Source organism: Schistocerca americana, chromosome 4, assembly GCF_021461395.2.
Source record: "Schistocerca americana isolate TAMUIC-IGC-003095 chromosome 4, iqSchAmer2.1, whole genome shotgun sequence".
Taxonomy (NCBI): domain Eukaryota; kingdom Metazoa; phylum Arthropoda; class Insecta; order Orthoptera; family Acrididae; genus Schistocerca; species Schistocerca americana.
The window spans coordinates 610,102,854-610,172,552 of record NC_060122.1 but is presented as its reverse complement, the minus strand read 5'-3'; the positions used below and the strand labels follow the sequence as shown (position 1 = coordinate 610,172,552).

Sequence of the window (69,699 nt, the reverse complement as noted above, 5' to 3'; positions counted from 1 at the left end):
TTGACATTACCCTGTGGACCATTAAGCTGTTTTGACACAACTTGGGGGAAATTGAAACTAAACACAACAGAAAATATTTTCTTAGTAAAAATAATTTTAATATATTTCTAAAACAATAAACGAAATAATTACATTTCTTGTGACCCACCTGTGATGTCATCTAACAGTAAGTTAATGTTTGATCGATTCCATTTTATGACAATGTTTGAAGTTATTCAGCATGTAGTGTAAACATCTTTCACATTACAGTAGTTCACTTGGCATTATCAGTGCATTGCATTTACATTATTATCTTGTAACATCAAAATATGTATATTTTTTTCCTTTCTTCATCACCAATGGAATTAGGTTTTGAGACCTCAGGGGGTGTCTTCAACTTCTAAGTGTCTAGTATTCTTCACAATTTTAAAATATCACCCTTCATAACTTCAAAGTGACACGACAGACAGCTGACAATGGAAGATGTTTTGAAGAATTGGTCTCACTGCAGTCTTAAATCGCAGATAATCGAGAAATGAGAAACAGCATCAGGACCCTATGGAATCTCAAGGATATAAACTTTATAACAGAATTCCAGAAAAATAAGTAATTAAAACCTGCTCACAATTTGTAAATGGATTCCTAAGAAACCTCATCCTAGACATTAAATCTCAGTCACTAAGATTTGTAACCCTAATTACACCTCTAGAAAAAAATTCTATTACTCTCAGCCATTTTAAAATGACGAGATAAAAGGTACAGAGGTGTCTTTGGGAAATCGCCAATGTATAAGAGGACTAATAAAAATGAATCAAAGACTTAAATTTAGAGAAAACATAAATTTCTCTTTTCAGAAAGAATGAATGGCGGTTGGACCACATCTTTACGGATAAATTTTACCACTAGAAATCCACAAAGTCGAATTACTGAGGAGGGCAGACTCAAGATAAGGCCATTACATTACAAAGGCAAAAATGAAATTAACAAGGATGATAAAACACTTTCCAAACAAAAATACGAGAAAATGTGCTTCAACCATTTCGATAAACAATTGGAAGTACTCTAGAAAATAGGAGAAGGATCTGTCAACACTAAAACAGTAAAGAAACTGACTACTGAATGAAAACTGCCACCAGAAGAGTTTGTGCATATGAATCCCTGAAAGATACAAGAATAGTGCAATGTAGAACATAGCCCACTGACAGAGATAAAAAACACCACACTTGGGTAAAAAATAAATTCCTACATTAGAAGAACGAAATAAAAAAAAAGAAACTTGTCCCATAATATCATAAGATAAAGTATAACCTTGTCCAGAAAACCCAATAAAAGATAGACATGAAATTTAGACCAAACCATCTGAGATTATGACATTATTTCAGAACTTTTCTCAGATATACTAAAAATGTGAACCCCTACCCTCCCTACTAGCAAAAAAATATGCTGACGGATAAATGAGAAAATAAACCTACTGCAAGAAAGAAATTGCACAAAACCTGCTATACTCATTCAGCCAACTAGTAAATTCTAAAAACTCACTGAAAAATGTTTACTGTAAATTTTAACACATTCGCTGTAACCACCCATGATCAAATAAATACTCCAACCACATGCAAGCAAAAATCGCAATTACAGAATTAAAGAATTAAAAGGTAGATATTGAAGGCATAGTCTGTGTGTAAATCTACGAAACTACAGAAATATCTATGATTATAAAACTCCACCATCATCTAATTCAAATTTTATTCACAGAGAATATTGGAGTTCAACAATAATCCATTCAACATTGAAAAAAGGATATAAGGCCAACCCATTTAATTGTATAGGAATAATCAATCTGGAATGCACATTGTAAATTTTATCCCAGATAAAAGTCAGCAACTGCAACTCTGAGAATACAAGAAGGATTTAGCAATAGAGACGCTGTTCAGAACACAACACATATGATTGTGATGTAAACAGAGTTTGACATTTTCTCTCCTTTTCTTCAACAGTTGTGGAAACGGCCTTACCGCAGTGGATACACCGGTTCCTGTGAGTACACCGAAGTAAAGCGCTGTCGGGCGTGGTCTGCACTTGGGTGGGTGACCATCCAGGCCGCCATGCGCTGTTGTCATTTTTCGAGGTGCACTCAGCCTCGTGATGCCAATTGAGGAGCTACTCGACCGAATAGTAGCGGCTTCGGTCAAGAATACCACCATAACGACCGGGAGAGCGGTGTACTGACCCCACGCCCCTCCTATCCGTATCCTCCACTGAGGATGACACGGCGGTCGGATGGCCCCGGTAGGCCACTTGTGGCCTGAAGACGGAAAGCTTTTTTTTTCTTCAACAGTTACTTTGTTGGAAATGTTGTTTAGTACTAACTGAATTGCATTGAGGGACCGGGGGGGGGGGGGGGGGGCAATAAAGTGATAATCTTTCATTTCTGATTTACATGTCTTACCCATTAACACGTACTGGTTTGCGTCACTAACATGCGTTTGTTTTGTTCTCATGTCTGTCTCCGAATATTATAGTTTTCCAGATTTTTTTGTCAGAATGATATTGGTAACAACATTATATGTATTAAAAAGTTACAGAAACATTGTAGATGCAGATTCCCTCGGCGTATAATGCAAGGCTTATGGTTCAAATGGCTCTGAGCACTATGCGACTTAACTTCTGAGGTCATCAGTCGCCTAGAACTTAGAACTAATTAAACCTAACTAACCTAAGGACATCACACACATCCATGCCCGAGGCAGGATTCGAACCTGCGACCGTAGCGGTCGCTCGGTTCCAGACTATAGCACCTAGAACCGCACGGCCATGCAAGGCTTAATTTCGGACGCAACGCGCCGGAATGGCGTACTGACACCCCAGATCCCGTAAGAAACAGATTGCCCAATCGCTTGGTCTAGCAGGCAACCCTTGTCAGGGAACGGCCACCAGGCGGCAGCAGCGTCACACCCTTACTTGTGGAATCAACCACTAGATGGCACTCCGTTCTGTGAAATATGTGGCAACATCGGCCGAACGCGTGCAGCTTTCCATTATTTGGCGTCTCTGAAGTACAGCTGTTTCTGACATACCGGTGGTAGTGGATCGAGTCGTCATGCTGAGGGCCTGCGAGTATATCAACTGTGGAAGGAGTAGACGAACAAATCCTGAACTGAAAATGTTCAGATTCCCGTCCAAAATAAAGAAAGATTACGTGAGTGGATTTTAAATTCAGGTAAATCTATAAATTAGTTACGAGTAAGAATAAATAAAGATCCCTAAGCATTCGATCCTATCTAAATTTTGTCGATCTTATATTCTGATATAACGTGGCAGCCCTTCCTGTACAAGAATCATATCATATAATTTTTAAATGAAATCTTTGCTGCGATATGGACTTTTTTTAAACTGTTTATTCACTTCGCTATCGTAATTGTGGCTGTAGAGGCATTTTTGTGTGCAATGTGAAAACTGAAACCAATATAAGATATGGATAACAAAACGCAAAGCATAATGTGGTAGCATTTGGTAAACAATTTAAGAAGCATTACCTTGCAAGACCTTTCCCTTGGTACTTGAAAATGGCTCTAGAACTGAGATCGCAACAGTGAAATAAATGAATAATAGACGTCATTTAACTGCTAGGTCATCGGTCCCTCTATATCCTGGTATATGCTAGAGCGAAGGAAGTGAACGAGTGTAAAACCTCGTTTACACTGCTGCAAATGAGTATTCATAGATAATTCGCCAATGTTCAGTGCCATTCGTTTATACATGTGAACAAACGTTTATACTGGAATGAAGGGAGGAGGATAGAAGAGAACGAGCATAGCATGCAAACTATAGACGCTGCCTATTTTAATTTTTTTTTATCTGTGCGCTAATAATCCTCACACAGCTTTCACTCGAAAACAACACTGCTTATAGTAACATGTCTGCGCGAGAGCGGATTGTGTATTACTTTTCATTTCGCATATGATTGTGAGAAGTATCCCTACAGTAGAAATAAACTTGGTTTGTGGAATTACAGGAACTAATCTACATTCTTCGATTGAAAACTCGGGAAAAACCATAGCCGATCATGGTCTACAGTCAGCTGTGTGACGAATGCATTTCGCGCGCAGCGCTCTAGCCGAACACAAATCAGCGTCATTCACGTCACCGAAGATACAGCGTTGCCAATTCCGCGACGTGGACAGGTCAGTTAGCATTGTAGCGTCGCCTGCGACATCTGTTGACCGACGGGAAAACTATTTTTACGGTTGCCTGTTCCGCCGTAAGGACGGTCAATCTGTTTCTTACGTGATCTGGGCTGACACCTCCTAAAGACTTTTCTTTCAACTCTCGAACACGCGGCACCGGATATTTGAAATAGCACACTTATATTCAACGGCAACATAAATATGATTTGTCGCTGTGCCGGCACCAGTGAACGTGACAATGACTGACATATTATAGTGGCGTTCGTGTTCAAATATGTTGCTCATTTGTAGTAATGATTGTGAACTTAGATCAGTTCAATAGTAGTTGAAGGAAAATTACATTTAAAGCATTTACTAAACATCTCACTCCATGTCCCACATAGCATGATGCTTTTCTTTTCATAACTCTTCGGAAAGTCTGGATTGTACGTGTGTACGTGACGCCGAGGCCTAGGAATATCTACACCGTCATGCCCCCTTTCCCCTCCTCCCCCCCCCCCCCCCCTTGAGGACGCCTATCTGCTGGACATAGGTTCACAGCGGAGCTACAACGCAACTCAAGGTCCGTACAAAAATAAGGTTGTTCAGAAAGCGTTCTGTGCTGCTATTAGCTGACGCTGTGACGTCACTACAGAACAGCGTCTGCCTCGGGAACAGCGCTATAACGTGTGCCCCGCGCATTTGTGCGATGTATTTGTGGCACGTTTTAGTTTCTATTATTGATATTCTGATATTGCTAGAATGTTACCTCTACATCAATAACTTAACCAACTTTTAAACAGACACTGCTGATTTCAAAAATAATTCAAGCATCTATCGAATAAAAACATAAAAAAAAGCGCATAGTACAGTCTGTTTTTGAAATTTTCTCTCAAAGTAAATGTTGGAAATGAGCTTTCAATCTTCTAAGTTACTCTAAGAAAAGTTTTAACGTGTAAACAAGACATTTGCAGCGCTCATTTTCCTTTTGTGTTCATCACAAGTTCAAAGGAACTTCAACTAACAGGTACACACTGTTGTTTTCACGGCAGAAATTATACGTGGTCTTATTTGTAGAAGGCTTCTGAATTAGCGAAACTAAACAGAAAATCCTTCAAAATACCTGGTTGCGACTGAAACTGCAGTTTAACCAAGAACGCAGGGTTGACGCTGCAGGGGTAGAGAATATTCGAATTCCTTGCTGATAAAATTGTAACTTTGTTGCGAAACGGTGCGCAAAGAAATCGACTTGCGGAATAATGTCCTCTTTGACCCATAATCTCCATTTTCGCCCCTGTAACAAAGTTCTGATTTGATTGGGTGAAAATATTTTCCCCAGTATTCGACTAATTTCACGAGACACAAATGCATTTTTTATTACTTTCTTCATTGTGATGACGCCGTTTCGTTGATGACAACAGACTTCGAAGATCTTGTAATTTTATGTAGACGCTTCTCATACGAGCATTTCTCCTCTGTAATGCTACTAATTAATTCTGTGTAGTGGCTTTATCTGAATCAGTAGAAATAACTTCATATTCCATCATCTTCATCTTCTCTTCAGATATTAGACAGGAATTGCCTGTTACGGTACCCATCTCTGTCGCTGTCTTCCTCAGTCTCTTCTCCCATGGCACTTATAATTTCTTGCCTTTAAGGGAAGTCTCTCACTCTCCATTCTTTGTAGATGTTCATTCCATTTTCTTCTGTAATCTCGAATTTTATCATTGAGGCTAAAGATTTGCAGTTCTTGTCTAATACGAGGTGCATTCAAGTTCTAAGGCCTCCGATTTTTTTTCTCCGGACTGGAGATAGAAACATGCGCATTGTTTTAAAATGAGGCCGCGTTCATTGTCAATATGTCCCACAGATGGCAGCACCGTACGGCAGATGGAATTTTACCGCCAGCGGCGAGAATGAGAACTGTTTTAAATACTTAAAATGGCGACGTTTTCCTTACTTGAACAGTGTGCAATCATTCGTTTTCTGAATTTGCGTGGTGTGAAACCAATTGAAATTCATCGACAGTTGAAGGAGACATGTGGCGATGGAGTTATGGATGTGTCAAAAGTGCGTTCATGGGTGCGACAGTTTAATGAAGGCAGAACAACCTCGGGCTCGCACAAGCCGGTCTGACGACATGATCGAGAAAGTGGAGAGAATTGTTTTGGGGGATCGCCGAATGACTGTTGAACAGATCGCCTCCAGAGTTGGCATTTCTGTGGGTTCTGTGCACACAATCCTGCATGACGACCCGAAAATGCGAAAAGTGTCATCCAGGTGAGTGCCACGAATGCTGACGGACGACCACATGGCTGCCCGTGTGGCATGTTGCCGAGCAATGTTGACGCGCAATGACAGCATGAATGGGACTTTCTTTTCGTCGGTTGTGACAATGGATGAGACGTGGATGCCATTTTTCAATCCAGAAACAAAGCGCCAGTCAGATCAACAGAAGCACACAGATTCAGCGACACCAAAAAAATTTCGGGTAACCGCCAGTGCTGAAAAAATGATGGTGTCCATGTTCTGTGACAACGAGGGCGTAATCCTTACCCCTTGCGTTCCAAAGGGCACTACGGTAACAGGTGCATCCTACGAAAATGTTTTGAAGAACAAATTCCTTCCTGCACTGCAACAAAAACGCCCGGGAAGGGCTGCGCGTGTGCTGTTTCACCAAGACAACGCATCCGCACATCGAGCTAACGTTACGCAACAGTTTCGTCGTGATAACAACTTTGAAGTGATTCCTCATGCTCCCTACTCACCTGACCTGGCTCCTAGTGACTTTTGGCTTTTTCCAACAATGAAAGACACTCTCCATGGCCGCACATTCACCAGCCGCACTGCTATTGCCTCAGCGATTTTCCAGTGGTCAAAACAGACTCCTAAAGAAGCCTTCGCCACTGCCATGGAATCATGGCGTCAGCGTTGTGAAAAATGTGTACGTCTGCAGGGCGATTACGTCGAGAAGTAACGCCAGTTTCATCGATTTCGGGTGAGTAGCTAATTAGGAAAAAAATCGGAGGCCTTAGAACTTGAATGCACCTCGTATATTGATTTCTTAGTCAGTCTTCTCTTGTGCAACCTTTAACACTTCTAAGGAACTTCATTTCTTGCGCCTGGATCCGGCTTTCTTGCTTCTTGTTAATCACCCATGTCTCACTTCCATAGAGCAGTGTGAGAACTGCAACAGTTTTGTAAAATTTGATTTGTGCGTCTTTCCTGGTTTTGCTTTTTAGGTTCCTGTTGATTGTTTCACATATCCGACTGAATTTACTACACTTAATTTCAATATCTCTGCTGCAGCCATATGTCATTTCACATCCGAGACAACTGAAATGGTTTACTTGCTCAGCCGGTTTGTGTGGCCGAGCGGCTCTAGGCGCTTCAGTCTGGAACCGCACGATCGCTACGGTCGCAGGTTCGAATCCTGGCTCTGGCATGGATGTGTGTGATGTCCTTAGGTTAGTTAGGTTTAACTAGTTCTAAGTTCTAGTGGACTGATGACCTCAGATGTTAAGTCCCCTAGTGCTCAGAGCCATTTTACTTGCTCTAAAATCTTCTGATCTACCACTGTTTTGGTTCTGATTGGTTCTTTCCCCATGAAGGCCATTGTATTGGTTCTTTCCCCATGAAGGTCATTGTCTTAGCTTTTTGTTTTGAAATTTCCATGTTAAATTTTTCTCTTATTTGTTTTAGCAAGTAGATTCCTTTCTGGAGATCATCTTCCTTATCTGTTAGGATCACTGCATCATCAGCATATAGTAAATTATTTAAAAGAATGTTCCTATCTAGGTAGATGCCTTTCTGAAATTCTGATTTCCGTATATGTATTATTTCAGTAATGTAGACGTTGAACAAAGTTGGAGAGATGCAACAGCCTTGTCGTACCCCTTTGTTAGTTGGTACCTCGTTAGTTGTTTTACCATTGAGATCTAGAGTGATATTTGTGTCTTGATATAAAATTTTTATCGCAATCACTGGATGCTTTGGATATCCGCGATTCGTCATTATTTCCAAAAGTTTGCCTATTGAAATTGTCAAAAGCTTTTTTTAAAGTCAATAAAAGCAATGTGTGTTTCTTTATTATACTCTCTCCGTTATTCTATTATTTGTTGTAGAATAAAAACTGCATCTATTGTGAAGCATCCTTTCCTAAAACCCATTTGTTCCTCATGCAGTATTGCTTCTGTTATGTTTTTAAGTCTACTATTTAAGGCCGGCCGAGGTGGCCGAGCGGTTCTAGGCGCTTCAGTCTGGAACCGCCGACCGCTACGGTCGCGGGTTCTAATCCTGCCTCGGGCATGGATGTGTGTGATGTCCTTAGGTTAGTTAGGTTTAAGTAGTTCTATGTTCTAGGGGACTGATGACCTCAGACGTTAAGTCCCATAGTGCTCAGAGCCATTTGAGCCATCTAGTATTTAAAATATTATCATCTACTTTGTATGCTGAGTCCAGTAAACTTATTCCTCTGTAATTACTGCATAGGATTTTATCTCCTTTTTAAAAAATTGATATCACTCTAGCTGTTTTACAGTCTTTGGGAACACTCTTCCTCTTCCACCGTTCATTGAAGAGGTGTAGCAGTCGTTGATGTAGCAACATTCCTCCATATTTTAATAGTTCAGCATGAATGCCGTCTTTCCCTGTTACTTTTCTGTTCTTAAGTGATGTTAGTATAGATGTTAATTCGTCAGACTGTATTTCATCTAATCCTTTCTCGTCTAGTTCTTAACTTCATATTCAAATGTTCACATATCAGCGCTCTTCTTCCGTGGTGGAAACGATTGCAAAGTCACTATGCTTCTTCTACGGATCTCACATTTGTCGAAAGGTTCCTTTCTTTCTCCCGTCCTACGTGTGTGCTAGGATTGGCACTAATAGTAAAAGGCAAATTACACGAGTGAAATGCAACGCTCTTAAGCACTCGTTTCCGCAGACATATTCAGTTTCTCTGAAATGACGAGAACACTTGCAACATTCACAGCGTCTTTTCTACAGCATTTCGACGTCCAAATCCTTTGCAGACTTGCACCGCGTGGGAAAGCATGAAGCACTACTTCTGCACCTTCAGTATTGCGACTGTAAGAATTAGTCAAGAACAGCAAAACCTGATGTTGCCTGTACACACTAACAACACTTACACTTGCAGATAATCCGCTATGCAAAAGCAGCTAAACGAAAACAACAACACTCACGAAATCACACAGCCTCCCCAACATTCAAATATGGGCGCGAAATGTTCCACCCTGACAACATGCGTAAAATGTCAGAAACGCATCTGCTTCCATGCAGCGTTCGCTGCGCCGCTCTGAACACAACCGTTTGAATGTTGCGGTTGGCAGCAGTTGAACAATGACATCGTAGTCACGAAAACCAGAGACTTGTGCCGATATGTATCGAAAGGAACTCCTGTTGTGTATATTAAATCATGTGGTTTTAGTATTTTAATTATAAGAAATTATTTTTCATAAAACTCAATTTCAGAACAGTATTTTGTAAAAAATGATTTCTCATCTAAGTTTTACCCCAAATTTTCATAAATCGAAAGTTGAGATTTTTATGGCTGGAGGTGAAAAGAGTAGGGAAGATTGTGTGCTTGAAATGATGTTTTCCGACACCTAAAAGTCTAGAAATTAAGAGCGGGTATAATGCCTGAAAAATACGTTCTGTCATGCTAGAAATTACTTTCTATGTCGAAATCCTTACGCTTCTGGAGCGAGATGATTGTATTTGCCTGCATAGCAATTACAGTAAGGCGAAAAGTTAATGACGACAAAATCTGTGAAAGTTGAACATATTCCTGTTATTTATTCTAAATGGATTCTCTTGTATGTGCTGTCTACCGTGGCGCCATAAGCTAACGATGCCAGACCGCACTGTAGCCACAGTAACAATGAATTTCAGACAAACTGCATGGCAGAAGCACATAATTTAAGCACTCTGAAATTGAATCAGTAAAATTAATAACGTTGCAACTGAAAATTAAAAGCATGTTAAGAAATAAGAACTTTTCGCAACGTCTGCAAACTGATATTCATTTAATGTCAGTTTTAACAATAGAAATAAGTCAGAAATTATCATACACGTTTTAACTAAACACATAATTATTCGAAGCCAAGAAAAAAGACATGTAAACAAAGCAAATGCAGTACAGGGACCGTGGATACATCACGCTTAGTCCTACTGCAGCTTCACAATTTTTGTGACATGTGGTTGGCACATCTAGCTACACTTTGTAACATCGAACATAAAAATATAGTTTCTCAAACAATGCAGAAATGAGGACAATTTAACGCAGCCATGGAAGTCTCACCACCTGAAAATTCTGTCCGCTATCGAAACTAGGTCAGGCTCTCTGTTGAATCGAGACGAACGTAGTAAACATTGGCCACGAAAGTGCACGCCTGTTAGACGAACTTACGACATCTAGAAGCACTTAGAATAACAAGCATATGTCAACAGTAGGTTTTCCTTAGAGAAATGCGCAGATATGATGCCATCTGCAATAAATGCAATTCTTACTGATTTTTTATTGGCAACACAGATAGTTACCACGAATCCACTTTGGCAAAATATACCGATAGACGCTAAATGAATCACTAAAACAGTTACGTAATCATGGTAATCGGCTGTGGCACGAGCGGAGCTGACAATTCTGTCGTATTGGCCACCGCTTGCCTTGTAACTCAATAACACAGTCTAAGAAGCAGTTTCGTCTTCCTGATTTGTGGATGTAAACTTGATACCAATAATAATGAAGCAACAGAGACTTTGTAGACTCCTGAAATCATTGATAATGGCAGAATGGCCCGATTCTCTCGAGAAGACGAAGATGATAAAATATTACATCACTCACGTAAAAAGTGTCACGGAAATGAGAGAAGAACACGAGTATGATAACCTGGAACCCGAGGAAATGTTTCCTTCGCTTTTGTATGTTTCGCCGGGATCTAGTTGTCGCAGGGCAGGATGAGCGGCGTGAGGTAGGGTGAGTGCTTGATTCCGAAAGAGATGCCGAAGTCGTTGGTTTGGCAGCAGCGTATGGGCGGCGGCAGATACTTGGCCGGACCGGGGGTTTCAGGCCCGCCAGGGGGCGGGTACACCTTGTCCGGCATCGTGTAGGCGGGCGCCTTTGGCCTGATTAGGTTGACTTCGCCCACGGTGTAGTCGGCCGGGCCCGGCCATGGCCGGTAGATCCAGAAGCGTGGGTACCCCGACCTGTAATCACAGGAAAGAAATATACTAATTTACCTTCCACACCTCATGGATGTTGAATAACTCAAAAAACCTTAAACATATTTTCACTTAAGAGGTAATATCAGATTCGTACCCCCCTCCCCCCCCCCCCCCCCCCCACCTCCCGCATGAACAGGCGGAACAGGACCCTGTCGTTGGTGGGAAGGTTTGCGTGCCTCAGTGATACAGTAGCAGTACCGTAGGTGCAACCACAATAGAGGGGTATCTGTTGACAGGCCACACAAACGTCTGGTTCCTGAAGAGGGGCAGCAGCCTTTTCAGTAGTTGCAGGGGCAACTAGACTGATCTGGCCTTGTAACATTAACCAAAACGGCCTTGCTATGCTGGTACTGCGAACTGCTGAAAGCAAGGGAAAACTACAGCCGTAATTTTTCCCGAGGGCATGGAGCGACCGTAGCGGTCGCGCGGTTCCAGACTGAAGCACCCAGAACCGCTCGGCCACACTGGGGGGCTCATTCGGATCTCCGGGCAAGGACTACTCAGGATGACGTCGTCATCAGGAGAAACAAAACTGGAGTTCTACAGGTCAGTTCGTGGAATGTCAGATACCTTAACTGGGCAGGTAGGTTAGGAAATTTAAAATGGATAGGTTAAAAATAGATAGAATTAGTGAAGTTCAGTGACAGGCGGAACAGGACTTCTGGTCAGGTGAATACGGGGTTATAAACACAAAAATCAAATAGCGGTAATGTAGGAATAGGTTTAATATCGAGTAAAAAAATAGGAATGCGGATAAGCTACTATGAACACCATACTGAATGCGTTATTGTAGCCAAGATAGACACGAAGCCCACACCCACCACAGTGGTATACGTTTATATGCCAAGTAGCTCTGCAAATGAGGAGGAGATTGAGATAAATGTATGATGAGATAAAAGAAATTATTCATATAGTTAAGGGAGCCAAAAATTTAATGGTCATGGGGGACTGGAGCTCAATAGTAAGAAAAGGAACAGAAATACAAGAATTAGATGAGCATGAACTGTTGGAAAGGAATAAAAGAGGAAGCCACCTCGTAAAATTTTGCACAGAGCATAATTTAATCATAGCTAACACTTGGTTTAAGAATTATGAGAGAAGGTTGTATATGTGGAGAGACCTGGAGACACCAGAAGGTTTCAGATGGATGATATAACGATTAGACAGAGATTTAGGAACCAGATTTTAAATTGTAAGACATTTCCAAATGCAGATGTGAACTCTGACCACTGCAGATTAAAACTGAAGAAACTGCAAAAAGGCCGCAATTTGAGGAGATGGGACTTGGATAAACTGAAAAAACAAGAGGTTGTAGAGGTTTCAGAGGGAGTATTAGGGAACGATTGCCAGGAAAAGGGGAAAGGAGTACAATAGAAGAAGACTGAGTAGCTTTGAGAGATGAAATAGTGACGGTAGCAGAGGATCAAGTAGGTAAAAAGAAAATGGCTAGTAGAAATCTTTGCGTGACACAAGAAATACTGGTTTTAATCGATGAAAGGAGAAAATATAAAAATGCAATAAATGAAGCTGGCGAAAGTGAATACAAACTTCTTACAAATGAAATTGACAGGAAGTGCGAAATGGCTGAGCAGGAATGGCTAGAGGACAGCTGTAAGGGTGTAGAATCATGTATCACTAGGGGTAAGATAGATATTGCCTACAGGAAAGTGAAAGATACCTTTGGGGAAAAGAGAACCACCTGTATGAATATCAGGAGCTCAGATGGGAAACCAGCCCTAAACAAAGAAGGGGAAGCAGAAAGGTGGTCTATATAAGAGAGATGTACTTGAGGGCAATGTTATGGAAATGGAAGATGTAGAGGAAGATGAAATGGGAGATACGATACTACGTGAAGAGTTTGACAGAGCACTGAAAGACGTAAGTCGAAACAAGGCCCTGGGAGTAGACAACATTCCGTTAGAGCTACTGATAGCCTTGGGAGAGCCACCATGACAATACTCATCAAGATGTATGATACGGGCCAAATACCCCAGACTTCAAGAAGAATATAACAATCCCAATTCCAAACAAAGCAGATACTGACAGGTGTGAAAATTACCGAACTGTAAAGATCAGTTTGGATTCTGGAGAAATGTAGGAATACGTGAGGCAATACTGACACTACGACTTCTCATAGCAACTATTAATCAAACTGCGTGCATATGGAGTGTCGTCTCAGTTGTGTGACTGGATTCGTGGCTTCCTCTCAGAGAGGTCACAGTTCGTAGTGATAGGTGGTAAATCATCGAGTAGAACAGAAGTGATATCTGGCGTTCCGCAAGGTAGTGTCATAGGCCCTCTGCTGTTCCTGATTTACATAAATGATCTAGGTGATAATCTGAGCAGCCCCCTTAGACTGTTTGCAGATTACGCTGTAATTTACCGTCTAGTAAAATCATCAGACGATCAATTCCAATTACAAACTGATCTAGAGAGAATTTCTGTATGATGCGAAAAGTGGCAATTGGCACTAAACAAAGAAAAGTGTGAGGTCATCCATATGGATACTAAAAGAAATACCATAAATTTAGGGTATACGATAAATCGCAAAATCTAAGGGCTGTCAATTCGACTAAATACCTAGGAATTACAATTACGAGCAACTTAAATTGGAAAGACCACATAGATAATATTGTGGGGAAGGCGAAACAAACACTGCACTTCGTTGGTAGAACACTTAGAAGATGCGACAAACCCACTAAAGAGACAGCCAACATTACACTTGTCCGCCCTCTGCTGAATAATGCTGCGTGGTGTGGGATCCTCACCAGGTAGGATTGACGGAGGACACTGAAAGGGTGCAAAGAGGGGCAGCTCATGTCGTGTTATCGCGCAATAGGGGTGGGAGTGTCACTGATATGATACGCGAGTTGAGGTGGCAGTCACTGAAACGAAGGCGGTTTTCTTTGCGGCGAGAACTATTTACGAAATGCGAAAATATTTTGTTGACACCCACCTACGTAGGCAGAAATGATCATCATAATAAAATAAGAGAAATCAGAGCTCGAACGGAAAGATTTAGGTGTTCCTTTTTCCCACGCGCCACTCGAGAGTGGAATGGTAGAGAAGTAGTATGAAAATGGTTCGATGAACACTCTGCCAGGCAGTTCAGTGTGAATTGCAGAGTAACCATGTAGATGTAGATGTAGGTTAAGGAAAGGAAAACCTACATTTATACCATTTGTAGACTTAGAGAAAACTTTTGACAATGTTGACTGGAATACTCTCTTTCAAATTTTGAAGGTGGCAGGGGTAAAATACAGAGAGCGAAAGGCTATTTACAATTTATACGGAAATCAGATGGCAGTTATGAGAGTCGAGGGCCACAAAAGGGAAGCAGTAGTTGAGAAGGTAGTGAGACAGGGTTGTCACCTACCCCCGATGTTATTCAATCTGTATGTTCAGCAGGGAGTAAAGGAAACAAAAGAAAAATTTGGAGTAGGAATTAGAGTCCAGGGAGGAGAAATAAAAACTTTGAGGTTCGCCGATGACATTGAAATTTTGTCAGAGACAGCAAAGGACTTGGAAGAGCAGTTCAACGGAATGGACAGTATCTTCAAAGGAGGATATAAGATGAACATCAACAAACGCAAAACGAGGATGATGAAATGTAGTCGAATTAAATCAGATGATGCTGACGGAATTAGATTAGGAAATGAGGCACTTAAAGTAGTAGATGGCTTTTGCTATTTGGGCAGCAAAATAACTAATGATAGTCGAATTAGAGAGGATATAAAATGTAGACTGGCAATGGAAAGAAAGAAGAGAGATTTGTTAACATCGAGTATAGATTTAAGTGTCAGGAAGTCCTTTCTGAAAGTATTTTTATGGAGTGCAGCCATGTATGGAAGTGAAACATGGACGATAAACAGTTTAAACAAGAAGAGGATAGAAGTTTTTAAATTGTGATGCTACAGAAGAATACTCAAGATTAGATGAGTAGATCACGTAACTAATGAGGCGGTATTGAAGAGAATTGGGGAGAAGACAAATTTGTGATACTACCTGACCAAAAGAAGGGATCGGTTGGTAGCACACATTCTGAGGAATCGAGGGATCTCCGATTTAGTACTGGCGGGAAGCGCTGGGGGAGGGGGAGAGGGGTAAAAATCATAGAGGGAGACGGAGAGATGAATACAGTAAGCAGATTGAGAGGGATTTAGGTTGCAGTAGTTACTCGGAGATGAAGAAGCTTGTACAGAATAGAGCAGCATGGATAGCTGCATCAAACCAGTCTTTGGACTGAAGACCACAACAACAACAACAACAACAACAACATCTGACATATTACAAAACAAGCAACTGTAGAGTACAGTGAAGTACATTGGTAATTCCAATGCTATAGTAATAACGCATCATCAAAGAGAAAAATCAGCTTACAACACTTATACTGACTGCATAACTGCACTGAAGATGTACAGAAGTTTGATCATATGTTATACTCATATTATTCGATAGTATTAACAACATATCCACAGTAGTCGGTCTACTAAGAAATTCATCAGTGGAGTAGAAGTTGGCCGCCAATAAATCCTTGTTGTTGTTGTTGTTGTGGTCTTCAGTCCTGAGACTGGTTTGATGCAGCTCTCCATGCTACTCTATCCTGTGCAAGCTTTTTCATCTCCCAGTACCTACTGCAACCTACATCCTTCTGAATCTGCTTAGTGTAGTCATCTCTTGGTCTCCCCCTACGATTTTTACCCTCCACGCTGCCTCCAATACTAAATTGGTGATCCCTTGATGCCTCAGAACATGTCCTAACAACCGATCCCTTCTTCTGGTCAAGTTGTGCCACAAACTTCTCTTCTCCCCAATCCTATTCAATACTTCCTCATTAGTTATGTGATCTACCCATCTAATCTTCAGCATTCTTCTGTAGCACCACATTTCGAAAGCTTCTATTCTCTTCTTGTCCAAACTATTTATCGTCCATGTTTCACTTCCATACATGGCTACACTCCATACAAATACTTTCAGAAATGACTTCCTGACACTTAAATCAATACTGGATGTTAACAAATTTCTCTTCTTCAGAAACGCTTTCCTTGCCATTGCCAGTCTACATTTTATATCCTCTCTACTTCGACCATCATCAGTTATTTTGCTCCCCAAATAGCAAAACTCCTTTACTACTTTAAGTGCCTCATTTCCTAATCTAATTCCCTCTGCATCACCCGACTTAATTAGACTACATTCCATTATCCTTGTTTTGCTTTTGTTGATGTTCATCTTATATCCTCCTTTCAAGACACTGTCCATTCCATTCAACTGCTCTTCCAAGTCCTTTGCTGTCTCTGACAGAATTACAATGTCATCGGCGAACCTCAAAGTTTTTATTTCTTCTCCATGAATTTTAATACCTACTCCGAATTTTTCTTTTGTTTCCTTTACTGCTTGCTCAATATACAGATTGAACAACATCGGGGACAGGCTACAACCCTGTCTTACTCCCTTCCCAACCACTGCTTCCCTTTCATGTCCCTCGACTCTTATAACTGCCATCTGGTTTCTGTACAAATTGTCAATAGCCTTTCGCTCCCTGTATTTTACCCCTGCCACCTTTAGAATTTGAAAGAGAGTATTCCAGTCAACATTGTCAAAAGCTTTCTCTAAGTCTACAAATGCTAGAAACGTAGGTTTGCCTTTCCTTATCTTTCTTCTAAGATAAGTCGTAAGGTCAGTATTGCCTCACGTGTTCCAGTGTTTCTATGGAATCCAAACTGATCTTCCCCGAGGTCCGCTTCTACTAGTTTTTCCATTCGTCTGTAAAGAATTCGTGTTAGTATTTTGCAGCTGTGACTTATTAAGCTGATAGTTCGGTAATTTTCACATCTGTCAACACCTGCTTTCTTTGGGATTGGAATTATTATATTCTTCTTGAAGTCTGAGGGTATTTCGCCTGTTTCATACATCTTGCTCACCAGATGGTAGAGTTTTGTCAGGACTGGCTCTCCCACGGCCGTCAGTAGTTCCAATGGAATATTGTCTACTCCGGGGGCCTTGTTTCGACTCAGGTCTTTCAGTGCTCTGTCAAACTCTTCACGCAGTATCGTATCTCCCATTTCATCTTCATCTACATCCTCTTCCATTTCCATAATATTGTCCTCAAGTACATCGCCCTTGTATAGACCCTCTATATACTCCTTCCACCTTTCTGCTTTCCCTTCTTTGCTTAGAACTGGGTTTCCATCTGAGCCCTTGATATTCATACAAGTCGTTCTCTTATCTCCAAAGGTCTCTTTAATTTTCCTGTAGGCGGTATCTATCTTACCCCTAGTGAGATAGGCCTCTACATCCCTACATTTCTCCTCTAGCCATCCCTGCTTAGCCATTTTGCACTTCCTGTCGATCTCATTTTTGAGACGTTTGTATTCCTTTTTGCCTGTTTCACTTACTGCATTTTTGTATTTTCTCCTCTCACCAATTAAATTCAATATTTCTTCTGTTACCCAAGGATTTCTACTAGCCCTCGTCTTTTTACCTACTTGATCCTCTGCTGCCTTCACTACTTCATCCCTCAAAGCTACCCATTCTTCTTCTACTGTATTTATTTCCCCCATTCCTGTCAATTGCTCCCTTATGCTCTCCCTGAATCTCTGTACAACCTCTGGTTCTTTTAGTTTATCCAGGTCCCATCTCCTTAAATTCCCACCTTTTTGCAGTTTCTTCAGTTTTAATCTACAGGTCATAACCAATAGATTGTGGTCAGAGTCCACATCTGCCCCTGGAAATGTCTTACAATTTAGAACCTGGTTCCTAAATCTCTGTCTTACCATTATATAATCTATCTGATACCTTTTAGTATCTCCAGGGTTCTTCCATGTATACAACCTTCTTTCATGATTCTTAAACCAAGTGTTAGTTATGATTATGTTGTGCTCTGTGCAAAATTCTACCAAGTGGCTTCCTCTTTCATTTCTGTCCCCCAATCCATATTCACCTACTATGTTTCCTTCTCTCCCTTTTCCTACACTCGAATTGCAGTCACCCATGACTATTAAATTTTCGTCTCCCTTCACAATCTGAATAATTTCTTTTATTTCATCATACATTTCTTCAATTTCTTCGTCATCCGCAGAGCTAGTTGGCATATAAACTTGTACTACTGTAGTAGGTGTGGGCTTCGTATCTATCTTGGCCACAATAATGCGTTCACTATGCTGTTTGTAGTAGCTTACCCGCATTCCTATTTTCCTATTCATTATTAAACCTACACCTGCATTACCCCTATTTGATTTTGTGTTTATAACCCTGTAGTCACCTGACCAGAAGTCTTGTTCCTCCTGCCACCGAACTTCACTAATTCCCACTATATCTAACTTCAACCTATCCATTTCCCTTTTTAAATTTTCTAACCTACCTGCCCGATTAAGGGATCTGACATTCCACGCTCCGATCCGTAGAACGCCAGTTTTCTTTCTCCTGATAACGACATCCTCTTGAGTAGTCCCCGCCCGGAGATCCGAATGGGGGACTATTTTACCTCCGGAATATTTTACCCAAGAGGACGCCATCATCATGTAATCATACAGTAAAGCTGCATGCCCTCGGGAAAAATTATGGCTGTAGTTTCCCCTTGCTTTCAGCCGTTCGCAGTACCAGCACAGCAAGGCCGTTTTGGTTATTGTTACAAGGCCAGATCAGTCAATCATCCAGACTGTTGCCCTTGCAACTACTGAAAAGGCTGCTGCCCCTCTTCAGGAACCACACGTTTGTCTGGCCTCTCAACAGATACCCCTCCGTTGTGGTTGCACCTACGGTACGGCTATCTGTATCGCTGAGGCACGCAAGCCTCCCCACCAACGGCAAGGTCCATGGTTCATGGGGGGGAATAAATCCTTTAGGTTCCTAAAATTAACTTTGTTAGTAGTTTCATAGCTGTCACCAATTTACTGAAAATATGTATTCTTGACTAATGGGACCTTTCTGGACCAAAATAAGTGGCTTTCATGTTTATGTAGGTTATTATTTCTAGTACTGATATTATGAGCTGAGCTATTGATTTGAAAAAGACATATTTATGACAAGTTTCATCACATAATAAATGTGTTGGGAAGCAGTGGTTAGTACCCCAGTTCCTTGAGCAGGCCTCTGCAGGACATTCTTGAGTTAATACATACTACATACCTTTGGATTCAGAAAACGTTAACTTGACTTGATGAGTTACCTATATATAACAACACAGTTGGTTGAAGTTAACCATTGTGTTGGGACAGACTTATCCAAAAACTACAGAATTACTGAAACTGTAGAGTAAAACAAACAATTTTTCCATTACATTAACAATTATGGCCACAATAATGGTAGTTCAAACATATCATATCACTGGCTTGATACGGTTTTGAAAACAAATAACAGACTGGCGCCTTTTTATTGAACTATGGAAAAACATTTGACACTGTATTATGCAGTATCTTAATAAACTGTCACACTATGGAATTATGGGCAATGGAACAGTAGACAAATAATGTTCGGAATTTCAAATAAAAAATCTGATTTTCTTAATATAGAATAAGGGTTTCGACAAGGTTTTTTGTTGGGATTTTTCCTGGTGTGTTTTTGACTTGCCAAACATTTTACCATTTAAAGTTACGATTTTTGTAGATGGCATGACTTTAATCACGTCTCACACAGATTAAGTCATTGTATGGAGAAAGACTTCACCATGGAAGGGGCAGGTCAGCCCTTCAGGGGTAACTCACCAAAGTTAAATGGTACTAAAATTGAAAATATACCCTTTCTCCCCTTCAAGACTCCAGACAGTAATTTATATTCGAATATCCAGATAGAAATGGCCTGTAATAAATTATCAATTTTAGGGTACTTAATGCAAAAACTAGGTAGTTTTATTAGTCAAGAAGTCCTTGCTGCTAATTCTACTTTTTTTCATACACATTTCATTAACGAGCAAACTTTTCTAGTAGTAAGAATTGAGAGGCACCCACTTGCCTTTCTCATACTGTGGCATCAAGCAGTCAGGCCTGCAAGATGAGTGGTTTGCCAAGCGAGTGGAATCTTCCTTTATTTATCGAGCAACATGAATTCTCGTATCTTACTATTTAGTTACAAATTATCCTCCTGTATGAATAATACGCAACGGAAACACGCATCTGACTATCAGTGATTTATAGAACTCTGACTGTACACTACGCACTGGCAATACCACATTTACCTTTTGTCTTTGATTTAACGGCTTTTATATAAATTCGGGACATTACAATAACATACAATTTAATGAAAAAAGGCCACCAATCTCTTTCTTTTCACTATTTGATTTATTCCTAAACACACAAATTCTACAACCTACAACAAAATCACATGAGAAATTCCGCCCAGTGGGCATGGCTTTACGTTAGTGAATCTCTATACTATGGTCTCGTAATCTATTTACCGCAACAGTGCACTCCCTGGATCGGATGGTGGATCTTTTATTATACCTCACACTTCGCCTCTCACAATTATCCTCACGAAACTTTCCTCCAGATCGAGCGATACAGAAGGAACAGGCATACCCACAAATCTTTCGAAACTACCTTGCTACTCCCATGCAAAACACACATACCCAAATTACAAGACATACACAACACAGCAATATGAAATATTACACAAAGAACGGTTACAACTTCATCACTTTCCGCTTTCCCACTTCAATCAATATTTATCCCAGTTTCACACAACACTGCCCCACTTTGTAATTCTACTTTCCTACTGTGAACTCTGGAGATAAACGCACGTCTTCCTGTGCAATGCAAGCCAAGTGGCGTTGCTGGAAAAACGGCCGACTCACCTTGATTCTCTCTCAGAGTTTAAATTCAGCGTCACACGGAATGATATTTCTTAAATACTTCAACTTATGATACACACGCTATTTCTTAAATATTTCAGCTTATTGTACACACGCTATTAATTCTTAAATATTTCAGCTTATTGTACACACGCTATTAATTCTTAAATATTTCAGCTTAAGCTCACGGAAGTATCTCAACTTACAACTACACGTGGGCTCTTTGTGACCGTTGGTTTACTACAATCCCCTTAAAATTACCTGCCTCACTTTGTAATTTTCCCCACAAAAGGTCCTGTGAAAGAGAAAGTATTAATTCTAACTACTCTTAAATATTCCACATCCATACCATGCCTCCACTCTTTCATTATGGAGCACAACAAAAAAAAACAGGTCTTTACAGCAGAAGGTTCAGCGGCAGAGTGCTGAAACATGGCCGTATTCTCGATTCTCTCGCACCTCTCTCGAAGTGGGAGAAGCACCCTGCTACCTTATTGGTCAGCCACATTTCAGACGCTCAAAGCTCTGGTAACTTCCATCTCTTTGGTCTCACCAAAGGTAGCCAAAGGATCGACTCAAAGATGATCATATATTCCGATTCACTATCTGTGGTTAGCAGACGACCATACATTCATTCCTTTCACAGATCTCACCAAACTGGATGTAGGGATTTATTTTGAGGGAGTGCACATGTGATCAATTAAATAAATAAATTGTCATTCTTTCCCACACTGGTATCCGGCTTCGCTGTATTAATTGAAATTGAGTTACTTTTACACAAAAAATGTGTTGTTCTGACAAGAATTTCGTACCTATTTTCAATGTTGGGCGGTACTGTACCCTTTCAGAATGTTTTCCTCTTGCACAAATAATTTGTAGCATACATTTCTGGTTTAAGAAGGACAAGATCTAGCAAAAAATTCTTCGTTTAAGATAAAATATTTACTGTTCAATTTTGTACACAACACAGTTAATCCTCTACGGCATATGGCAAAGAAAAAGCTCATATGTGTGAAATCAGTGCAAGTGTCAAAAATTACAAAACCAGTAATAGAAACACTATAATTGCTCCCTGGAAAAACTTCCCAAAACCAAAAACAATCCTGACGTGTTAGAGCAAATTTTTTGCTAAGAAAGTACCACAAAGCGTTAAGGGGATGATAAGAACAAATTTAAATTGTTAACAGAACTTGTGTAATAAGAAAGGCCTTCCATAATACCAAAAATTCGTATTAAATTGTCTAAATGATGTAATTATTCAAGTCTAGTATGAGTCAAATCTTATACAGCCTAATTAATCAGTGCAATATTTAAGTGTAAACTGTTATATGTAAGTCAAGTGAGTTACATTATTGTAAAAGGGCAACCAGTCACCAAACTGATTAAAAGTTTTAATGATTTCATTAGTTACAGCCATTAGCGGTTCCAAATAATAAGTTCAGCTTCAGACTGCCATAGCACATTAATCAGACATACTACTGATCATCTGTTACTTTTCTTTCCTTTTGTTGTCACAGTGTGCCATAGTGAAAAAGACAAAGACTGGAAATCGCAGTGAAATCGATTTTAAGCGTGATGTAAAAATAAATACGAAAATATATGTCTTACGAATCTACTATGGAAATGATCTAATCGTTTCCAAGGATAATATACAAGCATGTAGCACCAAAATACAAGACATGTTCGGAATGTACTTTTTCGATAAAACTGGTTGACTAATTTCAAGGACAAGAAGTTGGCAATAGAACGCACTCTCGTTTGTCTCAGTTGGCTGAAAGCTCATGTTGTGATGACTTGTTGAAATGAGTATTCTCCGACTTATGCCAACTCCGATGTTCAGGTTCTTCTTGCAATAGGAAACGGGCCGTTCCAGATTTTTAACGACATCAAAACTATTTAAAGGGATGGTGTGATGAATCTTACTAAAAGGTACAGGTGGAATTGCGAGTTTAAAGTTGGGAGAACGGATGCTCATGATGAAAAAGGAATGGACGCAGCTCAGTCATGACTGATGAGATGGTGAACAAGATCAGAGAAATGATTCGTGGTGACCATCGATTGACTTTGGACGAGATGAACGCAATGTTTCCAGAAATCTCCACATCTCATCTACGGAAATCATTACTGATACAGTTGGTTCTCGAAAATTGTTTGTGAAATGGGAACCAAAGCACCCCACAGATCAACACAAAGTCGATCAGAATCACATATTCATGGGAGTTTCTCGAGTGCTTCTAACGGGAAAGTGAACGTAACTGACCTTTTGCGATTGGCATCGAAACGTGGGTGCCTCAATACAACCCTGATACGATAAGGCAATCAATGTAGTGGCGACATCCTTCCTCATCATCAGCGAAAACATTCAGAACCGTTCTCTCTGCTCGAAAAATCATGGCCTTTCTCTTTCGGGACCGTAAAGGGATTCTCTCGTTGAATTTGTGTTCCGGGACGGAAGAATTAATACTGTGCGGTTCTGTGGAATATTAAAAAATCAAAGAGAACAATACAGGACAATATAAGGGCAATATTAACGAAGGGAGCGTGTTTGTTGTATTTGTTGACCTGCCACCTTCAAATTTTCATCGTTTCACCTCTCTGGATTTGTTTATGAGTGGAGAAAGGTTGTCTACCCAAGATGACGCTCTGCTGCCTTCAAACAATGGATCAAACTGATGGCAAGAGACATTTTTGGTCGAAGGTGTCATAAAGCTCATTCCACGGTTCACAATGTGCATCGAGAACGAACGCGACTACATTGAAAAACAGTGTCTGAGGTACAGCAGTGAATTTGTATATTTTCGATTTTATATAACAGTATTCTTCATTTCTCGACATGCCTTTCAAGACGCAAAACTACTTTTAAAATGGCATTGTCAAATAATATTTCACTAACGAAAAACGGTACTATGTGTAAATGGTATCCAGTAACCATATTTTATTGGTTCGCAGCAACATATGTACGTAGAGACCTGACATGGCAAGTACAGCATAGTGAACACAGCCAACTATGAACTGGTCTTCACTGCGACTGAGCTGTCACAAGGGAATGATGAGCAAGTGGTCAATGATGTACGAGAGACAATCTCGTCCATTCAGGTAAAGAGAGGGTGATTGGAGAGTACAGAATTTCCCAGGCACAACAGCAGCCATGAGTATACTAATGGAGTCTGAAATTTAAACACTGAGAATGGCGGAAAACCGACGTTATGCTGAATTAATATCAATGAAGTCTACCAGTCTACCTTTAATAGCTAGCTTCAGTGAAACCAAGAACACTATTTGAAAGTGAATTACAAGCAAGAACTTTTGGTGTAAAGGGCTAATTGATCTGACAAAGATTTCTGGAGTTATTTGTGTTATAGAATGTATAATTAGTTACTTTACTAAGAAAGCAAATCAGCCAAACACAAATAGATACAGTAACCAGCAAGGTGTCAATGAAACATACTTCTGAAGCGCTTATTATTACTATTATTATTATTTCTTAAGTAGCCATCAAATGCAGTAACCTGATAACGAACTATGATCATTAATTCACAACTAATTAAAAATAGAGAACATATAGCAACAGCATGAAGTACAACTGATACACAGTGATAATAATAAAACTGTACATTTACATATTCGTACATGTTTTGTGTGACTACTAATAGCAGAGGTTTTATAATGATATTGTTGTGGAAATGGGCAAACAGTACAAGATACAACTGTGAGGTACTGAATGATAACGATATTTTAAGAACATTAAATGGTAAGTTGGCTACTGTCAGTTATAAGATGCTTATTTCTAGAGTAGAAATGTAACAATAAGTATGTACTCATAATTAAGCTTTTACTAGAGTACCTAATGTAATAAGAATTATGTTGTTGGTACAGTTTTCATCGACATATCAGTCTAATCATATTGATGTATTTACAGTTATTGTAGCGTCTGTTGTCTAGATTTCATAAAACTATTGCTTAATAATCTACTGAGAAGGTTAAACACTTGCATACGTAATGAGAGAACTACCAGTATGAGGAATGTATGAAGGGACATGGAGAGACAAATGTTATGAGGACAAATCTGTGTTCTTCTGGATGGCATTACAACCACATATATTAGCTTGACCTAGCATGAATCCTGTTTGTGGGGTGTAATAAAATATATATTCTTCCTTAATAACAGTCGTTTTCCCAATTGCTAGTCCAGAGTGCTAACAACTGCAGCACCTCGCTCGGTTTATGTAGATTTCTGTGACCAGAAATCAGTAAGTTAAACCAAATTTTAAAAACTGCCTAATATTTTGAGTATCGTCTCCCCCAAAAACAAAAAGATCCAATTAACAGCTGCCTCCTGTTTTTTAAGTATCTCATAGACTTTCAAGTATTATTGCATTATTTCAACATCATTTCCGTTGCAGTAATTTTACTGAATGTATTTAAAATTAAATAGAAAGATATTGCATTGCTCTGTAATATACAAAATTTATTCAACCAGAAGTACTTTTATTTAACTCAGTCTGACATTTTAGAATCATTTTAAAGTCACTGTAATAAGCATATTTGAGTCGATTGCTACTTTAAGATGGATTCTTTTGCTTGAGGGTTTTAGGTAAATTAGTTCTCCTGTTTCTTTCCATGAGCTTGATACCATATTTTCCTCCTTAACTTTTCACTATCTGTTTACCATGGATGACAAGAATGATGATAAGATACAGTGTGTCAGCTCCTCAAACAACACACTAATACTGTCATTCTTTGATATATATCAAATCTGGAGACTAAATTGTTTCAGTTTTCCACAATACAGAAGTTATACAGAAAAATGATAGCTGATTCTTTGTTTCATAGATGTGCCTTAGTGTGCATTTAATGCCTCAGAATGTATAATACTTGGTAATTATGAGAGATGATGTGAGAAGACAGAACCACAATTTGGTAGGAGCAGCAAATAAAAGAAATAGAAATGCGAAAAAAGTTATGTTTTGTAGGTGTCATACTCCATCAGTGAGGTGGCCTGTATAGAACAATTTTGAATCTAAAAAAAAGAAGTGTATACAAAAACTAAAATAGTATGTAATCAACATTTGGAAAAGAAAGCAACACACATTAATGATGAAATTGTAGATTTAACTGATAAATTCTTGTACTGAGGACAGCTGCCACATCTGGTTTTCTGAGTTGGCAAAGCCAACGAATGTGAATGCAAAATAAGAATTGCAGCAACAGGGTGATCTGCAGTGTACCTCAGGATCTAAATTCGTTGTCGGCAACATACTCTGTATTTAATACTTGTCATCATTATGCCAAATAAACCCTGCTTAGTGGCTGACAGCCATTTATAATTATGTACTGAATCTGTTGTCGCCAATATTTGCAAATTTTTAAAAAAAAATTCTAAACAAATAAGTAAATTCACTAGATAAATTCTAAGTTTTTGTATTAAATAAAAGATAAATATATGAAAAGTACTTTGGTACATCATCTATGAAACTTATATGTGGGGTATGGTGGGGGGATGACATTGTATATCTATTATTCCAGTACCACAGTGTAAAATGTCTGTTATAGCTTCTCTAACAGGAGTTTGTTGACATATTCTGCGGTGAATGCACGTCAGTTAGCCAAATCCAGGACAAATTCAGAATGAAATTTTCACTCTGCACTCGGCAGTCGCTGATATGCAATTTCCTGGCAAATTGGAACCGTGTGCCGGCCGTAGAGTCAAACTTGGGACCTTTGCCATTGTCGGGCGAGTGCTCTACCGACTTTTTTTAAATTCTTCATTTAGTTCGTAATGGTTCTTGTCATTTTGTCTGAGCAGATGCCACAGGACATCCCTTTAGGATCATCGTTGAATATTTAACTCTTTTCTTTTGTTACAGAGGGCAGCCAGCCATCTGACCGAACACGCTGAGCTACCTTTCTGGAGTCCAACTGAGTTACACAAGCACGACTCACGACCCGTCCTCACAGATTTACTTCCGCCAGTACCACATCTCCTACCTTCCAAACTTGACAGAAGTTGTCCCGCGAAACTTGGCAAGACAGGCACTCCTCCAGGAAATGATACGCAGAAACATGGTTTAGTCACAGCCTGTGTGATGTTTCCAGAACGAAACTTTCATTCTTCAACGAAGTGCGTGCTGATATGAATCTTCCTGGCACATTAAAACTGTGTGCCCGATCGAGACTCCAGCTCAGAACTTTTTGCTTCTGCGGGCAAGTGCTCTACCGACTGAGCTACCCAAGCACGACTCATGACTCGAAACGTGCTCGGAGAGCACAGTCGTAGAGCACTTGCCTGCTAAAGGCAATGGTCCCAAGTTCGAGTCTCTATCCAGCACACAGTTTTAATATGTCAGAAAGTTCCATGACAAATTGTTTTCTGTACTTTGAATATTCACCATTAAATGTTGTAATGGTCCCATACTGATGAACAGTGTTCATGATCAAATGGAGAAGAGAGTTTGGTAAGAGTCCTTCTTAATGATATTACACAGGGTGAAAGGTATTTAAACCGACAAACTCTGGCAGGTTGTAGGGGACATCAAAACAAATATTTTTCCCTAATGTCATTTTTTCCTATGAGGAGTATTTAAACCGGTAGAGGAAGAGTTCTCTGGCGGCAAATTAATTAAACGAACAAACATTTTTCCATTCTTTATGGCCAAGAGTCAACACCTTAACACAACCTAATATCAATTACAGTAGATTTTCAAAAATGCCTCCATTGACTCGTAAACAAAGGTTACACCGTCGGATCATGTTCTGTCTGACACGGGCATTGTTCCTGCTGCTGCTACTATCCGGACTACCAGATCCTGTTCTGATACAACAGTAGTTGTGTAAACAAGGTTGCGCATCTCTCCCCACACAAAAAAATCCAGAGGGGACATATCTAGGGATCGAGCAGGTCATGGTACAGGACCATCTCTGCCAATCCACGTTTTTGGGAACCGTCGGTCCAGGAATCGACGCACACGACGACTGAAATGTGCCGGCGCCCCGTCATGTTGGAACCACATGCGTTGTCTTATAGGGAGCGGGACGTCTTCCAGCAAGTCTGGAAATGCTCTGGCGAGAAAATTGTAATAGTGCCTGCCATTTAATGGCCTAAGTAGCAGATATAGCCCAATTAAACAGTCCTCAACAACACCGACTCACACATTAACGAAGAACCTAACTTGATATTGATCAATCCGTTGTGCGGCTCGTCCGTTGTGGTGCGCTACGTAGTACGCACCAACCGCACGCATCAGTGTACTCACTCCAGGTGTATCGCTCCATTAGTAAACAGAGACAACGCACTACTACACTGGTGGACAGCAGTTGCCTACAACTGAAGAGCGTAATACGCCCTCTAACAACTAAAGATCGTAATACGGCCTCTAACAACTGAAGAGTGTAATGCGGCCTCCACCTGATTAAATAATCCTCATAGGAAAAAATGACATTAGGGAAAAATATTTGTTTTGATGTCCCCTACAACCTCCCAGAGTTTGTCGGTTTAAATACTTTTCACCCTGTATATCTTGAAGATTCCTTACAGGAATTTTTTTGGCATGTGCTCTCCCCACAGCTAGGACCATATGGTTATCCCACCAAAGACGACTTTTGGGCGAATGTATCTCGTTATTTGGCAAATGCGACTGATTACAGTATCTGCGTGTCAGACGTCACTGGTTGTCGTCCCCTGTTTATGTGATAAGCAGAAGATGCAGGCACTCACAGGGAATAGGAGGGGGCGTTGGGCTTGTAGATGACCTTCTCGCCGATGACTACCGGCAGTGTGTAGGCATTGGGCGCCGGCGGCCGCGTCAAGCTGCGCTGCTTGTGGCGGTCGTTGAGGCTGTAGTGCGGCGCGCGGTTTGTCTTCAGCACTGGGACGTCCTCCACGCGGTACGCCATTGGGCCCGGGCTCTTCGGCATCGCTGCACACCAACACTATGTGGCATAAACACTCCAAATGCTATGCTCTCACACAATTCGAGTTTCATTCACAGGCTATACGCAATATACGATGATAACGAAATTAATGTACGCATCGAGACATTGTCTCAGACAACATCAGTAACTAGAGTGAAATTTTCACACTACAGCGGAGTGTGCGCTGATATGAAACTTCCTGGCAGATTAAAACCGTGTGCCGGACCGAGACTCGAACTCGAGACCTTTGCCTTTCGCGGGCAAGTGCTCTACCAACTGAGCTACCCAAGCACGACTTGGGTAGCTCAGTTGGTAGAGCACTTGCCTGCGAAAGGCAAAGGTCCCAAGTTCGAGTCTCGGTCCGGCACACAGTGTTAATCTGCCAGGAAGTTTTAACATCAGTAACTCTTGTAGCTAAGATGTAGTGCTCCTATCATGTTTAGAGATATCGCAGAGGCATCTGTGTGGCTTCAGTGGCATTAAAACCTAAACTTTAAACGGCTTACACTGATTTTACATATCTGATTACATAAATGGCATCTACAAGAACAACAAATACATATAAATGGATATGTGAAAGACCATCGACATAGCTACGAAACGCTTTGAACAATTTGAACCAAGCTGGGTACACATAAGAGTGGACAGTTATGCAGGGGGTAAGACAAGCCTAGCACCACTATTTGAGGGTGGAGGTATGGATGAGAAACTAATAATATGTACGTATAGCTCTCGAATGCCTGAAACAATTACAACCAAAATACACTACTGGCCCTTAAAATTGCTACAGCACGAAGATGACGTGCTACAGACGTAAAATTTAACCGACAGGAAGAAGATGCTGTGATATCCAAATGATTAGCTTTTTCAGAGCAATCACACAAGGTTGGCACCGGTGGCGACACCTACAACGTGCTGACATGAGGAAAGTTTCCAACCGATTTCTCATACACAAACAGCAGTTGACCGGCGTTGCCTGGTGAAACGTTGTTGTGATGCCTCGTGTAAGGAGGAGAAATGCGTACCATCGCGTTACCGACTTTGATAAAGGTCGGATTGTAGCCTATCGCGATTGCGGTTTATCGTATCGCGACGTTGCCGCTCGCGTTGATCGAGATCCAATGACTGTTAGCAGAATATGGAATCTGTGGGTTCAGGAGGATAATACGGAACACGGTGCTGGATCCCAACGGCCTCGTATCACTAGCTGTCGAGATGACAGGCATCTTATCCGCATGGCTGTAACGGATCGTGCAGCCACGTCTCAATCCCTGAGTCAACAGATAGGGACGTTTGTAAGACAACAACCATCTGCACGAACATTTCGACGACGTTTGCAGCAGCATGGACTATCAGCTCGGAGACCATGGCTGCGGTTACCCTTGACGCTGCATCACAGACAGGAGCGCCTGCGAAGGTGTACTCAACGACGAACCTGGGTGCACCAATGGCAAAACGTCATTTTTTCGAACGAATCCAGGTTCTGTTTATAGCATCATGATGGTCGCATCCCTGTTTGGCGACATCGCGGTGAACACACATTGGAGCCGTGTATTCGTCATCGCCATACTGGGATATCACCCGGCGTGATGGTATGGGGCGCCATTGGTTACACGTCTCGGTCACCTCTTGTTCGCATTGGCGGCACTTTTAACAGTGGACGTTACATTTCATTTGTGTTACGACCCGTGGCTCTACCCCTCATTCGATGCCTATGAAAAACCACATTTCAGCAGGATAATGCACGACCGCATGTTGCAGGTCCTGTACGGGCCTTTCTGGATACAGAAAATGTTCGACTGCTGCCCTGGCCAGCACATTCTCCAGATCTCTCAGCAATTGAAAACGTCTGGTCAATGGTGGCGACCAACTGGCTCGTCACAATACGCCAGTCACTACTCTTGATGAACTGTGGTATTGTGTTGAAGCTGCATGGGCAGCTGTACCTGTACACGCCATCCAAGCTCTGTTTGACTCAATGCCCAGGCGTATCAAGGCCGTTATTACGGCCAGAGGTGGGTGTTCTGGGTACTGATTTCTCAGGATCTATGCACCCAAATTGCGTGAAAATGTAATCACATTTGTCCAATGAATACCCGTTTATCATCTACATTTCTTCTTGGTGTAGCAATTTTGATGGTTCATACATGACTTACATGACTTACAAAACTACTAGGAAAAAATAGTATGTGTAAAACACTCCTAAACCCTTTATAGTAGCAGCAAAGGAGAGAAGGTGACAAGAAAAAATAATTGAAAACGACCGATATTTAAGTCGAATACAGGGTCTTTGGTCTTACAATAATTGGTAACAGATCTGTTAGTATAAGAAGTGCCCTGTGCCACGGCCTATAAGGTGGCTTGCAGGTCTCTTAAAATTTAAGGATAAGTCGCAAATCACTCGTAGGATCGCCGTCCACGTTCAGTTCTCCTGAGAAGGATTTTACTAAGTCTCCAGAGGTCGTCAAATTCAGTTGTCGGCGATATCTTATCAGACTCCGAATCCCTCATGAAGCTCACCACCTTCTCAAAATTCTGCCCCAGTTACATTTAACTGACAATAACAGTGGAGCACCCATAAGACATAATCGGATGTCAATGTAATTTCGTGCATGCACACACCATAGGCAGGTAAGTGAATGATTGTAGGGTTTTAATTCTCTGTAGCAGGTAAAACGACCATCAGAGTTAATTAGAACTGTCCGTGTTTAGTGTTGTTATTAGGCCTGGTAGGGTATATGAGAGGGCGTGAACAGCTTCAGATGTTGAGTCATTACTGCCAAGGATACGGAGATGCAAAGTTCTAATATGAGACAGCGTTATCAGCAAATGACAGAGTTGGAATGGAGCCTCATTGTGGGTCTCCATTTGGCCGACTGGTCGAATCTTGCAGCATCCAGATTTGTGTGCCGATGTTTCACGGGAACGTGAGGGCAGGCATACACCACCACGTCTGACAATCGCTACGAAGGATCGCTGTATTGTGCACCAAGGCCATCGTAACACCTTCACATCCTCACCTGCCGTCCGAGAGCCATTAATGGACTCCTTGCAAAATTCTGAGTCATACCGCGCCACTGGTTGGAGACTAGTAACAGTTAAACTAAGGGATTACCATTCAAAGCGTATGCTGCCCTTAACACAACACAAAAGGCTGCATTTGGAGTTGTGGCGTGACCGGGAAGCATCGACTGCTGGTGAATGAAGTCGCATTGTGTCCAGAGATGAATCGTGGTTCAACACTACTGCGAATGACCATTGTTGGTGAGTATGGTGGCGACCTGTTCAGTCCCATTCTTTCAATGTTTTTGAGGGTCACAGCGGTGTTACTCCTGACGTAACAGTGTGGGGAGTCATTGGGTATGACTTAAGGTCACGGCTAGTAGCGACAGGCGAAACTCTGACGTCGCAACGCTGCGTCACAGACATCTTGCATCCTCATGTGTTACCTCTTACGTGACTACCGTGGTATTATTTTTAAAAGCACAATGCTTGCCCGCACATAGCGTGTCTCTATGAAGTGTCTGCGTGATTTTCAGGCACTCCCTTGGCCAGCTAGATCCGCACACCTGTCCCTGATAGAACATGTGTGAGACCTGCTCGGATGTCAGTTCATCCCAATGCCAGTATCCAGTATATCACGAACCAGTTACAATAGTTGTGGGCCAGCCTGCCTCACGAGAAGAGACAATGACTTTACGAACCCTTCCCAAACGAATCAGTGCATGCATCCAAGCCACAATGGGTACAATGTCAAATTGATAGTGGGTTTATAGTGCTAAGTTCCTTGTGTGTTTCACTCTATTTTGTGATCACTGAAATAACGTCACATATCCTCTCACCCCCAGAAGTTTTAATTTCGTTTTCTCCTCTCCTACTGGGTGTTTCATTTTTTTTATTCTTTATTTTTTTCAGGCAGTGTATACTATCGTAACGAAGTGCACCAGAATCCTGCATAATCCTTGGTGCTGTCCCCCGCATTCTTTGTAGCATTCCTTTACCGGTTCTGCTTCTATCCAGAGACTTTGGGTACATGTGGCCTCTCTCCTAATGTTATGGAACATTTCCACGGAACTCAGAAAACTTTTTATGTTTCTTTACATAACTATCTCAGACCGTAATTCTTCTTTTACTCTCTTAATCTTCTCAAAAGAGGGATTTACCTGTTTAGAGGTTCGTGTTGAGATGCAATTTACATATTGGCTTTGAAATGCTGTTGGGTTTATGTGGCACAGAAAATGAGAGTTCCAGGTTAGAGTACAGAGTTTATGAGAAGTGTTTTATTGTGATGTTGAGTGTGAACGGAAGTACACAAAACGGTTCACAAAGTTAACCTATGTAATGTTCCTAACATTTATGAAAATAGTGTTTAATAACACAACATGCACTAGTAAGTGCTTTCCGATGTTCAATGAAGTTGTTGATTACAGTTTACTTGTACACCCGAAAGCACGCCATTAATCAATCACGCTGAGAAAATCAGAGATCACCACGTACACAGACAGTAGATGTGATGTTAATCGCGAGGCCGTAGAATATTGAAACCCAACACTGTGAAACGACAGACAACATCCAAGAATACTGCCCCTAAGGCTGGTCCTGCTCCAACACGTTGTTTGTTTACTCTAGGTATGAGTGATAGTGAATAAGAGTCGAATAATTGACTATTTGGATTATTTAACTGAGCCAGTTATAGTATCAATTACTTGTACGTTAATAATCCGTTATTCGATTAATTGTTGTGCTGTTGTAGGTCTACAAAGCATTCCCCTAAAATAATGTTTGTGTGATGAAAAGGATTGTTTTACAAACAATAAAGTGCTATCACACTTATATTTGTCTTTCTGTAACCAATAGTAGTTGCTCATTTTCATGAAATACAACAATTTTTATTTCTGGATTTTAACTACTTTTACTTGACAAGATCTTATCATGGGGGGGGGGGGGCACCATATTTAATTATGTATACAATCGCGCAATATAAAGAGAATTATCATAAAAGAACTGGTGTACATGTCGTCTGCCAAGTGTACGACAATCTGGCGAATATATGCGCTATGTGCGGACATCAATCAACGATTTGGTCATGCTATATCGAGCAAACGTGTTACTTGTACGGCTTCGGACACAGCGTGTGCGCAGCCTAGGGTGTGTCTATGCTGTAGCTTCGCTGCACAAACATCGCCCGCGTGGCCAGAAGGTTATGAAGCAACCCCACTGATAAGGGAATGGTCGATTCGACATTTAGAAATCTGTCCTGAAACGTTGTATACAGGAAGAATACACTGCGAAAATTTTAGATGGTAAGACTGAGCGCATTTTTTTAATATGGTAAAAATCGTCGAAGTTGTAGCAAGTTAGGTGGATGTCGCAGCTGTAACAGACGACGCATGCGTAACACAGCAGGCCCATAAGTTTGGTTGACGCCGCATCCCTAAACAGATGATACGACACAAACAATGTGTATTGTAAACTGAATTTCAGTTTTGTCGATAGCTTTTTGACAATTTTTCACTCTTACCATTCGCTAGAATTTCTAACTCATTAAATATTCATAATCGTTATCTGTTGCTTTTGCAGTATCAGTAAATGTAGACAAGAGAGATAATGACAGTAATAAATTAGTGTGGTTCAACAATATGGTTTTAAACTTGTGTTTGCTTCATACTGCCTGCAGGAACTTGGAATCCAATTAATGTTCTCAATCGTGCAAACAGTTGATAGGAAGCACGTAATATGCAAATGAAATCACCTTCTTCTCTTGAAGATCTGCACATGTGTTAATTGCTGGTTAACTTTTCGACAAGTCTTTCGAATGACGTCGACATTTCATTAAAAAGTGTAGAAATATTAGAAGTATAAGGGGTCTGTTTGTGTTGTTGCCCCGGATGATAATTAGACGAAATATTTGTCAGGATTTGTAAGCAGTGGGACCTTGAGGTACGGCAATATGCGAACACCCAGAAGTAAATTTAAACAGTTTTACTAACAAAGGCTCACTATAAAACACGCATGCTACCTGCACCCATCATCACTCTGTCTGACATCCTAATTACGGTCGTATCGAAAGGCTCCATAGTGAACTAAGAAAAGAGATTCGCGCCCGAGGCCACGCTGGTTAACACGGCGCGCTGCAGTCGGGAGCCAGTCGCTTACTCCCTGCGTCGCACTGCGGCCAGACGCACGTGTACTGGCCAAGCAAATTGTCAGCATTCCGGATAGGTTGGAGCAACGCGTGTTGCGTACCGTGCGGCTGCGTGCAACTCGAAGACCATTATAGAAGATATAGGAAATAATTTCGTCGATTTCGTTCGAACGATGGTAGTACAAGGGTTGGACAAAAATATGGGAACACCATGAGAAAAGAGTGTCTGAACATAAATGCAGATGCTAAGCAAGCCTGCAGGTGTCACTGTTGTATTTGATCACGAGAGGCGCGTGTGCAACGTCCTCAGTGTCGGTAGTGGTCAGAATAGTGTACAGGGTAGTTGTGCGTGCATTATGTCGGAGCTAAGTGAATTCGAACGTCGGAAAACAGTTTGTGCGCGAATGGTGGGTGCTTTCATAACCAAGGTAGCCGAAGTGTCTGATGTTTCAACAGGCACCCTATCGAAGCTGCTGGTAAACCTTTCGGGATGTGAGATCGTGGTCCAAGAAGCTCTTCTCTTCCTGATCTCCCGAAAGGTTGACCAGCAGTTATGTCATCCGGTCGTGAGAGCCTTCATTCTGTGACCCTATCGAAGATTTATACTGCCCGCAGGGAAAGTAGAGAAACGTCATCTGATAATGATGATGATGTTTGGTTTATGGGGCGCTCAACTGCGCGATTATGAGCGCCTGTATAAATCCCCAACCTTTGCTCAGTCCAGCCTCGCCACTTTCATGAATGATGATGAAATGATGAGGACAACACAAACACCCAGTCATCTCGAGGTAGGTGAACATTCCTGACCCCTCCGGGAATCGAACCCGGGACCCCGTGCTCGGGAAGCGAGAGCGCGACCGCGAGACCACGAGCTGCGGACTCAGCCGATAAGTCACAACACAGACGAAAGTGTGTGTTGAGTGATCGCGTCGAACTGTCACTGAAGAGGACTGCGAGGAAAAATAAGTGAACAACAGCTGCAAAAGTCACTGCACAACTGAATGTCGCCTTCGCGAATACAGTCAGCTCCAAAACACCACGAAGGGAGCTTCATAAGAATGGAATTTCAGGGAGACATAGAACTCCAAAACCACTCATCTTCGTTGCCAGTGACCTTAACAGGAAAACGTGGTGCTGAACCTGCGCTACGGAACAATGCAAGAATGTTATTCAGTTGGACGAGTCTGTTTCATACTGTTTCCAACTTCTGACCAACTATACGACCCAAGAACGAAACACGGGTAATGATTTAATCAGCCATATCATAGTATTCCATGAGCCCCTTGGTTACTATGCAGGGCCACGTTGCTACCAAGGATTATGTGACTATTTTGGCTAGTCAGGTCCATCCGATTGTTTGTTCCCCAATGATGATGCTGTGTACCAAGAAAAGAGGGTCTCTATTCCCACATATCGCATCGTCCAGGACTGGTTTTGTGAGCGCGAGGATGAACCTGTCGCATCTCCTCTAGCCACCACAATCAACAGCTCTCAATGTTACGGAGCCTTTGCTGTCTACTTTAGATTGAAGTGTGAGTGATCGCTGCCCACCTACTTCATCATTACGTGAACTTCCCACTATTTTACAAGAAGAATGGTATGAGATTCAGAGTATGCAGATACAATAGCGCATTTCTTGACTGGAAAGTAGCACAGGTCACGCCAATATTCAAGAAATATTGAAATTGCGTGCTTATGGAATATCGTCTCAGTTATGTGACTGGATATGTGATTTCCTGTCAGAGAGGTCACAGTTCGTAGTAATTGACGGAAAGTCATCCTGTAAAACAGAAGCGATTTGTAGCGTTCCCCAAGGTAGTGTGATAGGGCCTTTGCTGTTCCTTATCTACATAAACGATTTGGGAGACAATATGGGCAGCCGTCTTCGGTTATTTGCAGGTGACGCTGTCGTTTATCGAGTAGTCATCAGAAGATCAAAACAAACTGGAAAACGATTTAGAAAAAATATCTGAATGGTGCGAAAAGTGGCAGTTGACACTAAATAACGAAACGTGTGAGGTCATCCACATGAGTGCTAAAAGGAACTCGTTAAACCTCGGGTACACGATAAATCAGTCTAATCTAAAAGCCGTAAATTCAACTAAATACCTAGGTATTACAATTACGAACAACTTAAATTGGAAGGAACACATAGAAAATGTTGTGGGGAAGGCTAACCAAAGACTGCGCTTTATTGGCCGGACACTTAGAAAATGTAACAGACCTACTAAGGAGACTGCCTGCACTAGGCTTGTCCGTACTCTTTTAGAATACTGCTGCGCGGTGTGGGATCCTTACCAGATAGGACTGACGAAGTACATCGAAAAAGTTCAAAGAAAGGCAGCACGGTTTGTATTATCGCGAAATATGGGAGAGAGTGTCATAGAAATGATACAGGATTTGGGCTGGAAATCGTTAAAAGAAAGGCGTTTTTCGTTGCGACGGAATCTTCTCTCGAAATTCCAATCAGCAACTTTCTCCTCCGAATGCGAAAATATTTTGTTGACACCGACCTACATAGGGAGGAACGATCATCACGATAAAATAAGGGAAATAAGAGCTCGTACGGAAAGATATAGGTGTTCATTCTTTCCGCGCGCTACGAGATTGGAATAATAGAGAATTGTGAAGATGGTTCGAAGAACCCTCTGCCAGGCACTTAAATGTGATTTTCAGAGTATCCGTGTAGATGTAGAAAGGAAATAGGAGTAACCCATTGGATTACAGACCCATATCATTGAGCTCAATTTGCTGTAGGATTTTGGAGCATATACTGTACTCGAACATTATGAATCACCTTGAAGAAAATGACTTGTTAATGCACAACCAACACTGTTTCAGAACATATCGTTCTTGTGCAACACAGCTAGCTCTTTATTCCCATGAAGTAATGAGTGCTGTCGACAAGGGATCTCAGATCAATTCCATATTCTAGATTTCCAGAAGGCTTTTGACACTGTTCCTCACAAGCGACTATTAATCAAATTGCGTGTATATGGAGTATCGTCCCAGTTGTGTGACTGGATTCGTGATTTCCTGTCAGAGAGGTCACAGGTCGTAGTGATAGACGGTAAATAATTGAGTAGAACAGAAGTGATATCTGGCGTTCCGCAAGGTAGTGTCATAGGCCCTCTGCTGTTCCTGATTTACATTAATGATCTAAGTGATAATATGGGCAGTCCCCTTAGACTGTTCGCAGATGACGATGTAATTTACAGTCTAGTAAAATCATCAGACGATCAATTCCAATTACAAAATTATCTAGAGAGAATTTCTATATGGTGCGAAAAGTGGCAATCGGCAATAAACAAAGTGCGAGGTCATCCACATGGGTACTAAAAGAAATACCATAAATTTAGGGTATACGATAAACCGCACAAATCTAAAGGCTGTCAGTTCGATTAAATACCTACGAATTACAATTACGAGAAACATTTGAGAGACCACACAGATAATATTGTGGGGAAGGCGAAACAAAGACTGCGCTTTGTTGGCAGAACACTTAGAAGATGCGACAAACCCACTAAAGAGACAGCCTACATTACACTTGTCCGCCCTTTGCTGAATAATGCTGCGTGGTGTGGAATCCTTACCAGGTAGGATTGACGGAGGACATTGAAAGGGTGCAAAGAGGGGCAGCTCGTTTCGTGTTATCGCGCAATAGGGGTGGGAGTGTCACTGATATGATACGCGAGTTGAGGTGGCAGTCACTGAAACGAAGGCGGTTTTCTTTCCGGCGACATCTATTTACGAAATGCGAAAATATTTTGTTGACACCCATCTACGTAGGGAGAAATGATCATCATAATCAAATAAGAGAAATCAGAGCTCGAACGGAAAGATTTTGGTGTTCCTTTTTCCCACGCGCCATTCGAGAATGGAATGGTAGAGAAAGTAGTGTGAAAATGGTTCGATGAACCCTCTGCCAGGCACTTAAGTGTGAATTGCAGAGTAACCATGTACATGTAGATGTAGATTCCCATGAAAACCTTACAGTGTGTTTATTTATCCGTTCCCAGATGACTGTAAGCTCTTTTGACAGCCCACAATTTTCCTGCACCGTATTAGGTACGGTAAGTGGTTGCATTTTTTTGTCCACCCTCTGTAGTTATGCCAGGTGAGGTCTAGGTCAAGAATATCTTCATAGCCCAAGGAAAACATGCACTGCAATAGCTTGCAGTGACACACAGAAGGATGTGAATTTTTTGTTCAAACAAAGGGTACAGAAAATTCTTATAGTTAAGCAATGTACAAAGCCGACTGTGTTTCGTAAAATCTGAGCACGAGTTGTAGAAATAGGAGAACGAGTTACATGATGTAAAAAAACTGAAACTCACGAAAGTGTAAAATAAAAACTATTTTTGAAGGATTTAGAACTGCTCGTGCGAGATAACGTACCGTTACCGATGGAGATCCACAAGAAAAGGCCCTTCGAATCGCAAGTGAGATGAACATTGCTGATTTACAGGCGTCTTCGACCTGCTTAAGAAGATTCAAAAAATCATACGGAATAGAAATTCGCAAAATTACGAAGTTTACTTCAAGTAACCATGCACAAAAATGCCATTAAAGGTAGTACTAAGGGAAATACGTAGCTGAAGTGAAGACGAAGTTTGCTGTTAGCACCACCACTGCCGTGTGTAATCCTGATCAATCAGGTTTCGTGAAAGAACTGTGTGCAAACTGTTCATCGTTTCGGGTCGATACAAAGACAGAGTTGGCTATACAGTCGATGAATGCTGCGGTAGATACATTCGTATACAATTATGCCAGCTATGCGTGATTATTGTTTCCGCCGCTTCACATCTGTCTTCAAGAAACAAAAAGCCAAATTAAGACCAAAGATACAGAAAAGAACTGTTGCGTTCCGAAAATCTTTTAATCAACATATCAAAATCTGGAAAATTGGGAAAGAATAATTTGCAACATTTTGCTCGAATCATATTAGCAGTTGCAGGAAGTAATCCATTTCTTTTGTTGGACTCTTAGGCTGGACACAATAAACCTTTGTCTTTGAGGAGGATATCGACATGCAGTTGATATAATGTGGATGCACACGTATGAAGTAATGTGATCAAAACTTGTCGATATTGAAGTTTTTCGACTGTGGAAAGCATTTCTCGGGAAATATCGGACAATGTAACTTCCGCTAGTTCTTGAGAACTTGTTGAGGTCATTTATCGTTTAACAGCGGAACATTCTTCTTAAATTTCAGTCATTTTTACGTTATCACTTTGACCCTCTACGTTTTATGAAGTTAGTCACGACAAGTACGTCTGGTACGTAGCACGGTATGCAGAACAAAGGCCGGTGCCATTTCTTACTGCATCCCTATATGTCTAAATGTAGCTAAACTGTGAAGTGCCTGAATACATAAGTTTTCTTCTGTCAGGTATAACTGCTGTGGGGAAAATATTTGTTTCGTCATTCAATAGAACCTTCGAATTTTTAGACGATTATAAAGAATAAACCAGACCCCCCAGGATAGCCGAGAACGCTAACGCGCTGCTTCCCGGACTCGGGTAGGCGCGCCGGCCGCGGATCGAATCCGCCCGGCGGATTAACGACGGCGGCCGGTGTGCCGGCCAGCCTGGATGCGGTTTTTAGGCGGTTTCCCACATCCTCGTAGGTCAATACCGGGCTGGTCCCTACGTCCCGCCTCAGTTACACGACTTGCAGACATTTGAAACACATCACACCATTTCACGATTTCCACTAGTCGCAGACAGCTGGGGTACACTAATTCCGTCCCGAAGGGGGGGGGGGGGGGCGGCAGGAAGGGCATCCGGCCACCCCTTAACTTACTCATGCCAAGTCTCTGTACTTAACTCTGCCGACCCTGCGCCCAATGCGGGATAAAGGCAGTAGCGAAAGAAGAAGAAGATAAAGAATAAACAAGGATCTGTTTCATCATTAGTACCGACCGAGATGGCGCAGTGATTAGCACACTGGACTCGCATTCGGAAGGACGACGGCTCAAACCCGCGTCCGGCCATCCCGATTTAGGTTTTACGTGATTTCGCTAAATCACTTCAGGCAAATGCTGGGATGGTTCCTTTGAAAGGGCACGGCCGACTTCCTACCCCATCCTTGCCTAATCGAATGGGACCGATGACCTAGCTGTTTGGTCCGTCCCCCCCCCCCCCCCCCCCCCAAATCGATCGATCATTATTAGTGAAATGTACGTAAAATCCGTCCACAGGCCCTTGGTGGGCCCTTCAATACCGACCTACCGCAGTGTTGTTCTCTAGCAATAGCGTCACAAGAAATCCCCTGGTGGCAGTACCGGGAAACGAAGCCAGGTCCTCTACATTGTAGTCAGCCGTTCTGACCATTCAACTACGGAGGCGCACAGTAAAATGAGTAATAATCAAAAATAATTGTAAGAAATGTGCTACAAGATTTGTTATAAAATGATGTACGTTAAGAAGTACACTGTTTTAACAAATTAAAATTCCGATTGATGGAAGTTGTCTGCAAAGTGAGTTCAGATGTCGTCATGAGTCTTTTTCCTGCTCTAGTCATCTTCCTATGAGTTGTATCTGCAGCAGCTTAGCTGCCGATATGAACTGGAGATCATTCAAAGTGATATGACATTTTTGGTATGGTGTAGATGCTTGAAGTCCGCCTGCTGGCAATCTGCAATTTGCGCTACGCTCTTTTGTCACAGCTGCTTCTGCTTAATCGGCGCTTCGCGTAGTAGACAGGTAGAGAGCTGCTGTTTAAAAGCTCTCTATCGTGCAACTAAAACGAGTAACTTCAGTATTTAAAATAAATAAATATAAAAAATATAATAACAAAATTAAAAATCTTGCAGATCCTCTTAAAAGCTAAAATTTTAACAGTGCATTTTTTTGTGTACTCTTCCTGCATAAAAAAAGTCAGGCTAGGTTTCGGCATGGGATCATCGACGGCCGTCCTGAAAGTTGAACTGTGATTAGCTGCTTTAAGCTCACTCTGACCGTGTTGTTCCGTGGGCTGCCCCTCGTTTATGTGATTTTTCGGGTAATGTACATTAGCAATAGAGTATGTTGTGAGCTCCGGTGGCAATCTCAAGAATGAGAACCGTTAAGTGACAATTTTACCCGATGTTTTGGACAAATCATGCAGGTATCATGGACATGCAAACGACAACTATAGTTTCATATTAGTTGACAGTTAGAGCTGGAATTCACCTAAATAAGCATTATTATTCGATAAAATATTAGGATGGAATTCTGCCTGTGGAAGAAGTGGTACATGAAGTAGATGAAGACAAAATGGACGAAATATTTCTTCAGGAGTGAGTACCAATAGCTGTTACACAGTAATTTATTTCCCATTGTTGGTCAGAATCTTAATCCGTTTAACAATAGCAGATGAATAGGAACGAGTTGGGGGTTTTGTCCCAGCTCTCATACTTGGGTTCAGAACTCGAGGCCTTGACTTCATCACCGATGACATCGGTTTTACCAATATTGATTGTGTTGGAGGTTTTGTCCCAGCTCTCATCCTTGGGTTCAGAACTCGAGGCCTTGACTTCATCACCGATGACATCGGTTTTACCAATATTGATTGTGTTGGAGGTTTTGTCCCAGCTCTCATCCTTGGGTTCAGAACTCGAGGCCTTGACTTCATCACCGATGACATCGGTTTTACCAACATTGATTGACTGACTGATGATGTCATTTACGATAGATACAATAAATATTACAGGTTAATAGTACAATAGAATTAACTTCATGCTATCTCAAAGATCAGAAATTATTTCGAAACTTAGGCTTGTGACTTCAGAGAAGGCAGCCCTTCGGCTATTTCACTAAATGACATCGTCCTCCCCAAGCGGCGGTGGTTTAGGGGAGCAAAGAGAAGAAATTCGAGAGTATGACGTATTTCGCTTGTCTGTATGTGTTGCATTACTGATTACTTTGTACACACTTTTTTGTCACGTAGTCTAGAACAGGTAACGTTTGGCGTTCGTATGTTTTTGCCCACTTCCCCCCTCCCCTCTCTTTCTCTCTTGTAGATTATGCAGTTGCCTACTAGCCTAGTGGTAGTGGTCCCCTCCTTCTCCCTTCTTTCGTCAGCCATTACTATTCGGGTGGGACTACGTTACATTCAGAAACTACAAGCTAATAATTTTTTACCAGTATTTTGGGCCAGAATGACTTTATGAAACTGATTTCTTTATGCTATTATTTTATAACATCTATTCTTCCTATTGGAAGTGACAACATCAACCATTTGTGAAAATTACACTCACTTGGTCTAAGTGCCAGGATCTTGAGTTCTGGCCCAAGTCGCAGAGGTAGGCAAGTTCCTAGCCGGAAAAAATTTCAAAAATTGTTTACGCAAAAAACGTCACAATGTGACGTTATTACCGCCCAGTGTATATGGGTGAGGGAAGGACTGTGTATCATATTGTATTATACATTTCTCTTGTCTGCATGTGTGCATAAGGACCGTTAAATTACCAAGGAGGTGTTCGGCACGCACACTGCATCAGGCAAAACATTTCACATTCGTCATTCGTATCTGTGTGTGTACGATGAAGTCTCCTCTCTCTCTCTCTCTCTCTCTCTCTCTCTCTCTCCCTCTCTTTCTGTCTGTCTCACTGTCTCACACGACAGACGCTTTGTCTTCAACACCGAGATATGTAGCTCGCAATATTGCTGCAGCCATGCATTTTCATAAATTTCGGTGCTGCTACAGTTACAATCAATATGTTATGCAAGCAGTATGTAATATTTTCATAATATAGTTTCAGTAGGTGCTACATTTACATTATCGTAATACAGCTGTTGAGCGTTGTGCCTATAATCCATAAAATATTGCTATACAAAAAATCATTTTACATCGTCTCCTATTGTGTACCCAGCGCATTGTGTAGCTACTGATATCTCTTTTCGGCGAATGAAGACACTCTCAAACTAAATCACTCACAGTGCCCTCCGAGTATGACCCTCTTGTCTTGTGCCGACAGTGCAAATTTATCATGTTTTATAGTGGATCCTGTGCTGCTTTCATTTAACTAAATATATTTAACACTTGTTATATCAACATCATATAACACATATTCTAGGTAATCATCAATGCTGAATCCTTTAGTCGAAGATTTCTACATTAAATGTTGTTCGACTTCGAGCACATAGAGTTTTGCTCTGAGTCCAATGATTTCTGTAACAGTCACCAAAAAATTCTTTTGGTGACCGCACTGGCTTTGTACTGATGCAAGGAATATTATATCTGTTATTTTGGGGATAGTCCGATGTCTGAAGTCATTACTTTACATTACTTTTAGCTAGATCATAAAATCATGAGGTAATTACAAGCTATATTCAACTATCTATATTTATACGAGCAATTTTTACGTTCTTTACTGAAAATTTTTCAGCACACACAGTTAAAGAAAATATAATACGCATTTTTCTAGTGAGCATTCCAGTAAATTGAGTAACTCGAAATTTGATGTCGCAGTTCTTCTGCAAATGTTTTACTGCTGTAGTTTCAATACATTATTTACATTTCTCCATTTTATTTTTCCATTGTTGTTGCCGTCAATGAGACATCGTTTGGATTTATTTTCGCCTTTTTATTAGAAGGTGTCCCAAGAGGAATGGTAAAATTCAGGGATATGACACGAATGATCATTCGATGCAAAACAAATCTAGTAAACATGATCTCTAAAATGCTTACGAGCATTTCTTCATCTTCGATACTGTGAAATAAATCTCTTGTACTGCACACTCTTTGCTTTCCATATTCTAAGAGGTGGAAGTCTGGACCAAAACTGGAAAAAAGTCGAGTATACGTGGGCGCTGAAGGCATACCTTAACAGCTATGAGCACTGGTTCATGTTTGTTACTGTGACACATATCTCTTCGACTGGAAAAAAGTGCTCATAGCCCTTAAAATATACATTTTGGAGCCCATTTACACATGCTGGGACAAATAAAAGTGGCCCGTAGAACAGAGTTCCAGGATATAAAGAAACACAGCAGAGGAGAGGAAATACAGTACTAGCTGTGGTGTCACCGCCAGACACCACACTTGCTAGGTGGTAGCCTTTAAATCGGCCGCGGTCCATTAGTATACGTCGGACCCGCGTGTCGCCACTATCAGTGATTGCAGACCGAGCGCCGCCACACGGCAGGTCTAGAGAGACTTACTAGTACTCGTCCCAGTTGTACAGCCGACGTTGCTAGGAAAGGTTCACTGAGAATTACACTCTCATTTGCCGAGACGATAGTTAGCATAGCCTTCAGCTAAGTCAATTGCTACGACCTAGCAAGGCGCCATTTATCCTTTGCTATGTATCTAAAGAAGCATGTACAGTAACAAGACCAATGTTCACCAATTGTGGATTAAAGTTAAGTATTCCAGCAGCTACGTACTTTTCTTTATAGCATTCATTACGTATCCTGTTTCAGACCTCACGCCAGCCTGCGTGAGCTTATCGCGTGCCTTTCGGCTACTTCCGAGTGGCGTGGCTGTCATGCTACGCCACTACACTAGCAAATGTCGAAAGTGACCACCGTTCATCTCTTGGCACTTTTGGGCACTCTTCAGCAAGTTGCTGAAAGCGGATCGAAGCTGGACTGCTGGAATTGCTACAGTCTCATCCGAAATGTTCTGCTACAGTTCTTAAAGACTACGAGGGTTGTTGTGATGCACCTTAGACTCGAGGGCTCCCCACACGAAGTAATCAGCGCACACTGACAAATCTACATCTACATTTATACTCCGCAAGCCACCCAACTGTGTGTGGCGGAGGACACTTTACGTGCCACTGTCATTACCTCCCTTTCCTGTCCCAGTCGTGTATGGTTCGCGGGAAGACCGACTGCCGGAAAGCCTCCGTTCACGCTCGAATCTGTAATTTTACATTCGTGATCTCCTCGGGAGGTATAAGTAGGGGGAACCAATATATTCGATACCTCATCCAGAAACGCACCCTCTCGAAACCTGGACAGCAAGCTACACCGCGATGCAGAGCGCCTCTCTTTCAGAGTAAGCCACTTAAGTTTGCTAAACATCTCCGTAATGCTATCACGATTACCAAATAACCCGGTGACGAAACGCGCCGCTCTTCTTTGGATCTTCTCTATCTCCTCTGGCAACCCTACCTGGTACGGATCCCACACTGATGAGCAATACTCAAGTATAGGTCGAACGAGTGTTTTGTAAGCCACGTCCTTTGTTGATGGACTACATTTTCTAAGGACTCTCGCAATGAATCTTGTAAGGTGTCAGGCAAATCCAACACCTTCCATGAAAACCCTGACATGATAAGCAAATCCAGCAGTATGTCACATAGCTCCGAATAAATCGTGACATTAAATTAACCAAAGTAATACGAGTACCGAGTGAGCAAATGGAATACCACAGATTAACACAAGAATGCCTAAATGCATGTCATACCTTCCCACCGTGAGACAGACGCAGTTCCAAGGGGAGAAACGAGAACAGAAGCCGAGAGCAGAACCGTGTTAAGCTAGAAGGCGATAAGGGACGGACAACCACGTCGCCAGCTAACCGCTAGGACCACCCCAGCCGCAAGTTTTAGCGTGAGACTTTTTCGCGTCTCTGTTACGTCAGGACCACCCCCCCCAGCCCATGTTAAAAGATAGAGCCCTCCAGAAGAACAGTATAGAGCTTACGATAACACAAAAAAGGCCACCCCAGCCCGCAAGTTTTTCCGTGAGACTTTTTCGCGTCTCTGTTACGTCAGGACCACCCCCCAGCCCATGTTAAAAGATAGAGCCCTCCAGAAGAACAGTATAGATCTTATGATAACACTAAAAGGACCACACCAGCTGCAAGTTTTAGCATGAGACTTTTTCACGTCTCTGTTACGTTGCAAACTTTAAAAACATTGCCCCACCACGAAAAGTATAACGTTTCTCATTGGATAGACAGAATTTTGTAGGCGGAGCTTAAGGTTAACATTGAGACCCTGATTGGTCAGATGAAAACACAGCCAGATAGTTTTTTTAAACCAACTTCGGTAAATTGTAGTAAGAAGAAGTTAGGGGAGAGTTGCTTCCGAGACGGCGAGGTGAGCGGAGCTGTGCTGCCCGCCTCCCCCTGACGAACACCGACAAGGTAATGAACGCACGCGATGCCGCATAACAGCGCATAAAGCTTCACTCAGAACTGCAGAAGTCTCATCTTTTACACCGCCTTTTTGCTTAATACTAGTGTCGATCGTCAATTAAAGCTCATGGTGTTCACATTTGCCACTTGAAGTAAAAATCTGAAACGCGATGATTTTTCTGTTATATAATTATTGAGAAGCCACATCAGCCACTGTAATTTACGACAAGTTAGATAAGTAATTAAAGATAATTGAGGGTCACTGTAGACCATTTTGATAGTTTTCTCTTTTGTGAAACTTAATTTAAACCTAGATTATAGATGTGATATGGCATAGGTCATCCTTCGATCCATTGTAGAACTTGGAAACCCATTCAGGGAATATTCGTTCACATTTTTGTTGAACGCAGTTGGTTTTTACCATCCTGTATTAAAATATTTCCTTTTATCAATAGTGCAATTTATAAACAATGTTTTGTGAGTAGAATAAAATTTCCAATGGTAAACTTAACTGCTTTTTCGACGTTATTTTACCAGCTAACTAAAAATAGGAAAGCCTTGAACCCCTTCCACTAAATTTAGTTAGTACTAAGATTCTTCTACAGGGAGCGCAGTGGAGCTGATGCTGAAATCATTAAGTACTTGGTTATATTATCGCTAGTCTCACTGAACTCTTCTGAACTCTACATGTCATGTGTGGTCTGGCGTCTCCTTACCAGCAACAGGGTCAGGTTCAAACTAGTCAATTCCCTAAAAAACACGCTCAGAGCGTCGTTGCGCGAAAGTGGTAGGGAGACACGATATAGAACAAACAGACACCATGCAGAATGTTAGAAAATGGCGACCCTGCCAGGATGGTAAATACCATGATTGAAGGTCGCCCACATGCCTAACTAGGTCAGAAAAACATCCTGTTGAAAAATTTTCGTAATAAAAAAAATTTTGTGTACGTTATAAATAGTCAAAAACAGTTGCTGCAGCGATAGATAGTAAGAAAGTATTGAATAAAAGTGAGACATTCTGGCAGAGACAATAGCATAATTAAGTTATGAATTTTAATATTGTTAGAATTAAGTTTTCTCTCCAATGCAAGCGCACAGGTGGCGGATACATCGTTGACAAGTTGGTTCTGGCCCAACAAGTAAGTGAATGGTTTGTCAAGTCGTGTGAACAAAAAGTTTATGAAATGCGTGAGATCGTATGAGCGTATGTTGACGCGAAGTAGGGCGCGTGAATTGCTTTTAAAACAGAAAATAAAGGATTCGAAAAGATTAGCAATGGCAGATCGAGACCTTGACCGAATTGAGGTAGAGACCCAGCATGAAAATGGACAGAGAATAGAGGACAGTACAACAGACGATGCAGTATCGCGAGAAATAGGACATATAACGCACCATAACGAGGATAATGTACGTCAGCATACGACAGAGGAGCAGGAAAGTAGAGAGACAGTCGATGAGGATTCTAACTTGCGTCTTGAATACGTAGAACCCATAGTACAAGTAATCAGAGCTCCCTCACCAGAGAGTACAAGGAATGGGAGCAGAAACGTGTCACAGCACAGTTCAATGCAATCGATTGCGAACCAATTCTTTGGCGAAAAAACAGAGCGTAGGACATCGGAAGAAAATAGGACCCACCAATCTGGCAGAATTATTACAACAAATTACGGAAACCATGACAAGGCAAAATAAAGACGTAGCGAACCAAATTCAAATTCAGAATGCAGAAACCACGAGACAAATGCGTGAGATTAAAGAACGAAACAAAAAAAAATCGGTTACACCTAAGTTGTATTGAAGACGAGGCAAAAGAATCTCGAGAAGTGATAGGAAACTTAATAACAGGTCACAATCAATTGAGAACAGACATTGACAAGGTACAAGCGGACGTACAAACATTGCGTAATGACACTCAGGACGAGATCAAAACATTACGTAACAACACCCAGGGAGAAGTCAAGAAACTAGAGAAACAGATAAACGAAATTACTAGCCAAGCAGCAGGTACAGCGCGTGAAGTTGTTGAAAACTGTGTGTTACACAAACGTATCACAAAAGCAGCGCTGAAAAGATATGATAACCGCGTAGTCAAAATAGAAGCGCAAACGAAGCGACAATTTCAGAAATTGCGAACAGAGTTGTTGCAAACCATTGAAGAGCGTAGTGAACAGGTCTGCAACCACATCCGTATCTGTAACAGCACCGGAAAAACAAGCAATTAACGAAGATATTACGCATTTGCGATTCCAATCATACTGCGGAAAGTAACATACGTGAAATCAGACAGCCTGCACAGCAACAAACACGTTTCGAAATTCTTGATGAACAAACGTCATCACAAACACATGCGGAACCACAAATGTATGTTTCAAGACAGTTTGGATCGTGCAATGAACCAGGAAGGTTAGCCAGACAAGATACCAAACCAATACCTGACAATGGAAATCCAGGTCGCGAAGAGTACAGTGCAATGCATTCAGCTACACGTTCACAACCGATGGAAGAAAATTATTGCGTAACACTCCAACGATACTACGCAAGGGTAGGCGAAAGTTACAGTGGAAAATATCCAATGGATCTACCACAAACGGAAAGAACGACGGGAGAAATGATCAGAAACAAAAGTGGCGAAGAATCGCGAATTTCATATGGAACTATGACGAAGTACGACAACGATCATTTCCTCACAGTCAGAAAATTTCAACACTTTCGAGAAGGAAAGTCATTACATCCACGAACTTTTGTTGATCAATTCCGAGTAGGATTACCAGAACACTGGACGCTAGCACACAAATTAGACTTTATATGTGCACACATGTCAGGAACAGTCGCAGAAACCATGCAGAATGTTGCAGCGACATGCCGATCGTACGAAGATTTCAGAGCGAAGTTTCTCTCACGATATTGGTCCAGCGAAGCACAGGACAGAGTGAAGTACGAATTATTACAGAACCCATATTTTGAAAATTCAGGAGAGAAGAGTCCCGTGAAATTTTTCGAATTAATGGCTAAGAAAAATCACTGCTTAGATGTGCCATACAGTGACGGAGAGTTGATTAAATTATGCGCGATGAAGTTACCATTGAAATACCAGTAATCATTAGTAGGTCGCGGAGGCAATGACGTCGAAGCATTTAAAGGTATTTTAAGGGAACTAGAGTTCATATTTTCGGAAGATGACGCAAGAAAAAGACGAAGCGCACGTGAAAACGAAAGCAAAAAGCAGTGGAATCCACAAGACACAGTACGAAGAAACAATAATTACGAACCAGGTGATAACTTCGCACCAAGAAACGACAATAGATTTCAACAAAGAACCGGTTATGGATTTAGAAGAGAATATGGCAATAACTATAATTCACCAAGGAACGGCAACAACTATTACAGAGGGAATAACGACAACCGGAACGGGTACTGGAGAACCAATAGACCGACAAATTATCAACAAAGAGACCACTATCAACAAGCTGAACAAAAAAAGAGAATACAGATAGAAGAGGTGGAGGTAAGACCACCAAACCCCGATAAACGTTCGAATTGACAGCTAAGCGTCCATGCCAAAGAGAATGACGCACCGACGCAGGACAATTGCAGCACCTTGAACAGAGAAGTAAAAATCTTATCACGAGAAGAAAAGAAGAAGGAAGAAACAAATCCGCAGGGACCAGATGAAAACGAAGACAAGAAAATAACAATATCGTGTTGGGACGAAACTAATTGGGAGAATACTGACGAGGGAGCCGGGCGCGGTGGCCGTGCGGTTCTAGGCGCTCCAGTCCGGAGCCGCGCTGCTGCTACGGTCGCAGGTTCGAATCCTGCCTCGGGCATGGGTGTGTGTGATGTCCTTAGGTTAGTTAGGTTTAAGTAGTTCTAAGTTCTAGGGGACTAATGACCACAGCAGTTGAGTCCCATAGTGGTCAGAGCCATTTGAACCAATACTGACGAGGAAGATGAATTACCAGAGGCATGCACAACGAATGTAGGAGGAAAGGACGAAGTAATGAGTATTGCAGAGCTATTTGAGATGGAAACCAGGGAAAGTGAATTCAATGAGGATAATGCGCAGTCGACAGAAGTTGAAAATAAGTTACGAGTGGGCACACAACCCAACGTATATAATGAAGGAAGTTATGAAGTGATAATTAGAGCATTTAGATGCGATTATGTGGAAGTAGCGATGAGGAAGGAGAAGATAGACGAGGATGAGGAAAAAGTAGAGGATGTTGAAGAAAGTGTAAATGAAGGAAGAAATAGAGAAGAGGAAATAAAAGAGAGAGAAGTAGCAGTCGAAGCTTATCCTACAGAAAGTTCGAATTCACAAGGGAAATTCCTAAAAAGATTCATGTATGATTCAGTGGAGGAATCGTTGATGCAAGAAGAAGAAGAAGAGAACCAACCCTTTCAAATTCAACCAGTTGTGAAGGCCATGGTAAAGCATATCCCAATCAATATTGCAATTGATAGCGGAAGTGAACTGACTGCGATCTCAGAAAATTTATTCATGCAGTGTAATGCCAATGAGGAATTGCCAGTAAGATTGAAGTAAGAGGTCCTATTAGAAACAATGCTGCGGAAGTTACGAGACAAACAAGGTTAACTCTTTCGTGTCAAGGTCAAAAGATCGAAGCCAACTTCGTGATTATACCTAAACTAACTGTAAATTTGATTATAGGTGCAGATTTTTTAAATGAGAGACAAGCGATAATAGATATGGGGAAAGGTAGCGTAACATTCGGGAATGTCACATTTCTCTTTGAGAAAAAGCTAAAATTAGAAAAAATACCAGTTATAAACAAACAATTAAGAATGACACAAGATAAAGAGGATGAAGAATTAGAATGGTATGCACAAAAGGGGGAATTGCCTCAACTCATGTTAGAAGTCCATAAAGAAATCGACGAAAAACTGCAAGAAGTTCAAGGTGTTTCGGAACACAGTAAAAGAGAATTAGAGGGTATTTTACGAGATAAAGCAGAGGTATTTTTACCTAAGACTGGCAGTATTAAACACTTTCAGTACAAGTTTGAAGATTAATTTTATTACTGGTAAATAATCAGCACAATATTTCAAGATTATGTTGCAGATAAGATCGTCAGGAGAAAGAAGAATGAAGAGAGAGGAAGGTGGGAAAAAGAAAGTAGTTTCAATAAAAACAAAAACAAAAATAACACCAATACTACCATAGATTAAGGTGAAGGGATAAAGTGTAGAGTCTAACAGCATGAAATACTAAAATGCTATACACCACGACACTACACAAAAATAAAAAACGAATTTGAGGATTCTTGTAGACGTTAAAACTCAAGATATCTTAGAATTGTAACATGGAAAGGGCGCCGAAATTTGTAAAGCTTTTAAGAAGGCGTAAAACAATGTAGGTACTAGACACATGTTAGATGATTATAAGTAAAACTTTTTGTAAGAACCATTGTAAAAACTCCAGCAAGGATGAGATCCAACAACCCACAAGTTGCAACGTGAGAAGTATCAAGAAAGGAAAGGATGTAATTAGCAGGACACGATTCCTGCAAGGCAGAAGCGTTGAGAGAAGGGAAAGGACAGTGAGACCAACAGAAGGCCCTTGTATCGGAAGTGAGCAGTATATCTGCCCGCTAAGGGGAACCATGCTGTGACAGGACACGGAAAGCCAAGAGGGTCTTGGGACTGACAAGCAAACACCGGACTTTCACCGCTCGTAAACCCTGGGACGCCGGACGCCCCGACTCAGCAGAGCGAGCAAAAAATGGCCCGACAAGAAGACAGCTTGGGCAAGCCACCATTGACAAAAAAATATGTGTAGAAGTCACACTACTGCTATTAAACAGCATGCTGCAGTACGAAACTGAAAAAACTTTCACAAAGTAAAAATCACACGTCCAAACAATTTATCAAACTGTTACTAAGAGCAGAACTTCAAAGCGACTAGTTATCAATAAATATTCCCGTGTCCTGCCCAGAGAAGAATAAAAAATCAAGTAAGAAGCAGAGAAAAAGCGGGAAGAACAGAAGTTGAAGATTCGCAAGATTGAGACCAAGAAAGAAGATTGGCGAAGAATAGACGACATACCTTCCCAAATCCCTATCCTATTGCAATCTAGTCATCTGCGAAGTGTCACAACGAAAAACGACCGCCTTCAGCGACACATAACGATGACTTTCACGCATACAAAGCCAGTAAACCACGAGATTCTGCACTCACAGCGCCATTCCATTATGGGACCTCCACAACAGCAACACACTGTTGCAAAGCCAACAAGGAACAACGAATGAAGCTGTACATCAAATACTTGCCCACATCCATCTCGCTCAAGTCCATCACCTTCGTGCAAAAAACATTCGCCAACTTCATGCTTAAACATTAATAGGATTGTGTGAATGTGTGAAATCAAGTTATGTGATGTAGGAATTGTGCAAAAGAAATGTGTGAAAAACTAAATAAGTTAAGCACACCAGACAGCTAATAAACTACAAAATAACAGTCATTGACTATGGACTTAAGTAAAAAATAGACTATCGATAAAAATAAGTCATTAGTTCTGAAATGGACAGTATATAGAGAACAAAAGTAAGGCACAATAAACACTAAAACTATATGCCACTTATTTTCTCCCTATAAAAATAAAAGAATATCTATATTTTACTTATTTTCTCCTTATAAAAACAATGAATAAGAAATTATCTTGTTGGATGTTTTACCTTTTTTTTAACATTTGTACCATTTGTTAGGATAATATCTCAATACTTGTGTATGTATATTTCTTTGTCAAAGCAATTCTTGGAAATAATTCTTATTTGTTAGTGTAACAATGTTGAAATGGGTGTCTAGAAACAAAAACATTTTACTTGTACATGATATTTAGAAAATGTGTTAGGAATAGATTTTACTTAATTACTACATTTATAAAAACAATATTTCTAAGAAAATCGATGTGAAAGACTCCTCACTTTCCATAACAAACTTCTTAAAAAAACAAACTTCACAATTAAATAACGAAAGAAAATAATTAAAAAATAATAATTGTAATAGAATAAAAATATTCTTCCCTTGTCAGTACAAACACATTTTTGATAATAATGTGGAAGAATATAAAAATATAAATTAGTAATACAAACTAGCGTAGAACAGAATAATATGGCTGAACGGTAGGCAACAAAATTTAGATAACGGAATAATTTTTGACTGGCTTACACAACGATTCAATCATTGCCTAACTTCAGTACAAAAATTAAGTTCGAAGGGTGGTGATATGTCAGGTGTCAGGCAAATCCAACACCTTCCATGAAAACCCTGACATGATAAGCAAATCCAGTAGTATGTCACATAGCTCCGAATAAATCATGACATTAAATTAACGAAAGTAATACGAGTAACGAGTGAGCAAATGGAATACCACAGACTAACACAAGAATGCCTAAATGCATGTCATACCTTCCCACTGTGAGACAGACGCAGTTCGAAGGGGAGAAACGAGAACAGAAGCCGAGAGCAGAACTGTGTTAAGCTAGAAGGCGATAAGGGATGGACACCCACGTCGCCAGCTAACCGCTAGGACCACCCCAGCCGCAAGTTTTAGCGTGAGACGTTTTCGCGTCTCTGTTACGTCAGGACCACCCCCCCAGCCCATGTTAAAAGTTAGAGCCCTCCAGAAGAACAGTATAGATCTTACGATAACACAAAAAGGGCCACCCCAGCCCGAAAGTTTTAGCGTGAGACTTTTTCGCGTCTCTGTTAAGTCAGGACCACCCCCCAGCCCATGTTAAAAGATAGAGCCCTCCAGAAGAACAGTATAGTTCTTACGACAACACTAAAAGGACCACACCAGCTGCAAGTTTTAGCATGAGACTTTTTCGCGTCTCTGTTATGTTGCAAACTTTAAAAACATTGCCCCCACGAAAAGTATAACGTTTCTCATTGGATAGACAGAATTTTGTAGGCGGAGCTTAAGGTTAACATTGAGACCCTGATCGGTCAGATGAAAACACAGCCAGATAGTTTTTTTAAACCAACTTCGGTAAATTGTAGTAAGGAGAAGCTAGGGGAGAATTGCTTCCGAGACGGCGAGGTGAGCGGAGCTGTGCTGCCCGCCTCCCCTGACGAACACCGACAAGGTAATGAACGCACCCGATGTCGCATAACAGCGCATAAAGCTTCACTCAGAACTGCAGAAGTCTCATCTGTTACACCCCCTTTTTGCGTAATACTAGTGTCGATCGTCAATTAAAGCTCATGGTGTTCACATTTGCCACTTGAAGTAAAAATCTGAAACGCGATGATTTTTCTGTTATATAATTATTGAGAAGCCACATCAGCCACTGTAATTTACGACAAGTTAGATGAGTAATTAAAGATAATTGAGGGTCACTGTAGACCATTTTGATAGTTTTCTCTTTTGTGAAACTTAATTTAAACCTAGATTATAGATGTGATATGGCATAGGTCATCCTTCGACCCATTGTAGAACTTGGAAACCCATTCAGGGAATATTCGTTCACATTTTTGTTGAACGCAGTTGGTTTTTACCATCCTGTATTAAAATATTTCCTTTTATCAATAGTGCAATTTATAAACAATGTTTTGTGAGTAGAATAAAATTTCCAATGGTAAACTTAACTGCTTTTTCGACGTTATTTTACCAGCTAATTAAAAATAGGAAAGCGTTGAATCCCTTTCACTAAATTTAGTTAGTATTAAGATTCTTTTACAGTGAGTGCAGTGGAGCTGACACTGAAATCATTAAGTATTTGGTTATAACATAGCTAGTCTCACTGAACTCTTCTAAACTCTACATGTCATGTGTGGACTGGCGTCTCCTTACCAGCAACAGGTCCCAGGTTCAAACTAGTCAATTCCCTAAAAAACACGCTCAGAGCGTCGTTGCGCAAAAGTGATAGTGAGATACGATATAGAACAAACAGTCACCACGCAGAATGTTAGAATCTTAATCTGGCACCCGCCTTACCAACAGTTAATTTTATATGATCATTCTACTTCAAATCGTTCCGTATGCATACTCCCAGATATTTTACAGAAGTAACTGCTACCAGTGTTTGTTCCGCTATCATATAATCATACAATAAAGGATACTTCTTTCTATGTATTCGGAATACATTACATTTGTCTATGTTAATGGTCAATTGCCACTCCCTGCACCAAGTGCCTATGCGCTGCAGATCTTCCTGCATTTCGCTGCAATTTTCTAATGCTGCAACTTCTCTGTATACTACAGCATCATCCGCGAAAAGCCGCAAGGAACTTCCGACACTATCTACTAGGTCATTTATATATACGAGGGTTGCCCAGTAAATAATGCCCCATATTTTTTTTCTCCGAAATAAAAAATATTAGAAATGTGACACTTTAGGTGCAAGTTATTTGAAGTTTCCCGCGTGTGTACGCAAAGTTTCAATTTCCTCCGACAGAGAGCGGTGGTGTAGGAATGTTCTAAAATGGCGTCTGCAGGTGACATCCGTCATAAACAACGTGCAGTGATTGAATTTCTCGTAGCAGAGGAAGAAACCGTGGACAATATTCATAAACGCTTGTGCAAAGTCTACGGAACATCTGCAGTCGATAGGAGTACTGTTGGTCGCTGGGCACAGAGGGTGAAAGCATCAGAGGGCGGTGCTGCGGAGCTCCGAGATTTGCCGCGGTCGGGAAGGCCTCCCACGGCTGTCACGCCTGACATGTTGCAGCGGGCTGATGTTCTCATTCGACGGGATCGACGCATTACGACTCGACAGAGGCTTATGTCAAAACATTAGACAAACTTAAGCAGCGCTTCCGGCGCCTTGGGCGTCATGTTAACCCACAGGATGTTTTGATTCAGCATGATAACGCTCGTCCTCACACAAGTTTGAGGACTTGTGAACACATCGCGAAAGTGGGTTGGATAGTGTTACCCCATCCACCCTACAGCCCCGATTTGGCTCCTTCAGACTTTCACTTGTTTGGGCCAATGAAGAATTTCATTCGTGGAAGACGTTTTGCCGATGACGAAGAAGTGATTCACGAAGTGACAACCTGGCTCCGTAGGCAGAGTACAGATTTTTACCGGCAGGGAATACACGCTCTTGTGTCTCGCTGGAAAAAGGCCGTCGAACTTGAAGGAGATTATGTGGAAAAATAAAGCAAGTAGACTAAACATCAGTCTTTCACATATGTAAATTTGATTGTTGTGGAATAAATACTTCTGGAGAAAAAAAATATGGGGCATTATTTACTGGGCAACCCTCGTATATTGTGAAAATCAATGGTCCATAACATCTGGCAGGTGACCTGGGAGGCCAGCTGGGGCCGCGACCAGACTAACCTCTGCTAACAACTCAGTAAGGCGTTAAGATTGTGTAAGTGTGCTACAAGGTTCGGCCAGCTGTATGTGTAGTTGTTCCATCCTCTTGGAAGTAACTTTAGGTCTTTTTCTTCTCCGTTGATGCTGCTACAAATGGTTTCAAAATGTTGGCAATGTAATGCGAAGTCAGCGTCTGATGACAGAAGATGAGGTCAATAATGTGGCATGCAGACTCTGCACACCAAATGCCAGCTTTCTCATTATGCAGTGGTGTTTCGTGGAAGTTATGCGGATTCTCCGCTGCCCAGAACCTATGACTCTTATGAGTTGACATAACGACTCATGTGAAACCAGGCTTCATCTGATGTAAAGAACAGTCCACGCCCAAGCTATTCATTGTTGTCTCAGTGAACAGCCACTCACAAAGTTGGAGGTGTTGTGGAGCACCTGCTGGAGTACGCGTATTCCTCTGCGTGATCGATGTGATATTCCGGTCTCCAGCGGCAGGCGTCGGGTTGATTTGGTAGGACTCTGCATTTTCTGGTGAACTGCAGCCACATTTTCTGATGTGCGGGTACGTTTCGGAATGTTTTATGACATGTTCAAAACAGGTCCTGTCTGAAGCCATTATCAGAATAAACATTGCATGGCACAATTTGCTGGCACTTTGACACCATTAAACTTCTCAACAAACAACTGACCACAGCGTTTCCACAACTTTGTTGTCACGTTACTTTTCAAACTAATACAGGCTACTCCATTGTGAGTACCATCGTCTCCTTTGGACTGCTCCGCTCACACTAACAGCGCGCACTACGCTCTGAACTGGTGTGGATCACGTGACGGGCATACATGTGGCGTGAGCGTCACGGAGTGAGGTCCAATCGTATTCATTCGTCCCGGTCACTTCTAGTTGCCCCACCCTATACTAGACAGTTTTTTATTGTTTTTGTCCATGTTACTCCTACCTAAAAATGGAAAGCAAAGAGCCTGCAGTAGAAGAGATATAGTTCACAGTATCCAAGATGCTCATAGCTCTTAAGGTACGCATTATAGAACCCACGTTCACTACACGTTTCTGGATCAAATGATCGTTCCTGTCATATCCCTGAATACTGACCTTTCGTCCTGGTATAACCTCTATTTTCAGTTCCACTCGCTCGTGTAGAACCATAATTATAAAATAAGCATCATAATTTGTTGGATTGTCAAATCCTACTGACGTTACAAAGTACATATGTATTAAACTGCAACTGTCATGTGCAGTTTCTTCGCATCTGACAGTAAAATTACAATGATTTTTATGTTTCACTTCTTTAGGATGAAAATGGCTGAATCATAGATCATATACTTTAGTTGCATATTGATGAGCAGTAATACTATAACATACTGCGATTTTATGTAACATAAATGATAAATTTCCATTTTTTCAATTTGTCACATTAAAATGTTTGCAAGTTTCTTGTGATTACGATGCTTGTGACGTACAATGGCATCATTTTAAACGCTTCTCCTTTCTATGCTTTTCTTCAGACTGCAGTCATCAATAATGGTCAGAATAGTGAATATATTATACATTAACACATACATTTTCATTGTTTTTCTCGAATATGTGCACCTATTTCAGTTCAGTATGTAAAGATATTTTTGCAAAATTTAGTGCTTAGAGCATTTTTGCAAAATTTAGTGCTTAGAGCAAAATGTGTAAAATAATCTTCGACTAAAGGATTGAATATTGACGTTTACTGAGAAAGTTTATTCAGTTAGGTAGATAATGTGAGGACTCAATACATAGATCAATCAAAGCAACATGGTGCCCTCTATAAAACACGGTAAATTTGCATCGTCGGTAAAAGACACCAAGTTGCTCACACTCGTGGATGAAGTAAGGACTTAAGGTTACGGTCATTTTCATTTGCTGAGAAGGAAGACAGGCGAAGTCAGCAGCTAGATAATGCGCTGTGCGCACAAAAAAAAGGATGGATAATTATTCTACGTGTAGTAATATATTCTAGATTACAGGTACAACGCTCAATAGCTATATTCTTCATCTTCTTCTTCTTCTCCTTTTTCGTTATACTTTTTTCGTTTCTCAGTGTAGTTGGCATTGTTATAAGAGCTACAGCAATGTTAGTGCCAGTTGGTGGTCGAATGCTCCTTCTGAAGGAAGGAACGGAATCTATGCATCCCATCTGCGTGTGTCTAGGGTAACCCTCATGTTCAAGCGTGATAAGTTTTCTAAATGTTTGCGGAGAGGGAGTCTTATGCAGGGCATGGGAACCAGATCGGTATTCACCTAGTTGAATGTGGGGAACCGCCTAAAAACCACATCTAGGCTGGAGGTTTCACTAGCCCTCGTCGGCGCGCCTCCCTGAATCCCGGAAGCGCCGCATTATCGCGCTCAGCTATCCTGGTGGGATCTCAACAGTTTCGTTATGATACTGTAAATGTAGGCTGACTTTAACTGCGTTGTGAAGATACAACATATCGACTGTAGACGTGGCACAGATGCCATACTTGTAACATACATAAGATTGTAACTGTCACAGCTACTGAAATTTATGAAAATGCATAGTTGCAGCAATATTACGCTAAGTCTCACTCTCAGAAGACAGATCCACGCCTGTCACCTGAGACAGGGAGAAAAAAGAGAGAGAGAGGGAGAGAGAGAGAGAGGGAGAGGAGGGAGAGAGAGAAAGAGAGAGAGACAAAGAGGAAGAGGAGGAGGAGGAGGAGGAGGAGACTGCAACACGCACACACAGGAACGAATGGTGAATGCGAATATTTTACCGGTTGCAAACTGCATCCCAAATAATTACTTGGAAAGTAAATAGTCCACGTGCACACTTGTAGATAAGCGAAATCCTTTACAGAATGTGATACTGCAGCTCCTCACCTTAACTATCAGCACTTGGTGCGAGGCCTACGAGGAAGTCAGGTCGGGGCGCGTATGCCACAGCACGTGGCACTTAGAGAACTTAAACGAGTGCCAGCGACCGTTTGCAGCGGGGAGCGAGTAAGTATTTCAAACGAATTTAATACACTCCTGGAAATTGAAATAAGAACACCGTGAATTCATTGTCCCAGGAAGGGGAAACTTTATTGACACATTCCTGGGGTCAGATACATCACATGATCACACTGACAGAACCACAGGCACATAGACACAGGCAACAGAGCATGCACAATGTCGGCACTAGTACAGTGTATATCCACCTTTCGCAGCAATGCAGGTTGCTATTCTCCCATGGAGACGATCGTAGAGATGCTGGATGTAGTCCTGTGGAACGGCTTGCCATGCCATTTCCACCTGGCGCCTCAGTTGGACCAGCGTTCGTGCTGGACGTGCAGACCGCGTGAGACGACGCTTCATCCAGTCCCAAACATGCTCAATGGGGGACAGATCCGGAGATCTTGCTGGCCAGGGTAGTTGACTTACACCTTCTAGAGCACGTTGGGTGGCACGGGATACATGCGGACGTGCATTGTCCTGTTGGAACAGCAAGTTCCCTTGCCGGTCTAGGAATGGTAGAACGATGGGTTCGATGACGGTTTGGATGTACCGTGCACTATTCAGTGTCCCCTCGACGATCACCAGTGGTGTACGGCCAGTGTAGGAGATCGCTCCCCACACCATGATGCCGGGTGTTGGCCCTGTGTGCCTCGGTCGTATGCAGTCCTGATTGTGGCTCTCACCTGCACGGCGCCAAACACGCATACGACCATCATTGGCACCAAGGCAGAAGCGACTCTCATCGCTGAAGACGACACGTCTCCATTCGTCCCTCCATTCACGCCTGTCGCGACACCACTGGAGGCGGGCTGCACGATGTTGGGGCGTGAGCGGAAGACGGCCTAACGGTGTGCGGGACCGTAGCCCAGCTTCATGGAGACGGTTGCGAATGGTCCTCGCCGATACCCCAGGAGCAACAGTGTCCCTAATTTGCTGGGAAGTGGCGGTGCGGTCCCCTACGGCACTGCGTACGATCCTACGGTCTTGGCGTGCATCCGTGCGTCGCTGCGGTCCGGTCCCAGGTCGACGGGCACGTGCACCTTCCGCCGACCACTGGCGACAACATCGATGTACTGTGGGACCTCACGCCCCACGTGTTGAGCAATTGGGCGGTACGTCCACCCGGCCTCCCGCATGCCCACTATACGCCCTCGCTCAAAGTCCGTCAACTGCACATACGGTTCACGTCCACGCTGTCGCGGCATGCTACCAGTGTTAAAGACTGCGATGGAGCTCCGTATGCCACGGCAAACTGGCTGACACTGACGGCGGCGGTGCACAAATGCAGCGCAGCTAGCGCCATTCGACGGCCGACACCGCGGTTCCTGGTGTGTCCGCTGTGCCGTGCGTGTGATCATTGCTTGTACAGCCCTCTCGCAGTGTTCGGAGCAAGTACGGTGGGTCTGACACACCGGTGTCAATGTGTTCTTTTTTCCATTTCCAGGAGTGTAGTTCTTGACAACGTGTTGAGAGGCATACAAGTGCTCAATAGCACACGACAAAATTAAAGCTTTTAGTGGCTACCTTTTCAATTAAATATTGATTTCTCGTGGGTCCCGCACGGAGCCGGCTGATAAGCCGACTAGAGTGACGTCACAAGCCCGTTGCTGGGCCCACATGTCTCGTTGGTGCCGACTGGGTGGGAATGACGTCACGTTGTGACGTGTTTTGGTATAAGATGTACCAGAAAATAAAAACGGCTGTACGAATGAACTACCATATTCAGCTGAAATCCGCAATAATTTTTACAACTGCGAGAATGTATAACACCTTTGACTGTTGTGTTAGTTTGTGAAAAAGTCGATGCGAGTGATAACAGGATGAACGAAAGATTTTTGCTGATCTAGACATTAACTAGCACAGACGTTTTAGGAATTTTAGAAGAGAGAACCAGTATTGGCAGCCATTAAGGATGGTTTTCCGTTTAAAGCATTTTCATTAAATATAAGGAGATTGTAATGAAAGAAGTGTTTCAAGAAAACAGCTATATGATTTTCTGAATACATTTCAAGTTATTTAAAGGTACAAATTGACTTTATTTCCTTTTCCATATATTGAATTATGTGGATATGAAATGTCGGAGACTGTGATTTTGTTCCTGAAGTAACTCCTGTACGGAACCTGTTTATACGGTTAAGTCACTGAATGCTCAATTTCACCCACGATCTGCATTGAACCTACATTAAGAGCTAGGTGATTTTAGCAACATTTTACGGACCTGTCATAGCACTACTGTCGCGATCCGCTGTTTCTCTCCGGGGGAATAAGTTTTCTTACAGCCGACCGTGAACTACGAGAGCTGAGGCGAACGGAGCCACGAGATCAACGGAGACTGAGCTTAAAGTACAAGTAGCAAATACTTGGTTCTATAAAAATTCATAATAATAATTGAAATCAGATACTGAGTCATTTGAAGAGCTTCGAAATAATGTTTCTAACCATAGTAATTAATGCCAGCTAACTTTCTTTGCGCATGAGTACATCGTAATCACAATTCTAAATAAATTAACTCTTTGGTGTTTTCCTGCCTTAGATAATAATAAATTAAATAAATGAATCAATAAATAACTAAATAATTAAAAATTAGAATAATCATCAACTAGTTGACTTGCTGTCGCTTTGAATGAGTTTATATATATATATATATATATATATATATATATATATATATATATATATATATATATATATATATATCGCACTTTTTCAAATTAATTGTATTGTATTACTAACTTACGAAATCTAGTCTATCGTCTGGAAGTGATTCCTCAAGCAATCAATCGAGGTTGGGGACATTGCCCTCACCAAGTCTCGAAGCCAGGGTCTCGCGGTCCAAATAGGAAACTAAGGTCCAATTCTTTACTAGTACCTACTCCGATTCAATAATGTTTACAATATACTTCTACGTTAGCTGACGACATATCGACAATAAGGATATGTACTTACAGAGCGGCTCGAGCGGCCAGCGGGCCGTGTACTGGGGCGTGCCATCCTTGCCGAAGCGCGTGTAGTACTTCTCGATGGTGTAGCGGTTGGGCGCGGGCCTCACTCGCCGATCCACCAAGGGCGGCTTGGGTCGCATCGTGTAGTTGGGCGCGCGGTACTTGGTGGGGTCATGGCCCTCGTAGCCCACAGTCGACGGCAGCCTCACCGCCGCCGGCCCGGGGCCTGCAAATAAACTAATAGTTATCTCCATTTCCCAGGAAGCAGGGCAGTCTCCTCTCCGAGAAACCAATTCTCGGATATGCAACCGGGTGGGAGTATTTGGCTGACACAATAATTCTAAGACTGTCAGCTGCTACTGAAATATAAAAGGGATTTAACAGGCTTATATATCGCCCCCCCCCCTCCCCCTTCTACAAGGTAGTCAGCAATGGGTCCGCTCCCAGCGGCTCGTGAGTGTCCGCCGCTGAAAGCGATTCGAGGGTTGATGGTCTGTCTGAGATTCAACCGCACACCGCCTCTGCTCTCGTCGCAGGCGGAGTGCAGACTCCCACGTCTTGATGAAGTAGCATCCCGCCACCTTGTCAACGAGGTTTTATATCTGCCTTATGTCGACATCCTCCTTTACAACATTTTCTCAGAAAAATGGCACCTACACCATGATTCGAGCGTTTCATACCATCTCAGGAAGGTATGAGAGTCTGCACTTAACCTGTTTGGGAAGCAGGGGCAGTGTGACATCGAATCTAATACACAGTCCTCAGAGACCAAGATGAACTCTGGAATAGTCTCGTGGATGGAAACGATGGACGCACCCTGGGGAATCTCGTGGGAATCTCGAGGTCTGTGTGAGATACTACCACACACCGCCTCTGCTCTCGACCACACACCACCTCTGCTCTCATCGCAGGCGGAGTGCAGACTCCCACGTCTTGATGAAGTAGCATCCCGCCACCTTGTCAACAAGGTTTTATATCTCTCTTATGTCGACACCCTCCTTTCACCTACACAATAATTCGAGCGTTTCTAACTATCTCAGGAAGGTATGAGAGGCTGCACTTAACCTTTTAGGGGAGCAGAGGCAGTGTGACATCAAATCTAATACACAGTCCTCGGAGACCAAGATGAACTCTGGAGTAGTCCCGTGGATGGAAACGATGGACGCGACCTGGGGAATCTCGTGAGGATCTACAAAAGGCTTGATCTTATTTTAAATTCCTTTTGAGGGTTTGTAAATAGGTTATTAACAATGCAGACAAAAGGAGCAATGTTTTAGTACAGAGTATTTCATTTAAGAGTAACGATACGTGCACAGAAAACAACACACACGTTAGAATAGGCCTATGGGCAGCAATCTAAATTCCATATTGTTATTTATCGATGAACAGTATTAAGTGTATAGTACATAGAACTATTGTTCAGAGACGGGCGGGAAATCCTCGTACTCAGGCAACCTTGTTCGGTATCAGATTTATTTCGTAAGTTCGTATCAATGTTACTTCTCATCAGTTGTAGCAATCGTCTGTTGGGATTCATGTTTGCGTTTTTTCCCAGTCGCAATCGAGTTTTAATTTGTAGCCATGGAAGATGTAAGCGGTCATAGTTACTTTATTGAGGAGCGCTTAGTGACAAATGTGTGGGTGCACTAACAACACATACGGCACACAATGAAATATATTATGGGAGTATGTGAGCTACCGCCCATTTGGCCTTCCGAAATGCCTCCACGAAAGAAGAAGAAGTAAATATTCCAGAATTCGAATCAAGAACAGCTGACACCGTAACATAGAAGTAAATATCCTCGGAGTAGTAAAGCGACTTAAATCACTTAATAAAAGCAAGTCTTCTGGTCCAGACTGTATACCAATTAGGTTCCTTTCAGAGTATGCTGATGCATTAGCTCCACACTTAACAATCATATACAACCGTTCGCTCGACGGAAGATCCGTACCCAAAGACTGGAATGTTGCACAGATCACACCAATATTCAAGAAAGTTAGTAGGAGTAATCCACTAAATTACAGGCCCATATCATTAACGTCGATATGCAGCAGGATTCTGGAACACATATTGTGTTCGAACATTATGAATTACCTAGAAGAAAACGGTATATCGACACACAGTCAACATGGATTTAGAAAACATCGTCCTTGTGAAACACAACTAGCTCTTTATTAGCATGAAGTGTTGAGTGCTATTGACAAGGGATTTCAGATTGATTCCGTATTTCTGGATTTCCGGAAGGCTTTTGACACTGTACCACACAAGCGGCTCGTAGTGAAATTGCGTGCTTATGGAATGTCGTCTCAGTTATGTGACTGGATTTGTGATTTCCTGTCAGAGAGGTCACAGTTCGTAGTAATGACGCAAAGTCATCGAGTAAAACAGAAGTGATTTCAGGCGTTCCCCAAGGTTTTGTTATAGGCCCTTTGCTGGTCCTTATCTACACAAACGATTTGGTACAAACAATCGTTGTTGGACTAAGAAATCCTACCTATCATAGTTTAGGCGATGTGAGCTCATAAACAATGAGATACGTGAAAAACTTCCACATCATGCATGACGTTTAAATATGTTATTCCTGTGCTACGAACTATATTAGCAATAAATTTCGCAGATGTTATCCACATATGCCGCTAAATGCACCTCAAAATTATATCCTGCTGACACACATAGTTGAGCAGATACTATGTCGAAATCATGCCCCCCCCCCCTGAGATGTGTGAAAAACTGTCACATTATGCATGACATTGAAATTCATTACGTCTTTGCTACTAGCTCTATTCGCAACGTATTTCACAGCCAGTATCCACATGGTGCTGAATCCACCTACCATAAAATAATTCAAGAGATGTGACGTCATATACACAGAGCTGCGTGAAAAAATTCCGCATCATGCATGAAGTTTTAATACATTTATTCTTTACTTCTAAGGTACTCCTGAAGTTGAATCAACTTAAGGAAATTCCTGACACCTGGCAGATCTTTCGCTAACTTTCAGCTGCGAAGCGCAAACGGTTGTAGGCGAAACCAATAGCCCAGTCTATAGAGCTACTCGTAAAATGAAGAGGCGTTGCCATAGAGACGTTTCCAAAATCGCGTTGTACACATGCGAAGCAGCTACACGCAGCGAACCGAAACTGTCCGGACCTTTGTTCGATTGTTTCATAATTTCAGAGGTGTTTTCACTAATAGATGGAGATGAAATTTTTTGATATTACACTACAAATAGAAAATTGGCAAAACGAATACCTGAGCAACGCGCGGTTTGTCAGCTAGTGTTGCAATAAATGTTCAAAATGAGCACCATTAACTTCAAATCAGAACCAATATCGACGTAGGAGGGCGTCGCGTGTTCAGTAGAAAATGTGATGCATGTACTGTTTGTGTGTGACCGCTGCAAGATTTCTTGTAACCAATTCTTCTTCTGACTCGACAATGGCAGAACACACTTCACTGTTCATGTAGCCCTAGAGAAATGAGTCTAGTTGGGTGCATGTCTCTCAGTTCTCTTCCTGTTCGGGAGGACGACGGTTCAATCCCGCGTCCGACCATCCTGGTTTAGGTTTTCCGTGATTTCCCTAGATCACTTCAGGCAAATGCCGGGATGGTTCCTTCGAAAGGGCACGGCCGATTTCCTTCCCCATCCTTCCCTAATCCGAGCTTGTGCTCCGTCTCTAATGACCTCGTTGTCGACGGGACGTTAAACACTAATCTCCTCCTCCTCCTCCTCTCTTCCTGGGTAGCGTTCCATGTTACGTACTGCGACCGTCAAGCAGGCACTGCAGCGCTATGAGTTGTTTACTTGCTGCTTACTGACGTCAAGACATCTCAACACTACATACCTCAAATCAACTTTGGTGTAACGACGTTTGAAGAAGGTACTTTTTGTTTGGCCCCTTCGCTACGGCCATACATACGAGGGGAGTTTCAAAAGTCCGTGCAAAAATAAAAACTACTTACGTGTTTGGGGTAAACCTTTCTTTATTTTTCGACATAGTCTCCTTTTAGACTTATACATTTCGTCCAACGCTGTCCTAATTAGTTGATCCCTTCCGAATAATTGGAATTGTCCAAGTCTGCAAAATAGCTATTAACTGTTGCAATCACCTCCTTGTTTGAATAAAATCTTTGTCCCGTCAGCCATTTCTTCAAATTGGGGAATAAATAGTAGTCCGAGAGAGCCAAGTTTGGAGAATAGGGGGGATGTGAAACGAGTTGGAATCCTATTTCCATTTTTCCATTACTTTTGCGACCACAACTGCTGAGGTGTGTGCTGGTGCACTGTCGACTTTTTTGCGGTCCAATCGCCGGCGATTTTCTTGCATCTCGGTTTTCAAACGGTCCAATAACGATGAATAATATGTACCTCTAATAGTTTTATCCTTTTCCAGATAGTCGATGAGGATTATCCCTTGCGAATCCCAAAAGACAGTCGCCATAACCTTTCCAGTCGAAGGAATGGTCTTCGCCTTTTATGGTGCAGATTCTCTCTTGGTAACCCATTGTTAAGATTGTTGTTTGGTCTCAGGAGTGTAGTATTGTATCCATGTTTCATCCACAGTGACGAAGCGACGCTTGAAGTCCTGTGGATTCTTCCTGAACAGTTGCAAACCATCCTTGCAACACTTCACACGATTCCTTTTTTGGTTAAGCGTGAGCAATCGCGGAACCCATCTTGCGGATAGCTTTCTCATGTCCAAATGTTAATGCAAAATAGTATGTACCCGTTCATTCGAGATGCCCACAGCACAAGTAATCTCATGCACCTTAACTCTTCTGTCATCCAGCACCATATCATGGATTTTATCAGTGATTTCTGGAGTCGTAACCTCCACAGCGCGTCCAGAACGTTCAGCATCACTTCTGCCCATATGGCCACTCCGAAACTTTTGAAATCACTTACAAACTGTTCTAGTCTCCTGAGGAGTTTTGCCTTTCATAAAGTAATTTTTAATCACCACACGAAATTTTGACAATCACTCGACTTCCTTGATTCACAAGAATGACATACACAATGAAATAGACCAATATGGCTGAAACTTTTTGTGCGTTCTTTCCAATGATGCTACTAACTAAACATGATCTCGATACGCGCCGGTGCTGTCATCTCTCGAACTTTGCACGGACTTTTCAAACGGCCCTCGTACACTTGATTACTGTCTCGTTGAACGTCTTGTATGCAGAGGTCGTCGAGATCGAAGGACTGTGGAGGACATAATAAGGTGAGGTAGTAAGATGCGTCACTTTGGTGGCCAAGTTATCAAGGCTCCTGAAACCATGGTAGTACGATTCTGGTCTTTTGACACGGACAGTTATCCTGACGGAAGATGCCATCGCCGTGGGCGAATTTATCGACCATGAAGGAATCCAGGTAATTCGCAATAATGTTCGTGTAGTCCACAGTTGTCACGGTGTCTTCGATTACTATCACAGGTCCCATGAAAGTCCGGGTGAATGTCCCTCATAGCACAATACTCCCCCCCCCCTCACCCCCTCCCTCATCCCCCCCCCTCCAACAGCTTGTATCTGTGACGCAATGCATTTTTCAAGCAGACGTCCGCTTGGATGTCGACGTATTCGAACAAGAACATCGACATACAAGAAACGTGATAATTTGACCAGATGAAATTTCATTGATCCACGAACGCAACTCGATAATCCTGTGTCATCTGCACTCGTAACAGACAATATCGTTGTGTCAACATAGCCCATATAGTCGTCTGTTGCGGACACCCATGATCAACAATATTCGCTGAACGGTGTGCTCCCAGAAAGTTGTGCCTGAACCGGCATTGTATTATGTCGTCAGATCTGCAGCAGATCGCTTTACGGAGCGGTGCCCCGACGTCCACGTTCCGTCATTAGGCGTGGACGTCCACCACCTCGTCGCCAACTCATGTTCTCACTGCCCTTCGAAAACTTTCCGTATATGATCACGACAGCAGCTCGCGGACAGCCGGCCAGCATCACCGCTTCCAAGATGCTCATTCTCAAGCACCGACTCATAACGGTCTGCCCTTTGTCAATGTGGCTTATGGCAGTGAATTTTGCGATTTGCGGCCCTTAGTGTCACTAGAAAGAATCCCCATACGTCTCTGCTACACTTATATATACTGAGATGACAAAGGTCTTGCGATATCTCCTCATGTC

The 69,699-nt window shown here is 41.8% G+C and overlaps 1 protein-coding gene across 1 annotated transcript; it reads right to left on the bottom strand.

Moving 5' to 3' along the window:
- Positions 1-11,098: 11,098 nt before the first annotated feature.
- Positions 11,099-63,799, bottom strand: LOC124613649 (outer dense fiber protein 3-like). Its single transcript, XM_047142363.1, has 3 exons — positions 63,550-63,799; positions 28,883-29,084; positions 11,099-11,366 (listed from the first exon to the last, which is right to left on the bottom strand). Exons 1-3 carry the CDS (start codon positions 63,797-63,799, stop codon positions 11,099-11,101), a joined length of 720 nt encoding a protein of 239 aa, XP_046998319.1.
- Between the last annotated feature and the right edge of the window lie 5,900 nt (positions 63,800-69,699).

Bases quoted from the DNA above. Each gene is read 5' to 3' on its own strand.
- LOC124613649 (XM_047142363.1), bottom strand. From the start codon at position 63,799: ATGGAGATAACTATTAGTTTATTTGCAGGCCCCGGGCCGGCGGCGGTG. The intron at 29,085-63,549 runs GTAAGTACATAT...GTTGGTGTGCAG, and splicing joins CTGGCCGCTCGAGCCGCTCT to CGATGCCGAAGAGCCCGGGC. The intron at 11,367-28,882 runs GTGAGTGCCTGC...CTGTGATTACAG, and splicing joins AACGCCCCCTCCTATTCCCT to GTCGGGGTACCCACGCTTCT.